Source organism: Hevea brasiliensis, chromosome 15, assembly GCF_030052815.1.
Source record: "Hevea brasiliensis isolate MT/VB/25A 57/8 chromosome 15, ASM3005281v1, whole genome shotgun sequence".
NCBI lineage: Eukaryota > Viridiplantae > Streptophyta > Magnoliopsida > Malpighiales > Euphorbiaceae > Hevea > Hevea brasiliensis.
In genome coordinates, this window is record NC_079507.1 from 7511313 (window position 1) to 7583401 (window position 72089).

Below are 72089 nucleotides of genomic sequence, written 5' to 3' on the forward strand. Positions count from 1 at the left end.
GGTCTGGATTTCGAGGGACATGATCGGATGTTCAGGAATTAAAGAGAATCAAAATGAATGGTTGAGATCACTCTTCAGAATTTTTGTCCTTTTCTTCTTTTAATCTGATGGTCCCAAATCTTCTCGTCGGACGATCGAGGTTAAGAGCGAAAAGCCGGTATTGTCGTCTTCTCTCTTGATCCAAGGGTTCGGATTTGTCCTTACAAGTGAGATCAACGGTGGGGATTGGGATGTACAGGTGTCATGACATACCACGGCACTGTCGGCGTGCGGGCGATTCTTAGGCGTGCGGTGGAGATCTACTTTGCAACGCTTTAACTACCTCGGCTCACGATTCGGCGGCGATTATTTGGGATTTGTCTTATTCCTTTTGTCTTCCGATCCCTCTTCTTGACACGCTCCTATTCCGATCTCTCATGCTAATCTCCTGTCTTCCGATCTATTATTCCGATCTCTCCCTTTTTCTGGTCCGGTCTGGTCAAAGCATTAATTTCCCCTCGATTCCCGGCGTTAAGCCGTTTTACGCTCGACAATAAATGCCCGTTTTCCCCTATATATACCCACGGCAGCGGAGACATTTCCTTCATCGATTTTCCCTCTTCTTTCTTTCTTTTCAGTTCTATTTGCTCGTGATCGTTAGCCATGATTGTGGTTTTTGATCCCTCTCCGATGGACTTCCTTATTCCTCGACTGAAGATTTACGACCCCGGTGATTGCATAACCTTGTCCGATGCTCCGCTGATCCTTGGCGGTTGCTTCCTCAAGTTCATTCGGCTTCTCTCCACATTGAGTGTTCCGACAGCGGTTTCATCCCACATTGGGTGTTCCGACAGCGGATTAAGCTCCGATCGGTGACACCCTTGGGATCAGTTATAAACCTGGGACTCTTTAGATAGGATGTCCCGCCGGTCTCTAGAGATCGCCCAAATGATGTAATCCTTCAATGTAATCGGATCTCTAGGGATCGCCCAAATGACGTAGTTAGACCTTTTTTGTAATCCGATCCCTAGAGATCGCCTAAACGATGTAATCCGATCTTTTGGAAATAAAAATCTTGTTTCTCCATTTATTGATTATTTTTCGATCTCTGATATATTTGTTCGATCTGATTCCTAACAAAACGACTCTTAACTAATCCTTTATTCAAGATATTCAACTTATTATGCCGATCTCCATTTAACCGATCTCTTTGGAATGTTCGAATATTTGAGAGAAGCGTCAGAACAGCTGGCGAGTCCCACCAATCGATGCGTTGCCTAGAGCCTCGTGAGCATTAAATGCTCGGACTAGTATAAATAGGGGTGGGGGGTTAGCCAGTTGTTCTCTCATTCCATTTTCAGTCCCCTGCTCACAACTTCGATGTTCTCTCGTTTTCTCAAGTTCTTCCGACGCCGATCAGACTTCGGTAAGGGCTTTGATCTTCTTTTTTAGTTTAAGTTCTTTATTTCTTTTGAAAATGAGCGGTGCCGAAGGTCAAAGGGCGGCGAGTCCTCCCTCCATTCAGTTCTCGTGGTCGTCTGACGAAGAAGAAGTGGTCGGGCCAAGCACGCAAACAGAACCTCCTAGGGTCTCCGTTCCAGGTCGGGGGCGGGTCATACCATCAAGGCACGTACCTTCTTCAGGGAGGGAGAATCTCCCTATGGACGAGCTGCCATCGATCTTACAAGAGTCCGATCTACAATCGTTTAGCCAGGAGTACAATATTCGCCCTGATTCGTATGAACTTATCCGGTGCCACGGCGATCACCGAGCCGATCACTTCTTTGAAGAGAATGACCTGGTTATGGTATACGAGGAAACGATTAAAGGCGGTCTTGGTTCCCTCGGGCGACTTCTTCAAGGAGGTCCTAAAACTTCACCAGGTATGCATTGCTCAAATTCACCCTAACTCGTGGCGGATCTTAGTAGCTTTTCGAGGTCTATGCCGATCTAAGGGAATTAGACCTACGGCTAAGGTGTTCGCCGAACTGCACAGGCTAACTCGCCGAAAGGACGATGATCACTGATTCTTTCAGGCGAAGCCTCATTGCGGGCTCTTCACCGATCTGCCTTCCTCCCTTAAAAATTGGAAGAACCGCTTCTTCATTCTGAGGAGCAAAAATCCGACCTGCTTTGAGGACTTCCCTCGTAGCTGGTGGCACCAGGGCCCTTGCTTCAAGCACGTTAACTGAACGGAAGAAAGCTTAATAGTGATGGATGCGAAAAGTCGCTGCCACTCAAAAGTATTCTGTTTAGGCAGCGGTGATGGCCGCACCATTGGACCCTACAGCTGCTCATCGGCCATGATCGCGAACTTCCGCTCTCTGACCTCGGCACTGGTATTTTCTAAATCTCAGATCTCAGGACCTTAGCGATCTCACTGACCTCTCCTTTGTGCAGGTATGGCGGGTGATGAGGGTTCTAGGAAGCGGAAGAAGGAAAGAGAGATCTCCCGGAAAGTAAAGGAGATGAAGCGTTCGGAGATGCCTCGAACTCCCGGCCATGAACCAGGGGAGACGCAAGGAGGCCCGTCCCGACCTTCGGGGCCGCCGATCACTGAAGCTGTCCGATCTCCTCCTCAACAAGAAGAGCCGGCTCCACCCCCTCCAGTTGCTCCAAGCACAGAAAGGGGTCCTTCTCAACCTTCTGTGAGATCCTCCTCTCGTGGCGCTCAAGCGTTGATGGAGTCACGAAGAATAACCGGACTCGGAGAACCCGGTTTTGCCAAAGTGTTGGGGTCTTCCATCTGCCTTCGGAAGGATCGGGAAAGGCTATCCACGGACAGCCTTGACGATATCTTGACTCGCGCCATGAGCCTAAACGTGGAGTGCCTGGTGAACCAAACCATAGTTCGGGAAAAGGCTCATCGCCTGGGCAAGGAGATCGAGAAGAAGAATCAGGAAATGGCTTCCCTCCGATCCCAACTCGCATCCACTCAGGATTACATATCTCAAGTTGAGGGGCGGGCCAAGTTCTATGAAGGCAGTGGCGAGCAGAATCATGTTACGGCTGAAAGGATCGGGCTCTCGGGAAGTCGGCGCTCGGGCCATGAAGCTTCTCAGGTCGCCCAACTTATCGAGGAGCTTAAGGCGAAAGACGAGGAAATGGTGACGGGGATAGCTGGTGCCTATGTGAATGCTCACAAGGACCTCTTGGCCGAACTCCAGAAGCGTTACCCGGAAGAGGACTTCTCTTGGATGGCCGACCTGGCTCCTGAAGGCGAGGAGGAAAGCGAAGAGGAGGCCGAGGGTGAGAGAGAAAATGAGCAAAATGTAGATCAGGCTGGGGGTGATCCCCCAGTCGAATGACTTGTACAAATTTTTGAAATGAAATGAAGTGGAATGCCCTTTTGTTCGATGAATGGTTATGATCGGAAAATTTCTAAATTATTAAACACTTGATTGTCTGAGTATGTTGAAATAACTGAAGATGATTATTAACCTAAGTGTGAGAGATCGGAAAACACAAAGAGTGTGAGATCGGTAAGAAATGCTGAACGGGACTTGATTAAAATTGGAAATTTGATTTGAACACTTAAGATCGAAATCCTCAAAAAACTGGACCAAAACCTTAACTCTTAAACTTTTGAAAGGGAGATCGGCAATAAAACTGGTAAGAAAAGATCTAGTTCACTTTGTTTATACTACAACGGGTCGGAGAGATCGGTGAGCGATTTAATAGACCGGTAAGGCTCTGACTGATGTGAGGACCTAGCATTGATTTAATTCTCTATGAGGAGAGATCGGAAATGTGACTGTCTATCAAAGAGAGATCGGAAACGTGATTAGCTGTCAAAAGGGGACTTAGTACTGAGGTCAGTTCCAAAGTTTTATTAATTTTGGGGATCGGCCAAAATATGGTGTCGACCGCTGCCCCTCTTTACGTAATTTCTATTAAAGGGAAAATTTCCCGTGTAGGAATTATGTAAAGAATCAGACTCATATTTTGGACGATTAAGTGCTCGAAGTTAGGGAACTAAAGCATACCTAAACCAGTGACCTAGAGATAGGCAATAGAAGTTTAAAAGACTTAGAAAATTAAAATCAACTTGGATCAAGGAACCAGAGGTCGACAATAGAAAATGTAAATTGCTAGAAATTAAAATCAACTTAGATCAAGGAACCAGAGGTCGACAACAGAAAATGTAAATTGCTAGAAATTAAAATCAACTTAGATCAAGGAACCAGAGGTCGACAACAGAAAATGTAAATTGCAAGAAATTAAAATCAACTTAGATCAAGGAACTAGAGGTTGATAACAGGAAATTTAAATTTCAGGAAATTAAAATCAACTTAGATTAAGGAACCAGAGGTTGATAGCTGGAAATGTAAATTGCAGGAAATTAAAATCAACTTAGATCAAGGAACCAGAGGTTGATAACAGGAAATTTAAATTGCAGGAAATTAAAATCAACTTAGATCAAGGAACCAGAGGTTGATAACAGGAAATTTAAATTGCAGGAAATTAAAATCAACTTAGATCAAGGAACCAGAGGTTTATAACAGGAAATTTAAATTGCAGGAAATTAAAATCAACTTAGATCAAGGAACCAGAGGTTGATAGCAGGAAATGTAAATTGCAGGAAATTAAAATCAACTTAGATCAAGGAACCAGAGGTTGATAACGGGAAATTTAAATGCGGGAAATTAAAATCAACTTAGATCAAGGAACCAGAGGTTGATAACAGGAAATTTAAATGCGGGAAATTAAAATCAACTTAGATCAAGGAACCAGAGGTTGATAACAGGAAATTTAAATGCGGGAAATTAAAATCAACTTAGATCAAGGAACCAGAGGTTGATAACAGGAAATTTAAATGCGGGAAATTAAAATCAACTTAGATCAAGGAACCAGAGGTTGATAACAGGAAATTTAAATTGCACTCACAAAGCAAGTCTAATCCGGACGCAAGAAGTTCTTCCCCAATGAAGTGTACTTAACAGAATCCCGAAGACCAATGACGAATGGAGGACGAGTCGCAAGACTTGACCTATGGCCTTGTTCCTTTAAATGCCCCTTTTCTGTTTTTGAGACTTTCTCCCGAAAAGCTCCCTCGCGGGTTTTCACTTCCCCTTCGTCTATATGACTAGAAGCTCCCTTTCAGGTTTTCACCTCTAGTTCTTTTTTTTTTTTTTTTAGGTCATTCCCTGCCAATCTCACAGTAAAGTACGTGAGGTTATCAATTGTCAAATCTTAATCTTATGGCAAAAATTTTAACTGATTTAAATAGCGCATTAACGAGATTGCAGAAGGAAAAATATAAGGGAAAGATAGAAGCATAGGGAATGAAGTGCGATTTTATTACGGTTTAATATAAACAAAGAAGAAGTTTCAAAGAATAAGGGTATAAGGATAGATCTCACATATTCCCTGTGGCTGATTTTGAAATCCCTTAAATGCCATTATTTCAAGTTCTCTGAAGCATCATGCCGTGACAGTTTCCTCTTCATCCTGGTTTCATGCCCCCCCATTCCTTATTTCTCCCTTTTGTTCTCGGGATGCCCTTTCGGGTTTTCACCCCTAGATTTTTTTTTTTTTTTTTTTTTTTTTAGGCATAGTATTTCTTGACGGTGTCAGCATTCACAGGTCTCGAACACTCTTCACCGTCCATGTGGGTCAAGATCAAGGCTCCTCCAGAAAATGCCTTCTTAACTACATAGGGCCCCTCGTAGGTTGGTGACCATTTGCCTCGGGGATCATTTTGATTCGGCAGTACTTTCTTTAGAACAAAGTCCCCCAGTTGGAATTCGCGTGGGCGAACATTTTTGTCAAAAGCTCTAGCCATTCTCATCTGGTATAACTGCCCATGACATGCTGCTGCTAACCTTTTCTCATCAAGCAAGTTTAACTGATCCAACCTTGACTGGATCCATTCTGACTCATCAATTCCTGACTCCTTCAGAATCCTTAGGGAAGGAATTTCAACTTCAATAAACATCGCCTCCATGCCGTAAACCAGCGAGTATGGAGTTGCCCCGGTTGAGGTTCTCACAGAAGTCCGGTATGCGTGGAGAGCGTAAGGAAGCATATCATGCCAATCCCTATACGTGACCGTCATCTTCCGGATTATCCTCTTGAGATTTTTGTTTGCAGCTTCCACCGCTCCATTCATCTGGGGACGGTATGGGGAGGAATTGAGGTGTCGAATTTTGTATTGATCACACAATTTCTGGATCTTTGGGCCATTCAGATTCTTGGCGTTGTCAGTGACGATTTCATTGGGGAGGCCATGCCGACAGATGATGTTGCTTCTGAGGAATCTGAGAAACGTATTCTGTGTGATGTGCACATAGGATGTTGCTTCGACCCACTTGGAGAAATGGTCGATGGCCACAAGGATGAATCTGTGCCCATTGGATGCCTTGGGATTTATGGGACCAATCACATCGATGCCCCACATTGCGAAAGGCCATGGTGAGACGAGGTTGAACAACTTGTGAGGTGGCACATTGATTGGATCGGCATAGATTTGACACTTATGGCATTTTCGGAAATACTCTATGCAATCCTTTTCCATTGTGGTCCAAAAATACCCACGTCGCATGATTTGCTTAGCCATCATGTGCCCATTGGCATGGGTTGCACAATTTCCCTCATGAGTCTCAAAAAGGATTTTCTTCGCCTCCTTTGCGTCCACACATCTCAATAATTCGCCGTTGGAGCTCCTCTTGTATAGGGTTTCTCCACTGGGGAAGTATCCCAATGCTAATCTTCGAATCATCTTCTTTTCATTCTTGCTTGCCCCTAAAGGGAATTCTCAGTTCTCTGATGAGCCGAGGATGTCATGATACCAAGGCTTTCTATCGGGCTCTTCTTCAATCATGAAGCAATATGCTGGCTCACTTCTTGCTTTAATCTTCAATGTCTGAATCATCTGACCCTCTTCGATTTGAGCCATAACAGCTAGAGTAGCTAAGGCATCAGCAAATTGATTCTTGTCCCTACTACGGTGAGTGAAAGAGATTTCTTCGAATTTCTTGATCAGCTCCGATAGGTACTTCTGATACGGGATTAGCTTGGGATCCTTGGTTTTCCATTCTCCCTTGACTTGATAAATAATCAGGGCTGAGTCTCCGTATACCTCCAGCTTCCTGATTTTCATTTCGATGGTGGCCTGTAGACCCATCACACAAGCTTCATATTCCGCGACGTTGTTGGTGCAATCAAATCTCAACTTAACGGCTATCGGGAAGTGCTTTCTATCTGGGGATATCAATACAGCTCCAATTCCATTCCCGGACAAATTGACAGCTCCGTCGAAATACATTTCCCATACATCGGCGGGTCCCTTTTCTTATGATCCACTTTATTAATATGCTCATCGGGAACTCAAAATCGAGCTTCATAATCACGGATAGGATTTTTACGCTAGGAGGTCAGCAATCACGCTACCTTTCACTGCTTTCCGGGTCATATAGACTATGTCATATTGGGAGAGTATAACCTGCCACTTGGCGATCCTACCTGGCACGAATGGGCTTTCGAATACATATTTGATAGGATCCATCCTGGAGATGAGCCATGTCTGGTGATTCAACATGTAGTGCTTGAGGCGATTCGCTGTCCAAGCTAATGCGCAGCAAGTCTTTTCTAAGAAAGAGTACCTCGACTCACAATCATTGAACTTCTTACTCAGGTAATAAATAGCCCTCTCCCTTCGCCCGGTATCATCATGTTGTCCCAACACACATCCCATCGAGTTCTGCTGGACTGCCATATACAGGATCAGAGGCTTGCCCGCCACAGGTGGGACCAATACTGGTGGTCATGACAAGTATTGGTTGATCTTCTCAAAAGCCTCTTGGCAAACTAAATCCCATTGGGTAGAGTTGTTTTTCTGGAGTAGCCTGAAAATTGGCTCAGCTTTGGCAGTGAGATTGGAAATAAATCTCGAAATGTAGTTCAACTTTCCCAGAAAACTGCGCACCTCCCTTTCTGTTCTCGGGGATGGCATCTCTTGAATAGCTCGAACATTGTCTGGATCAACCTCTATTCCCCTCTTGCTTACTATGAATCCCAACAACTTTCCCGATCTAGCTCCGAATATGCATTTGGCAGGGTTCAGTTTCAACTGGTATTATAATTCAAAGTTTCAATATTTGCAACTTAATCCCCAGTTTTTCCTTTAATTGCTTTTCATATTTAATTTCTTATTTTCATGAAATTTTAAAATTTAATACCACTTATTTTTAATGGAAATTTAGGTCAAAAGCCAACTCTAGGTGTCAATTGACCAAAATGCCCCACTTCAGGTTATATTCCCGATTTTTCGGTAACACCAATTTTTTGTCTGTTTCTCGATTTTTTGTTTTTCTTTATACTAATTTATTAATTTTTCTTTGATATTTCTGGTGTCAATTACATTTCAATAAACCTTTACTTATGTCTCAAAATTAGATTCAGAGGGTTCTCCGCGGTCCTGAGGTCGGCAACGGCCTTCCCAGTGCGGTCACCCATCGCTGTGGTGCCGGCTCGTTTAACTTAGCTTCATTTTCTCTCTTTTATTTTTGTTTGATTTTTCTTGTATTTTCTTTTTATTTATTTCATCATTATATGTCTATTCACTATCACCGAAGTGTAGTTCCAGACATACTGACTTGCCTAGACTGTTATTTGACTACTGGAGCAATAGAACGTACAAAATATGTACAGTGGAGATGTTACATTCGTCACATTAATTGATTCCTTCAACTTGTCCATTTTTTGATGAATCAATTTCTCAAAGTTTTCCAATTTTTGCTTCATTTATTCTTTTTTTTTAATGGATAAGTAAAGCTTTCATAACTCATGTTTCACAGAAGGATGAACAGTTGACCACACTAATTATTAAGATGAGCTCGATCCTTTTCCCAACCACAAAATGGGTACTAATGACCTCCAGTGGCATTTAAGCTTATGGAAAAAAAAGGTGCTTATGGCAAAGCAATCAAATTGGTGAGCTTATACCTCCTTTTGCACCTTGCTATCATTTTGTAACGCAAACATCTTTTAAGAAACAAAGGCTTTATTGGCTCTTGTCTCCTTAATCTTCAATCAAGAATTTCACTTATACCCTAAAGAATATTTTCTTCCCAGGATTGTGTTCCCATGGTCAATCTTATAATTTGATTATATTTTATTTCCAAAAAAATTGAGAAAGGAACAAGAGCTTCAAGAACAAGGTTTTAGTATCCAAGGGCAATATTTTGGAATCCTTATAAAGTAGATATGTGGAAAGAAAGAATGAGGGCTATAGAACCAGTAATTGAGAGAAATAAAGAATAGAGAATGAGAGAGAATACAAAAAATAGAAAAGAGAATTTTTACTTAAGAACTCTAAACAAAGCCTAAGAATTGGAAAATTGGGAATGGAAGGGATTTATAAGTAATTGCATTAAAAGATTGTGAAGACGGAGTAGCAAGAGAGGAAGAATATTGGAGAAAGAGAAATTAAGGAAAAAGGAAGAAAGAGAAGAAGAGAATATCAAGAAGGAGAACGAGAAAGGAATTTGGATTCCTAGAAGAAAGAAGGAAGAAACAAAAACAACAGAGTTCTACCGAGAAGAAGAAGCAAAGCAAAGAAACAGAAGGGAAGGAAAGGAAAGAGAAAGAAGAAATGAAGAAAGAAAGAAGAAAAAATGTGGGAATTGAGAAATGACCTGATTTGAAACTAGGCCATCTTTGAACCTACTTTGATGCCAATTTATTATGTAACTAGCCATCATAGAGTCCCAAAATAGAAAAAGGAAGCTAGAAAGAAACGTGGTTTAGAAAAATATGTAAAAAGGGGAGAAAGTTTCAAAAGAATATAGAGAAGAAAAGAGATAATTCTTGATATGCTTTCAAGGGCACTAAGATGACATATTATTTTGATAGTAAAGAAATAACAAGGACTAAACAAATTATGAATACTTAAACACTTAAAATAAGAATTAGACAATTTAAACACACTGAAATAATGATGTTAAAGATTAAACAAAGGGTCTGGAAAGATTTGACAAAGTTTCAAACATATTTGGAACTAAAGTTTTAATTAGGGCGATTTAAGGTGAGATTTTATATCACTAGACGAACGATGGAATTTTACATAAAATTTAATATGTGGTCTATTTGGGATGTATCTAAGGTGATCTTAAAGTTAGAGCAAATTCTGGGCAAGTTTGGTAAAACAACCCCTAAAACACGTTTTAAGGAAAACTGGGGTTTGAACTTAAAGATCACATTTCTAAAAGCTAAAACAAGTTATTTCGGGTATTTTAAGGTTGCTTTTAATGAAAATAAAAGTTAGGAAAAGATCTAGGTATAATGGAAAAGTTTGGTATTTTTAGACTAAGTTAGGCGAATGGAATGGTTAAGAAAATGAACTATGGAATTTGATAGAAAGAAAGGTAGAACAAATGAAAAATTAACTTAAAGTCTCCTAACATAAGAATCTTCACCACCAAGAACACAATAAATGTAACACCCCTATTTGTATAGCCTGGTATATTTCACTGTTCTGGTGACCAGTGTTGGTCCGGACAATTAAGGAGATTAGAACCACACTTAAGACAACTAGATAAGCCATAAACACAAATAATTAGTAATTGCCAATTAGTTAAGTGTAAATAAGAAAAACAGAACATAAGAAGTTAAACGAGCCGAGAGTCACAGCGATGAGTGACCTTCTCGGGAATGACTGCGAAGTCATTTTAAACTCAAATTTCGAACCGTAAAATGTGACGCTGCGGTCCTTAGGACCATTACGAACACAATGGAAGAGAGAAAATCACGAAAAAAAACTGTTAAGCCAGTCAAATAATTAGGTCAGGGAGCCGAAAGAAATATTAAATTATTTGCAGATCGGGATGAACCGGCGAGGGGTAATTTGGTCAATTGACCCCGAGAGCTGACTCCTGACCTAACTGTCAAATAAAATCGGAGAAAAAAAAAATTTCGGAATCGAGAATTAAATTAAAGAACTAATAGAAAAAAAATAAAAAAAAAAGAAAATGAAAAAGTAAAAAGGTGATGACATCATGCATGACATCATGCATGATGCCATAAAAGTCATAATTAATATAATTAATTAAATGGATTTTTTTGGTCTTCCTAAAGACAAATTACATAAAAGAAAAGAAAAGAAAAAAGTCATTTGGTCTTCTTCCACCTATCCTTGCCGCCTCACTCTCTCCCTTATTTCTCCATGAAAATTCCTCCATTAAAGCTTGCACTCAAGCTTTGAAACCCTTACCAAATCCCAACTTCTCCCATAATTATTCCATAAAACCTTATTTTCTTCCCTTGAGAAAGAAATTTAGCAAGAAAAAAAGAAGAGAAGAGGAGAAAAATTGAAGATTGAAATCTACAAATTGAGTTAAGTGCAATTGCAAGTTAGATTCTTATTGAATTCATGAAATTAAGTTTATGTGTGATGAAATTGCATTAGAAATAAAGGAAATCATGCCTAAATAAGGGAAGAGAGAATGTGGCAGCCATGGAACCTTAAGGTTTTGATGGTATTTAGTTAGGTTAAACATAAAATCTTGGTGAATAGATGTTATATATGTGAATTGTATATTTAGATTACATGAATTGTGAAGATTGGACAAACTTAGGGTTTTGGACATTAGGGTTTAGAGACCAAAATTGTGAAAAACTTGTAAATGGTGTCTTTGACCTAATGTGAAGTGAGAAATGGTCATTTGTGACCAAATTAAGTGTGTTAGAAGTGTTGGAATTAAAGTCAAATTCGGAGGGAGTGTGGTCATGCTGCTGCAACATGACCAAGTCAACTTTAAAGGACCAAAAATGAAATTTTACAAGTCCAATGGATATGGGACCAATTAGGGATGAAAATAGGCACTAAATGACACAATTTTCATTTGGGAAGCATGCCCAAAAAGTGACTAGAACCTAGTGAACAAATTGACCAAAGTTGAAAAATTGCAGGCTGCCCTGCACAAACTGACCAAATGAACAGTGTTTGTTCATTTGGTCATAACTCGAGCTAGGCAGGTTAAAATGACCTGAAATTCTACCAGTGGTTATATGAGATATGAACCTAAAACTTTCATGAAGAACACAAATTCAAATTATGCCATTAACCCAATCAAATTACTGAGCAAATTTGAATAACTGAACCTGTAGAACTGTAGATTTACCATATGAACAGTAAAGTTTCAATGGCTATAACTCTCTCTAGAAAAATTCGATTTAGGTGATTCTTGAACCGATGGAAACCTAAGACATAGTAGAACATTTCATATGAAGAAAATTAGACCAAATTATGGACTTAACTTGATCAAATTGCTGAACGAATTTGGATCAATAAATCTACAGAACTAAATTCTGCAGCATGAACAGTAACAATAATTTGGATATAACTTGAGCTACAAAACTCCAATTGGAGTGATTCAAAAAGGAGAATAAACTTAAGACAATAGGAAACATTTTCTATGAAGGAAGTTTTGCCAAATTCCAACAGAAAAGTGACCAATAGAACAGTGCAACCTAGACACCAAAAACTAAAAATTGACAATTTTGCCTAAAAGACTTAAGTGTTGAGAAAATGACCAAAACCAACAAGTTTAGTGATCAAAATGTGGTATGTGGGTGAAGTTAGAATTCCCATACCTATTAAGCCTTAGAAAGTCAACAATTTGACTTGAATAGTGTAGTGAATAGTAACCCGAAACACCAAAATTTCAAGAACGTCGAGTTTAGCACATTAGAGCTAGATAAAAGTGAAGTTAAATTTATTTTTGGATTTATGCTAAGTTATGGTACTGAAACACTGTGAAACTGTGTGTTTCAGCTGAAAAAGACTTGGAAACTCGGAGAGACTGAGTTAAGGCCTAGAGACGACTCACGTCAGGTTTGTGCACAATAAACTTTATTTGAGCATTTTGTCATTGAAAAATTGATTTAGTGTGATTAATGAAAATTTGAAGTTAATTATGAATTGTGTTGCCATCTTGTGAATGAAATTGTGACTTTGGAAATTTATTGGATTTCTCATGAATCATTTGAATAAAATGTTTGAAATTGATTTTTGATTCACACTTAGCATGACAGTATCTTATTATTCCTCCTCCATTTATTGGGTGAGATCGGTTATTTTTCCTCCCTCTCTGGTTTACTAGTTGAGGTTGTAGATCGAATGAGTACTCATTAGTTAGCTAGCCACCTCCCTCATTGATTTCGATTAGTGGGGTTGTAGATTGCTTTGTCATGGTGTACAACGCGGCATTGATCAGAAATTTTGTGTCATGGCTTAAGTTGTGTATGAATTGGCAACACTGTGTTCTTAAATTATTTGACTAAATTGTGTTATTATGAGTTTTGATAATTTATGAAATGTGATTGAGAAATATTTAAATTGTGTTTTAGCAATGAATGATTTATATATTGTATTTCAAATTTTTATTGTGCACCACTGAGTATTTTTATACTCAGCGATAGCTTGTTTTGCTATCATAGATAAGAGCAAGGAGAAAGCAGCAGAGTGAGCTGCTATTAATATTGAAGATTCCATTGATCTTTTTGTATGGGTATTGTTTTATACCCTTGTAGTTATTTTGATGTAAATATTGTGATGTTGTATGTATCAATGTAAAGTGAGCAGTTGTATGATAAATTATAATAATTTTATTTTTGGATTGTATATTTGTAAATTTAATTTGTGCATACAATATTGATGAAATAGTTGTTTTGAGAATTTTGAGATGACAAATTTGGATTAAATTATGGAATTGATTTGAGATGTGTTGACTTGAGAATATTTAGAGGTTGGGAGTTATAAAAAATTTATTAGAGTGCTTTTTACAGGTTTTTTGCAGAACTATTTTCTCAAAATACAGACAGTACTCTGCCGAAATTTTTATAAAATTTGCAGAAAAATTAAAATGGACAAAAATTCTTACTAGTATTTAAACTTTGAATAAATTATTTTAATTCCTACCAAAATGTTCACCAATTCCAAAATGTAAGAAAATTGTTTTAAAATCCCTTGTAGGGTACTTAATGAGTTATCTGTAGGTGAAGTTCGGTAGTTCATTAGGTATTCTACGGGATCATGTTATGCCTTACAGAGGGGTAAGGTGTGACATGTTTTAGTGGTATCAGAGCATGGTTTTACAATGAATTTTGACTATTTATGTGAACATTTCTTTGATAAGTACAACTGCTCAAGTGTCTTTAATTGATACATATGACATATTTACATCATGAATATGCACTAACGGAGGTCAACCTCCTTGTGTTTGATCTCAGGAAGTAGAAAATTTGGAAAAACGGAATGGAAGAAGGAGATTATTCCGTAGAACAATCTGTTGAGGCTGAGGTTCAAGGGGAAGCCCTAGCACTCCAGAACGTGAGTGGGTCAGCCACTCCAGCTCCTACTCCAAAGATTCCTGCTCGGTTTATGCAATGAGATGGCTGCGTTTTTCCAACAAATAGCGAGAAATGTGCCACCCCAAGCTCAGATGCAAGTACCTATAGCACAACCACAACCCTCAGCTCGGCAATATGAAAAGTTGATGAAATTTGGGCCACCGAGTTTAAGGGCATTGTGGATCCACTGAAGGCAGAACAGTGGTTAGAGCGAATGGAACGGGTTTTCAGGAAGCTGCAGTGTACTGAAGAATTAAAATTTGAATATTCAGTATCTCTTCTCTAAGGGAATGCATATGAATGGTGGAATACCATCCCCCACAGCCTGGTAGAACCTCCAGTCCTTACTTGGTCAGACTTTTTGAGGGAGTTTCGACAGAAGTGGGTCCCCGATGCATATGTGGATATGAAGTTACAAGAATTCCTGAGTTTGAAACAAGAGGACAGAACCATAGCAGAATATGAGAGAGACTTCTCTCGACTGAGCTACTATGCTGAAAGTTTATTCTCCACTCTCAGAGACAGATGTAAGAGGTTTGAGTCCGGATTAAGGCCGAATCTGAGAATGCAAGTTGTGGGTTTCCGACATCAGAATTTCTCTGAGTTGATCTCACAGGCCCTGGAATTGGAAAGGATAGAATCAGAAGGGGCAGTGAAGAAGGGTACACAAGAGAAAGAGAAGACTGAAAGGACTACTGGACAAACATCTGAGAGTGGTTCTGGGAAGAGGAAATAGTTTGGGGGATCCAGCTCCCGTAGATCTGGCAGAGGCAGATTCTCTGGCCAAAGACCACCCGGTCTGGTCAGCAGACCCAGCAGGCACCCTGAGGAGCCCTATCGGTACGGCAGTGTGAAACTTGTGGTAAAACACACAGTGGGGTGTGTTTCAAGGCCACTGGTGCATGTTTTAACTGTGGAGGGAGCAGACATTTCGCTAAGGATTGTACTAGTTCACGCCGGTCTGGACCTTCTGCTACATCTGAAGGATCAGCCTAAGTCTCTGCACCTAGAGGATCACAGCCAGCTGGTAGAGGTAGAGGCAGAGGTAGGGGTCCTGGTAACACTCCTGGGAGTCAAAGCAACATTAACCAGCGGTATCGATGGCGCACGATCGGAGTGTACACTATGCGTCAGAGGGAGGAAGCTGAAACATCAGACGTAGTAGCTGGTATTTTCTCCATCCTTGACGAAGATGTACATGTGTTATTTGATCCTGGCTCCACACATTCGTATGTTAGTGCTATGTGATGTGTTCTACTGTTATTCAATGTGTACCAATGGACTATGATGTGCTACTAACTAGTCCATTAGGCTAGGAGGTCAGGGTAAATAGACTATATAGGGACTATCCTTTGGTGATCCAAGGACACACTTTTCTGTCTGATTTAATTGAAATGCCCTTCAGAGATTATGACATTATCTTGGGCATGGATTGGTTAGCCAAGCATCATGCAATGATTGACTGTAGACTGAAGACAATCACTTTTGGTCTTCCTCAGTATGGTGATGTAGTAATGCATGGGGAGAGGCAGTTATTGCCTTCAAACATCATTTCAGCTGCACTGGCCAGAAAAATGATTAGGAAAGGGTGTGAGGCGTACTTGGCACATGTGATAGACACCCAAGTGGGGAGTCCAGCATTGAGGGACATTCCTACTGTATGTGACTTTTCGAATGTATTTCCTGATGAATTGCCAGGATTACCTCTAGAAAGAGAAGTGCAGTTTGAAATTGATGTTATGCCTGGTGTGGACCCAATCTCTATAACGCCATACAGAATGGCACCAGCAGAACTAAAAGAATTGAAAGTATAGTTGCAAGAGTTGCTTGACAAGGGCTTCATCCGCCCTAGTGTGTCACCTTAGGGAGCGCCAATGTTGTTTGTAAAGAAGAAGGATGGCACTCTTTGGTTATGCATTGACTATCAGCAGTTGAATAAGGTGACAATAAAGAACAGATACCCATTGCCCCGTATTGATGACTTGTTTGATCAGTTGAGGGGCGCAGCTGTGTTCTCCAAAATTGACCTGAGATCAGGTTATTATCAGCTGAAAGTACAAGAGCAGAGTATTTCTAAAACTACCTTCAGAACCCGCTATGGCCATTATGAGTTCTTGGTTATACCATTCGGGTTAACTAATGCTTCGGCTGCTTTTATGGATCTGATGAACACTATCTTCAGACCATACCTCGACCAATTTGTTGTGGTATTTATTGATGATATATTGGTCTATTTGAGGAATGCAGAAGAGCATGATAGACATCTGCGGATTGTACTACAGACTTTGAGGGAGAAACAGCTATATGCCAAATTATCGAAGTGTGAATTTTGGCTGAAAGAAATATCTTTCTTGGGGCATGTAGCATCTGAAGAGATCATTAAGGTAGATCCTAGCAAGATAGAAACTGTTCTTAATTAGAAGCCACCCAGAAATATCACAGAGATTCGCAGTTTTCTAGGGTTAGCTGGATACTACTGTCGATTTGTGAAGGGATTCTCCATGTTGGCATCTCCATTGACTAAGCTGCTTAGGAAGGATGTGAAATTTCAGTGGACGGATAAATGCTAATAGAGTTTTGATGAATTAAAGAAATGTTTGACTGAGGCTCCAGTCCTGACTTTACCTACTCCGAGTAAAGAATATACAGTTTACAGCGATGCTTCTCACAATGGGTTAGGTTGTGTGTTGATGCAAGATCGGAATGTCATTGCCTATGTATCACGCCAGCTAAAACCGCATGAGAGGAATTATCCGACACATGACTTGGAGCTTGCAGCTATTGTGTTTGCTCTTAAGATCTGGAGAAATTATTTGTATGGGGAGAAATGTTACATCTACACAGATCATAAGAGTTTGAAGTATTTGGGCACCCAGAAAGAGTTGAATTTGAGATAGAGGAGATAGTTAGAGTTGATAAAAGACTATGATTGTCTGATAGACTATCAGCCAGGGAAAGCTAATGTTGTGGCTGACGCCTTAAGTCGCAAGACTATGGCAAGTCTACAGATTACTCCTTTGTCTTTGGTGCATGAGTTAAGATCATTGCATGCCAGCTTAGAGATTAATGATGATGGATAGACAATAGTTGCATGGCATATACAGCCAGTGTTGATTAATCAGATCAGAATGGCTGCTCAGAATGATGAAAGGTATCAGAAGCTGTTGGAAAAAGTCCGACAGGGCAAGAAACTAGAATTCTCAATTAGAGATGACAGTCTATTGCTACACCAGGGCAGAATGTGTGTTCCTAATGATGTTGATTTGAGGCAGATCATTTTGAAAGAAGCACATGAGTCTCCTTTTGCCATGCACCCTAGTGGTACAAAAATGTATAGAGGGCTAAAGGAGCATTACTGGTGGATGGGTATGAAAAGAGATATGGCAAAGTTTGTTTCCAAATGCCTAACTTGTCAACAAGTGAAGGCGGAGCATCAAGTACCCACTGGGTTGTTACATCCACTACCAGTGCCAGAATGGAAATGGGAGAGAATAACTATGGACTTTGTAATGGGACTTCCGAGGACACAGAAGAGTCATGATGCAGTATGGGTCATTGTTGACAGACTAACCAAGTCTACTCATTTTCTGCCAGTCTGAATGGACTACAGTTTAGACAGATTGGCCAGGTTATACATCGATGAGATTATGAGACTGTATGGAGTGCCAGTATCCATCGTATCAGACAGAGATCTTAGGTTCACTTCTAGATTCTGGGGAAGCCTTTAGAGAGCCCTAGGAACTAGATTGAACTTCAGTACTGCATTCCACCCACAGACAGCTGGCTAGTCTGAGAGGGTAATTCAGATCATGGAGGACATGCTACGGGCTTGTGTGATTGAGTTTGAGGGCAGTTGGGACATACACTTGCCTTTGATTGAGTTTGCTTATAACAACAGCTACCAATCAAGCATTGGGATGCCTCCATATGAAGCTTTGTACGGCAGAAAATGCAGAACCCCATTGTGTTGGAATGACGTGGGTGAAAGAAAGATGATTGGACCCGAAATTGTTCAGCAAACTAAAGAGAAAATCAGAGTGATCAGAGATCGACTTAAGACTGCATCAGACTGTCAGAAGTCCTACATTGATTTGAAAAGAAGGGATATTGAGTATGCAGTGGGTAAGAAAGTTTTCCTCAAAGTTTCTCCTTAGAAGAGAATTTTGAGATTCGGCAGAAAGGGGAAACTAAGTCCTCATTTCATTGGGCCATATGAGGTTCTGGAAAGAGTGGGTCCTTTGGCATATCAGTTGGCATTACCTCCACAGTTGGAAAAGATACAAAACGTCTTCCATGTGTCTATGTTGAGGAGGTATCGATCAGACCCATCTCATGTACTACCAGTAGAAGAAATTGAAGTGAATCCAGACCTCACATATGAAGAAGAACCCATAGAGATTCTAGCTTATGAGGTGAAGCAGCTACGAAACAAGCAGATACCATTGGTAAAAATGCTGTGAAACCATTATTCGGGCCAGGAGGCTACTTGGGAACGAGAGGAGGACATGAGGAGACAACACCCACAGCTGTTCAGAGATTAATACCAAGTAAAATTTTGAGACAAAATTTATTTAAGGAGGGGAGAATTGTAACACCCCTATTTGTATAGCCTAGTATATTTCACTGTTTCGGTGACCGGTGTCGGTCCGGACAATTAAGGAGATTAGAACCACACTTAAGACAACTAGATAAGCCATAAACACAAATTATTAGTAATTGCCAATTAGTTAAGTATAAATAAGAAAAATAGAACATAAGAAGTTAAACAAGCCGAGAGTCACAACGATGGGTGACCTTCTCGGGAATGACTGCGAAGTCATTTTAAACTCAAATTTCAAATCGTAAAATGTGATGCTGCGGTCCTTAAGACCATTACGAATACAATGGAAAAGAGAAAATCACAAAAAAGAACTGTTAAGCTAGTCAAATAATTAGGTCAGGGAGCCGGAAGAAATATTGAATTATTTGCAGACTGGGATGAACCGGCGAGGGCCAATTTGGTCAATTGATCCCGAGAGCTGACTTCTGACCTAACTGTCAAATAAAATCGGAGAAAAAAAATTTCGGAATCGAGAATTAAATTAAAGAACTAATAGAAAAATAAATAGAAAAAAAAAAGAAAATGAAAAAGTAAAAAGGTGATGACATCATGCATGACATCATGCATGATGCCATAAAAGTCATAATTAATATAATTAATTAAATAGATTTTTTTGGTCTTCCTAAAGAAAAATTACATAAAAGAAAAGAAAAGAAAAAAAAAATCAATTGGTCTTCTTCCACCTATCCTTGCCGCCTCACTCTCTCCCTTATTTCTCCATGAAAATTCCTCCATTAAAGCTTGCACTCAAGCTTTGAAACCCTTACCAAATCCCAACTTCTCCCATAATTATTCCGTAAAACCTTATTTCCTTCCCTTGAGAAAGAAATTTAGCAAGAAAAAAAGAAGAGAAGAGGAGAAAAATTGAAGATTGAAATCTACAAATTGAGTTAAGTGCAATTGCAAGTTAGATTCTTATTGAATTCATGAAATTAAGTTTATGTGTGATGAAATTGCATTAGAAATAAAGGAAATCATGCCTAAATAAGGGAAGAGAGAATGTGGCAGCCATGGAACCTTAAGGTTTTGATGGTATTTAGTTAGGTTAAACATAAAATCTTGGTGAATAGATGTTATATATGTGAATTGTATATTTAGATTACATGAATTGTGAAGATTGGACAAACTTAGGGTTTTGGACATTAGGGTTTAGAGACAAAAAATGTGAAAAACTTGTAAATGGTGTCTTTGACCTAATGTGAAGTGAGAAATGGTCATTTGTGACCAAATTAAGTGTGTTAGAAGTGTTGGAATTAAAGTCAAATTCGGAGGGAGTGTGGTCATGCTGCAGTAGCATGACCAAGTCAACTTTGAAGGACCAAAAATGAAATTTTACAAGTCCAATGGATATGGGAACAATTGGGGATGAAAATAGGCACTAAGTGACACAATTTTCATTTTGGAAGCATGCCCAAAAAGTGACTAAAACTTAGTGAACAAATTGACTAAAGTTGAAAAATTACAGGCTGCCCTGCACAAACTGACTAAATGAACAGTATTTTTTCATTTAGTCATAACTCAAGCTAGGCAAGTCAAAATGACCTGAACGTTTACCAGTGGTTAGATGAGATATAGACCTAAAACTTTTATGAAGAACACAAACTCAAATTATGCCATTAACCCAATCAAATTACTGAGAAAATTTGAATCACTGAACCTGCAGAACTGTAGATTTACCATATGAGTAGTAAAGTTTCAATGGCTATAACTCTCTTTAGAAAACTCCGATTTAGGTGATTCTTTAACTGATGGAAACCTAAGACATAGTAGAACATTTCATATGAAGAAAATTAGACCAAATTATGGACTTAACTTGATCAAATTGCTGAACAAATTTGGATTAATAAATCTGCAGAACTAAATTCTGCAGCATAAAGAGTAACCGTAATTTGGATATAACTTGAGCTACAAAACTCCAATTGGAGTGATTCAAAATGGAGAATAAACTTAAGACAATAGGGAACATTTTCTATGAAGGAAGTTTTGCCAAATTCCAACAGAAAAGTGACCAATAAAACAGTGTAACCTAGACACCAAAAACTGAAAATTTACAATTTTGCCTAAAAGAATTAAGTGTTGAGAAAATGACCAAAACCAACAAGTTTAGTGACCAAAATGTGGTATGTGGGTGAAGTTAGAATTCCCATACCTATTAAGCCTTAGAAAGTCAACAATTTGACTTGAATAGTGTAGTGAATAGTAACCTGAAACACAAAAATTTCAAGAACGTCAAGTTTAGCACATTAGAGCTAGATAAAAGTGAAGTTAAATTTATTTTTGGATTTATGCTAAGTTATGGTACTGAAATATTGTGAAACTGTGTGTTTCAGCTAAAAAAGACTTGGAAACTCGGAGAGACTGAGTCAAGGCCTAGAGGCGACTCACGTCAGGTTTGTGCACAATAAACTTTATTTGAGCATTTTGTCATTGAAAAATTGATTTAGTATGATTAATGAAAATTTGAAGTTAATTATGAATTGTGTTGCCATCTTGTGAATGAAATTGTGACTTTGGAAATTTATTGGATTTCTCATGAATCATTTGAATAAAATGTTTGAAATTGATTTTTTATTCACACTTAGCATGACAGTATCTTATTATTCCTCCTCCATTTATGGGGTGAGATCGGTTATTTTTCTTCCCTCTCTGGTTTACCTGTTGAGGTTATAGATCGAATGAGTACTCATTAGCTAGCTAGCCACCTCCCTCATTGATTTCGATTAGTGGGGTTGTAGATTGCTTTGTCGTGGTGTACAACGCAGCATAATTTTGTGTGATGGCTTAAGTTGTGTATGAATTGGCAACACTGTGTTCTTAAATTATTTGACTAAATTGTGTTATTATGAGTTTTGATAATTTGTGAAATGTGATTGAGAAATATTTAAATTGTGTTTTAGCAATGAATGATTTATGTATTGTATTTCAAATTTTCATTGTGCACCACTGAGTATTTTTATACTCAGCGATAGCTTATTTTGCTATCGCAGATAAAAGCAAGGAGAAAGCAGCAGAGTGAGCTGTTATCAATATTGAAGATTCCATTGATCTTTTTGTACGGGTATTGTTTTATATCCTTGTAGTTATTTTGATGTAAATATTGTGATGTTGTATGTATCAATGTAAAGTGAGCAGTTGCATAATAAATTGTAATAATTTTATTTTTGGATTGTATATCTGTAAATTTAATTTGTGCATACAATATTGATGAAATAGTTGTTTTGAGAATTTTGAGATGACAAATTTGGATTAAATTATGGAATTGATTTGAGATGTATTGACTTGAGAATATTTGGAGGTTGGGAGTCATGAAAAATTTATTAGAAGTGCTTTTTACAGGCTTTTTGAAGAACTATTTTCTCAAAATACAGATAGCACTCTGCCGAAATTTTTATAAAATTTGAGGAAAAATTAAAATGGACAAAAATTCTTACTAGTATTTAAACTTTGAAAAATTGATTTTAATTCCTACCAAAATGCTCACCAATTCCAAAATGTAAGAAAATTGTTTTAAAATCCCTTGTAGAGTACTTAATGAGTTATTGGTAGGTGAAGTTCTGTAGTTCATTAGGTATTCTACGGGATCATGTTATGCCTTACAGAGGGGTAAGGTGTGACAATAAAGGTCTTAAACTTCAATCCTTGATAAGCAACACACCACAAAGAATGAAGAGTAATGCAAGTCACCACACCAGAGGTGATAAGACTCAAGGTTCGCATAGCACTCCAAAGAGATAAGTGTAGGGATAAACAAGCTCAAAGATTTTAATTGTATTAATATCAAAATCAAGTTAATTTTACATAATGCATGCACCTATTTATAGGCATTATAAGAAATCCTTCTCCTGTACTAGGAATACTAATTAAAACAAGAAATTAAAACTAAACAGGAAAAGATATAGTAATTTTAAGACATAAAGTAAATATGAAATAAATTAGGAAGAAAGATCTTGATCTGGTTGGATTCTCTTTGGAGCCACCCTTGTTGACTTGGTCAAATTATTGTAGAAGAGGCATGAAATTATGCATCTAAGTAAGAAAGAAGTCTCCTAAAGTAGGCAGCGACATCATGGACTACTTTAAGGGGTGAGAATACATTTTTTATGGTTAACTTCTCCTTTTAAATTCTTAGGATAACTATATAAGGATTCCTAATAAGTAGGCAAGTTACTACTTTGTAGGAAACCATTCTGAACCTGAAATAAGACTTGAGAAATGTCACGTTTGGCTCCTCCAATCTTCCAGGTGCTATTTTAGTCATATTGGGCCTCCATGTGATAAGACTCAAGGTTCGCACGCCACTCCAAAGAGATAAGTGTAGGGATAAACAAGCTCAAAGCTTTTAATTGTATTAATATCAAAATCAAGTTAATTTTACAGAATGCGTGCACCTATTTATAGGCATTATAAGAAATCCTTCTCCTATACTAGGAATACTAATTAAAACAAGAAGTTAATACTAAACATGAAAAGATATAGCAATTTAAAGACATAAAGTAAATAGGAAATAAATTAGGAGAGAAAGATCTTGATCTGATTGGATTCTCTTTGAAGCCACCCTTGTTGACTTGGTCAAATCATTGTAGAAAAGGAGTGAAATTACACATCCAAGTAAGAAAGAAGTCTCCTAAAGTAGGCAATGACATCATGGACTACTTTGAGGGGTGAGAATACATTTTTTATGGTTAACTTCTCCTTTTAAATTCTTAGAATAACTAGATAAGGATTCCTAATAAGTAGGTAAGTTACTACTTTGTAGGAAACCATCCTGAACCTGAAATAAGACTTGAAAAATGTCACTTTTGGCTCCTTCAATTTTCCAGGTGCTATTTTAGTCATATTGGGCCTCCATGTATTATTCTAAGGCCCCAGAACCATTTAAACATGGACCTCCTATTTAGGTCTCTTTAAGGTCTTACTTTTCTAACTACAAGTAAACTTAGATCAACACTACTTATATAGCCCATATTCATGCATATTATGCAATTACCATGCACCTTTAAGTAATCATACTTATTGCCATGGAATTTTGAATTGCCAATCAAGGAGTTTGAATGTAACAACCCAAACCAAAGGCCATTACCGATACTAGGGATCGAGTCAACTTAAGGTTGACAGAACCCGTAGCAAAACTAAAGACCTATTAAACATGAACACATCCTTAAAATCATAATCCAAGCATACTCCAAACCAATACACTTTAGTTTTCTCATTCATAACATAACATAAAATGGCTCAAATTTTGAACATTTACATACATAAAACGCTAAAGTGTAATTAGTTCATATATACATTCTCATATGAAAAGTTAGCTTAGATTTAAAACATACATAATTACATCACTTATGATTAAAATAGAACATTTATCAAACTTGAATACCAGCACAACAGTTATTCCTTTACATATTACATGTCCACTAATAATACAACATACATCTAAACACTCTACAGCTACTTCTGCTGCTCAAGCTCCAAAAGATTCTTCTATTCCTATACTCCTACATTTGGGGTTAGGGAAAAGGGATGAGCTTACACAATCTCAGTGAGTAAAGTGACCAAAAGCATTTAATTATAACCTTCATTTTATCCATATGCAATGCATCATCCATATGAGTTTTACATCATAAACATTTCACATAAGATGGACTTATCACCAAGGATTCCCTAAATCCAATGTGCTTTGCTCATATAGAGGCTCTTCAAGACTTTCACTTAAAACATGGCATGCGTTATGCACCAAGGGACATCGTAAATATCTCTCCTTAGATTTTATGGATCCATAACATACATAACATAACATAGTCATAACCATGGGGGGAGTTAGTGGGTCATCCATAATCCATCATGCTCCAATAACAATTATGCAATTATACAACATATTCATGTTCTGGATACATACACCCTAAATAAATATGACATGATACATGAGAATAATCATAAATTAAATTTAACAAGTTTACACTTATTAAGGTTAGAATTACTCATCTCTTATAGCCTATCAACCACCAAATATGAACGGTAGCTAACCTCGGATCCTTAGCTTCTTGAATCCCTCAAGTTTGATCCTATAACCATTGGAACCTAATGAGTTATTTGAAGCTTTAGAACTCTATTCACATATCAAACATCCTATTCAAAGCCCTTAGGAACTATAAAATCACATTTTGGAACCTTGGAACCAAAGGAGAAATAATGCTAGTAGAACCAATTTTGGCTGCTAAAATCTAGGATTTCGACTGTTGAGCCTTTGAACATCGGGTGCCCATTTTGGGCAGTATCCACTGTGTCTACCAAAGGCTTGGACTTTGATTGTCAAAGTCGAAATTTCTCCTAATTTTCCTGAGAAACTACATGCTTCGGCTCCAAAATAATGGTCTTTGACAATCAAACCTGAGAATTTCTAAAATTTCTAAGTAAAAAACCTACAGAAATTCTCTCCCATAACCTCTAAATACATACCACAAGGCTCCAAAACACAATTCAAACATATATACACATTCCCAAGGCCTAAAACAATTTGAATCCATGCTCCAAGCTCACATGCAACCATTAAAAGTTAGGATTCAAGTTTCCAACAACTTCTATTAACATATAAATAAGAAATCCTTAGGTTTAACTAAGGAAACTAATCATTCTAGGTCTATAAACACTCAGACTTTATAGAAAATAAGAACAACACTTCATTTAATAATCAAATACCAAAATATAGTAAAGAAAATCATATTTTCATCCAAATATTAACATGCAATTCTTTTCCTCAGTATCCAAAACTTAAAAGCATGCAATAAACCTCATGTAATTCAAAACCCAACCATCTAATACAATAAGACATTTCTAGATTCTTTTAAAAGGCTAAAAGAAAAGAGAAATTACTTCTTTTCCTTGAAATGGAAAAGGAAGCAAATTAACACTTCTAGCTTCAATCCACCTTCACCAAACTTTCCCTTAGAAGAATCAAGCTTCAAAACATGTAATTGCTATGAAAATTCCCTTGGAAAGCCCTTTGCATTCCCAAAAAGTTAAGAGAAAAAGAGGAGTGAGAGCTCAAGTTACTTTTCGGATAGAAAACAAACCATTGGCCTTTTATACCCTCACTTGTAAAGGGACTTTCAGTTGTCGAAGTTCTTAGTTCCAACTGTCGAAGTCCATTCTGCCCAAAAATGAATTTAAACAATAAAAAGGACTTCGACTCCTAAAAGTCCATCCTTTGACTGTCGAAGTTCCTTCTGCCTAATAGCATTTAAAACTTTTCTTTGGTCAAAAAACATTTTCATTTTTAAATACATTTTGAAAACATCATATATATAAACACATGCACTTCTTATCACCACTCCCTTATCTGTGAAATCTTCAAATTTGTTAGAATATTCTACCAATATTAGAAATTTAGACGTCAAGAAATGGTTGGTGTTACATTCTTCCCCCCTTAAAAACATATGTCCTAGAATGTTAAAACAAGCATAACAACATAAATACTTAAAGTGTAACATAAACAAACATGGCAAAACATACCTAGAACATATGAGGATATTGGTGTAACATGGAGTCACAGGTCCCTCATGTGCACTCTTCTATGTTATGGAGATTCTAAAGGACTTTGATCATTGGTATCTCTTTATTCCTTCGCTTCTTAATCTATTTGTCTACAATCTGGATAGGTTGCTCAACATAAGAAAGATCCTTTGAAATTTCCATGTTGGGTTCACTTATAACCTTGTTTGGGTCTCCCACATACTTCTGTAACATGGAAACGTGAGACACCAGATGGATCCTCTACATTCTTGGTGACAAGGCTAGCTTATAAGATACATTTCCAACCCTTTATAACACTTTATATAGTCCAATATATCTTGGAGCTAGTTTTCCTCTCCTCCCAAACTAGATGATACCCTTCAACAAAGATACCTTTAAAAGCACCATATCTCTTGGAAAACTACCTCTCTTCTATGGAGATCTACATAGCTCTTTTATCTACTGGCTGCTATCTTCAAACTTATCCTGATTAAGGGCATCGTTTGATTAGTGATTTCCACCAACTCTGTTCCTGCTAAAGCTTTTTCACCTACTTCTTTCCAACACATAGGAGACCTACACTTCCTTCTATATAAAGCTTCATATGGTGCCATTTCGACGCTAGAGTGGTAGTTGTTATTGTATGCAAACTCAACTAGAGGGAGGTACTTTTTCCATGATCCCCCAAAGTTAAGCACACACATTCTCAGCATATCCTCCAAAGTCTATACAATCCTTTTCGACTATCCATCTGTCAGAGGATGAAAACTTATGCTAAAGTCTAACTTGGTGCCTAGCTCATTCTAAAGACAATACCAAAACCTTGATGTGAACTATGGCCCTCTATCAAAAACTATTGTTACTAAAGCTCCATGCAACCTTACTATCTTTGCCATGTGCACTTGAGCTAACTTATCCATAGAATAGTTAACTCTTACAATAATAAAATGAGTAGTCTTGGTCAACCTATTCACTATAACCCATATTGAGTCATGTCTATTGGAAGCTACTGGTAACCCCACAACAAAATCCATTGTCACATTTTCCCATTTCCATTCTAGAATGGGTAGTGGGTTAAGAAATCTTACTAGCTTCTGATTCCAGCTTCACCCTCTGACAGACTTCAGAAGTGGACACAAAATTGTGTAATCTCTTTCTTTATAGAAGGCCACCAATATACCTTCTTTAAATCTTGATACATTTTGGTGGCTTCAGGATGGATGTTGTACTTAACATTATGATATTCTCTCATAATGTCTTCCTTGAGCCCGATATCATATGGTACACATAACTTACTACCATATCTTAACATTCATTTCCCATCAAAATAAAACTTATGGTTCTCACCCTTCTGTACTACTTTAGCTATCTTTACCAATTCAAGGTCTTCATGCTGTCTTTCTGCCACTTGTCTCAAGTACACTGGTGTCACCTTTATCTCAGCTATCTAAGTACCCTTAACTGATAACTCCAACTGCAACCCTTCTCTAATTAGTCGGTGTAACTCCTTCAAGATAGGCTACTTTTCTATGGATATGTGAGCTAAACTGCTAAATGATTTCAGGTTAAAGGCATTTGTAATAACATTTGCCTTCCCCAGATGATACTGGATAGTACAATCATAATTCCTGAGTAGCTCTATCCATCTCCTTTGTTTGAGATTCAGCTCTTTTTGGTTAAAGATGTATTCAAGACTTTTGTGGTTAATGAAAATTTTACATTTAGCCCCATATAGTTAGTGTCTCTACATCTTTATAGCAAAGACTATGGCTGCCATATCTAAGTCATGAGTGGATAACTAGCCTCATGCTTATTCAACTGCCTTAAACCATAAATTATTACTCTACCATTCTGCTTAAGAAAAAATCCCAAACCCACTTGGGAGACATCACAGTAAACAGGGAAATCTTCATTACCTGAAGGTAAAGTTGGTTCTGAAACCAGACATTCTTTAAGCTTCTAAAAACTCTCCTCACATTGATCACTCCATTCAAAATTCTTATTCTTCTGAGTTAACCTAGTCATTATAGCAACTATCTTGGAGAAATCAAGTATAAATCTCCTATAATAGCCCTCCAAACCTAGGAAACTCTTGATCTTAGTCACTATAGTTAGCCTTGGCAAATCTACCATTGCTGTAACCTTTTTGGGATCTACTTCTATTCCATTCTCTAACATTACATATCCTAAAAAGGATATACTCTTCAACTAGAACTCACACTTAGAGAACTTGGCATACAACTAATGCACCCCCATCATTTAAAGAACTATTCTTAGATTTTGTGCATGCTCTACATGGCTTTTGGAATACACTAATATGTCATTAATAAAGACAATCACAAAGTGATCCAAAAAAGGTCTAAATACCCTGTTCATGAGATCTATAAATGCATCTGGGGCATTGGTTAACTTGAATGGCATCAAAAGAAACTCATAATACTCGTATCTGGTTCGAAAATAGTCTTTGAAATATCCATCTCCTTGATCTTTAATTGGTGATATTTGGATCTTAAGTCTATCTCAGAGAAACAACTAGCTCCTGCTAGCTAATCAGAAAGGTCATTAATACGGGGCAAAGGGTACATGTTCTTCATGGTCATTCTATTCAACTGTCTATAGTTGATGCACTGCCTCAAGGATCCGTCTTTCTTCCTTGCAAACAGAAAAGGAGCACCCTAAGGAGAGGTACTTGGTATGATGAACCGCTTATCTACTAACTCCTACAGTTGTTCCCCTAACTCTTTTAGCTCTATAAAGGCCATCCTATAAGGAGGGACAAATATGGGTCTGGCACCAAACATGAGATCAATTTCAAAATCTATCTCCCTCTCAGGAGGCAACCCAAGTAGTTCCTCTGGAAAAACATCTAGAAAATTTCTTACCATAGGAATTGATCCTAGTCCACTTCTATTCTCTACTACTTCTTTAACATGTGCTATAAACCCTTTACACCCTTTATGGAGCATCTTCAAAACACTGTGACTAACCTATCCGGTTCTCTAAACTCTACTATTTTGCTTCTACAATCCAGTGTAGCATAATTGGTTGAAAGCCAATCCATTCCCAGAATGATAATCTATTAATTCTAAAACTACTAGGTCAGCTGAAAAACATCTGTCTTCAACCATCGCTAGACAAGTATAACAGATCATCTTTGTTATCGAAGGGTGTTTGCTGGTTTTACAATCCTGCAAGTGCATGGATCGCTAACAAGTAATAAAGTAGTCAGTAGAGTATCGTCCCATGAGGAATTTAATTAGCAAGTATCAAACTACATAATAATTTTGACTGTCTAAGTTACTGAATAAAATAGGGTAGTGAATCTGATCTATTTTGAATGCTAAAGACTAAAAGGATAACAAACTTAAAATGAGATAATCTATTTAAAACAATTCCAGAATTAAAATTTCACACTTTAACCTTATTATGGTTTAATCTTGTTCATTCATTGGATTGAGGATCGTTCCTTTAATGGAAATTAACTCTAAGATATCTTAGATCCTCTTTCAAGGCACTTAAAGTGTGTTTCAACATGAGCTAAACCCTACTTTCGTTGGTGATTAATCCTAATAAAAACCCTTTAAGATTTGTGATTAATTATGGAACTCCACAAAGGTCATCAGCCTATCTCTAGGTCAGATTTCCTAGGTTTAATACTCTGATTTTCTAATACCAATCTTTACCTTTCAGTTCTTTAATTAGTATCTTCTATCATGTCTAAGTGGGGACCAATACATAGCACGCATTAAGAACATAGAATATTAAATCAAAGAACAAAACTCAAATCTAATAGATGAAACTCAATATCTATCCATAATAATGATTACAAGCATCACTCTTCTAATTTCAGAATAAAGAAACTACTCACTCATGGTGAGTTTAGCAAATATAATAAAGATAAAATAAAAGAACATAAGAGCAGCCTTAAGAAATAGAACAAAAGAACCAAAGAGAATCTATAGCCTTGAACTTGTGAAACTTCGGCTAAGGACTCCTCTTTGATGCTGATGCGCTATTCTTCGAGATAGCTTGGAGAAAATGATGAAAACAAAGATGTGTATGTGAAGATGTTAATGTTCGGCTCGAGATCTCGCTTTGATGTTTTCTGCTACTTCTATTTATATTGAATGATCTAGGGTTAGGTTTTAGAGTCCCCAAGGCATCAGGAGTCTTTTTTTCTCTGTAAAAACTAGAGCTAGAACCTAATCAGGAAACTGGCTGTTAACTGGTACACGGCCTGTGTGTCACTACACGGATCAGGGCCGTGTAACTTACTGGAGCTTGAAGTTTTAATCTTTTTTCAGCGCAGAAGTTTACACGGGTCCAATTACACGGCCTGTGTACTGTTGTTCTTCCAAGAACTCTTTGAGCTTTGCTAGGCAGATTCTTACATGGGTCTCCAGAGATTACACGTGTAACACCCCTCACCTGTCTACAGTATAGCCGAGCAAGGCGTGCTACACGGCGTGCTGGAGCACCTAGTCTGTGATTATCTCACTTTCTGAACTCAATTTGATTTAAGAAGTCTTTTATGTAAAATTCATATCATACTGGTTCTATTTTCATATTTTAATAAAATCAGTGTTTCAAAAATGGTAATAAAAAATTGGCAAGGTGCCGTCTGTATTTCGGACAAATTGTCCTTCCAAACCTGTTAAAAATAGTTCAATATGATAATAATAAAATCTCAACTATTTCACAGTCTCGATTTCTTAGTAAAGTCAATAGACTTTCATAGTCATTAAACAGTTCCATAATAATTCAAATATATCCAGGAAATCTCCATGTTATTTAATATGTACAAAATATTATAAACTTTAGAGCTTTCATAATATTACAAAATACAGGGCCGAATTTCAAAATACAACAGAAGTACAAAATACAAGATATCCTAATTCCTACCATGTATACAATGCAGTGCAGATGACTCTGGACTCCTATGCAGATCTGATGTCTTACCCGATCATAGGTCTGCTGGGCTCCCTAGCTGTGTCTCCAATACCTACGCGTTACAAAAGCAACGCGCTAAGAAATTTTGCTTAGTGGTGCCAAATATAAATAAATATACACTAAAATAAAGTATATGAATTGTTTATGAATTTATGACATCAATATTCTTTACAGTTATTGATTCTACTTTTATTTGCTAACCTTTCATTTTTGCTAATTTTGGTGGTGCCGTATGTCAGAAGACTGGATTTAGCTATTTGAATTTAATAGTGCTTAAATTAACTGTCCGTGTAGCCTATACACTGACCAAACTAGATAAATGGATATACTGGCACTGGGTATCTAGTACCTCGGGCTGTCATACCATTGGTCACAAAGTGTCTACTGGTGTGCAAACAGAGTGGCTAAAAAGCCATATAGTCAATATGGCGATAAACCAAGTATAATAACATAATATGTATAGTCGTAGGCTATTAAAGTCATGGTGCGGCATAATATGCTGAAAAAACACAGTATGGCATAAAGCCATTTACAGAATAGCTATCAGAATCCTATTGACATGCCAACCTATCCAAACTAGTCAACTAGACAAACTAGGGCACATTATAAATTAATTGCTTAATTCTTCAATTTTTAGAGTTTACTAGTTATTATGTAATTCACAAGTCAATGCATATGTTGACCTTTTTAGGTACTATGGATAAGTTGATTCTAGCATCAACATGTCACAAATTTTAATTCAATATGCTGTCAATATAATGCAATTTACCCTTTTCACAAGTTGGCATTCATTGCCAAATTACCTCAAGTATCATTTTATGTAAATGTAAAATTCTCAAATTTTGTGTGCTAGATTGGCCTAGCTTAAAGTCCTATTTCTCTTGGTTTTTAGCTTCTGGTCAAAGAAGCAAAATTTGTAGCTCTATGTCTTATTACACTCTAGGTAAAATTTCAGGACATTGTGAGTTGTATAGACCAAGATATGGTCAATTTACTAAAGCTGGACAGATTGCATCTTTAGTGCAAAATTTGGTCAATTTTAGGTCACTTTTAGTTCTGGCAGTTTTGGTACCCGAACTTGTGCAAGCTATTTGACTTGGTGTCTTCATAAGAATTGTAGCTCTATGTCTAAGCTATCCATGGTAAAAATTTCAGGTCAATTGGACCTGTTTTGAGTGAGTTATGGTCATCCCAATGACTACTGTTCATATGATCAAAAATCTAGGTTTGCAAGGTTATCATTCCAGATTTTGTCATTTTTAAGGTCAATTTCTAGGCAGAATTTTGGCAACATTTCTACATGAAAGTTGGCCTATTTGGTGTCTAGTTTCACCCTCCCCCCCCCCCCCCCCCCATTGGCCTCATATCAATTAGGTTCACAGTTTTGCACTTATGACCTAATTTAGGTGCTGCCAACATACACAACCTGCATTTGAACATCACACTTCCAATTTTGACAATCCTCCTCCTACCAATACTTAAATATTCAATCATAGTACTTCTATATATATTGTACACAATTCCAGCAAGCATTTTGGGCAAAACACTCAAGTGCTCAATGCACACAATACACCATTAAAATTCAACATTTACATCCACCCAAATTTAATGTACATCAACACTTATATCACACATACACTTCCACAGCAATTATACAAACTGCCCACAATTCAACACCATCATATTTCACTAATAAATTTCATAAAATCACACACAAATTCATGACATTTAAGGCTATCCAACATGGCAGTTTACTAAAGCATCAAAGTCCCACTTTTAAACCCTTAATTCAAGCACTAACATACACATACTTGGACATTAACCTACTATAACTTTCATTTGAGTTAATCAACCTTAATTCCCATCAAATACATGTAAAGATAATTCAAACCTCTTTAGGTTTCATGGCTGCCAAATTCAAGTTCCATTAAATACTCCTCCAATTCTTCCAAGCTTTCAATAATTTAACTCATCTCAACCTTAATGCAAACTTTAATTAAGAGGGGTAAGGAAAACTAGCACTAACCTTTTATGGAGCTTGATCAAACCTCACCAATCTTGCTTTCTTTTGCTGCCTAAATACTCCCCAAGCTATGTAGAGCAACTTTAATGAAGAACAAGTGAAGAAATTATGGCTTGAAATGGTGGATTGGAACTCATGCATGGTGGGCGACCATGGTGATTTTAGGGAGGAGTTCAATTCGGCAAGGTGAAGGAAATGGGAAGAAGATGATGAGAAATGGCTGATCTCTTGTCTTTTATATGTCCACTAAGTCTCCACTACTTTCCACTAAGCATAGTTTAAATATTAGAATAATTCAACTTTACTTAATTCTAATTACACCATCATTTTTCTCTATTTTCATTTTATACATAAGTTCATCATTTTTTTATGTGATTTTCACAATTTAATTACCACTTATTTTTAATGGACATTTAGGTCAAAAGTTAATTCTAGGTGTCAATTGACCAAAATGCCCCTCTTCGGGTTGTACTCCCAATTTTTCGGTACTACCAATTTACTCCTTGTACTGCCGATTTCTTTAATTTTCGTTTTTCATTTATTTTGACTCACTAAATTTTCTTTGACATTTTCAATGTTAATTACACCTCAGTAGACCTTTAATTATGTCCCAAAAATATTTCTCGGGGTTCCATGTGGTCTTGGGGTCAGCAATTGCCTTCACCGTAACTTCTCGGTGCGGTCACCCATCGCTACTGTGCCAGCTCGTTTAACTTTATTTCATTTTCTCTCTTTTATTTTTCTTTAATTTTTCTTATATTTTCTTTTTATTTATTTCATCATTATATGTCTATTCACTATCACCGAAGTGTAGTTCTAAACATCCTGACTTTTTCGGACAAATATTAGGTCACTGGAGCAACAGAACGTACAGAACACGTACAGTGGGGATGTTACAACACGGGTGGTGTTACACGGCCCGTGTACTGTGTTCCTTCTTTGGCTTCTTTGGTTTTCTCTTGGCAGCAAGTTACACGGATCTGTAGTTTGGTTACACGGATCTGTAGTTTGGTTACACGACCTGTGTACTGTGTATCAGTAACAATCTTCTTTTCTTGAGTCTTTCCAAGCTTCGTTCTTTACTCCTATGCTTTGGAACTTCTTCAAAACACCTGGAAATATGTAGAAGACATATAATTCAGTGCAAAGTGATGAAATTTACAAATGTTAATGAATTTGATGATTACGCATGAAATTACCTATCTAAATGCTATGAAATGTTGTACAAATGTGCTTAAAAACATCTATATAATACAAATGTATCAAAGGGTCACACTTTGGTCCACTAACAAGCAACAGACATTCTAAACTTGAGACTATCAATCATAATCTTAAGACTATATTAGGGTTAACAAAAGAGTGTGATGCATTCAAATCAATCAAAGCATGCATATTGAAACTCCCAATGCAAATGTTACCTAACACCACAATGTTAGAGATATTGACTTCTTGTTGTGTCATGGTAAAGATCAGAGCCAGTGCTATTGAACCCTTCCCTTATAAACTTACTATAGAGGATGAAGAACCTCGTCCTCTACCTTATCCCCATCCTGATGAGGGACCCACAGAAGTCTGCCTCATTATCGATTGGGCCATACTGCCTGGCCCTGCTTGTTAAGAAGCCACCCTTTCCATATTGAGACACTCCCTTGACATGTGTCCCTCCTGTCCACATCTATAGCACTTAAAAGTTCCAAACCTACATGGTTCTCAATGAGGTTTTCCCACATTTAACACAACCAAAAGTATTCAAACCCAAACTAGATCTGCTTCCCATCCCGAGGCCTAACTTGGTTTTGTTCTAGAGTTCATTCTTCTTTTATTTCTTGCTAACTTCCCTCTTTTTTCCTTCTTAGTCCTGCATGAAGAAATAGCCTTAGTTGTTGGTTTTTCTAGCTAAAATCAGAGAAAAGTATCTAGAGTGCAACTTTTGGTTGTACCTCTTAGCCTTTTTTTAATTAGTATCATACTCTTGCCTCACATATTGTAGGAGATTCATAAACTTGTCTGTGTACTCATCCACACTAATACTAGCTATCTATCTCAACTACTTAAACTCTACCACCCTCAACTCCCTAGAGCTTTCTGGGAAGGCCCAATTAGTAAATTTTGCTACAAACTGAGACTAAGTCATGCTGTCGACCTTATCAACCACATAAGCCTTGTACCATTCTTTTGCCTTCTTACATTTCAACGTAAAGCCAACCATCTAAATGACCCTACTGTCACTAGCACCCAGTTCATCTGTTATCATCTTAACTACCTTCACATACTCGAAAGGGTCATCTCCTTCCTTTGTATTTAGGTGTATCTAGCTTCAAATAGTCTGTCATACTTGCTTTACCTCTACCACTTGTCCTAGTCTCTTGTGTAAAAAATGTTGGGATTGCAGGAGGTAGTAGTGGTGCTTACTTTCCTGTAACTCCCTTCATGGGGTTTTGAGTTCCCATAGTGGTTAAAGAGCTATAGAGATACTATTAGGGAAGATATATTGAATATGGGTTGAACTGTGGGAAGTAAGGTGGATAAGGCATGAAGGAGAGATAACACGTAAACTTAGCGTGTCCAAAACTTCCCTATTATGGATAACCATATCCAAACTTATAATCCATACCTTGCTGAGGTGGAGACATAAACTCTGACTCGTCTCCTCCCTTCACAAAACTGTCTTCTCCCCTTCTTCCCATACCAGAAGGCTTAAGGTTCTCATGCTATTGAGGAAGACCATAAGAACCCCTTCGTGTATCTACTGACATTCTAGGTGCACTGGAGGTTTCCTTGCTAACCTCAAAAGACCTTCTAGATCCTTTTGAAGATTATCCCCTTCCACTTTTGTTTGCTCTCTTCTTGGCAATAAGGTTGGTGGGTAGTGCTCTAATACACTTATTCTCGGGGTGGGGCATTGGTTAACCTAGCGAACTGTTTTGAACCTCACATTTTCTAAAATCAAACAAAAAGTGTTAAGCACACATAAAGTTCATGTGGAGCCATATGAACACAAAACATATCATCGAACATGGCATATATATAAAATACAACATGTAATAAACAAGGACTCCACCCTAGTAGACATGTATTTTCCTTACTGTGCTGGCAAACCTACTTCCTTTTCATACCTATACTATCCTTTTACTAGCATCTAGGTCCACTCATCTAACCTAAAGCTCTGATAACAACTTTGTAATGATCCAAACTGGATTTTGTTACCGACGCTAAAGATTGTGTTAGCTTAAGGCTGTCGAAACCTACAGCAAGCTAAAGACCTGTTTAACATAAACACATCCTTGAAATCACATTAAGCATACTCTAAATCATTACACTTTAGTTTTTTTCTTTCATAACTTAACATAAAATGGCTCAAAATTTGAACCTTTACATATATGAAATGCTAAATTGTAATTAGTTCATACATACATTCTCACATGCGGAGTTAGCTTAGATTTAAAATATACATAATTACATCACTTATGATTAAAATAGAACATCCATCAAACTCAAATATCAGCACAACAGCTATTCCTTTACATATTACGTTTCCACTAATCATATAACATACATCTAACACTATAAGAAAATATCGAAACAGAAATTGAATTTAGAAATAGATTTATGTCGGTTTGTAATTTGAAACAACTTTTGAAATAGAAATTGGAAAGAACAGGTTAAATATATCAGAAACTAATTAGAAACCGATTTGAAATCGAATTTTGAAATGGAAACATATTGGTTTCTAAATTGCGCGGCACTTTTTAGTGACAAATTTAGTCTCGATTTAGAAACCAATTACAAATCGACATTTGAAATCGAATCATTTTTCATTTCTAATTTGAAGGTTCAAAATTAGTTCCATTATATTTAAGTAATATTAGAAACTAAATATCGTTGGTTCCCAATTTCTTAAAGTTAAATTTAGAAACCGATTACCTTTGGTTTCAAAATATGTATATATTTAGGAACTGATTCATGTCAGTTTTAAAATAAATCTATTATCAATTTTATTCATTAAATTTTAAAGTCAAATTAGGAACCAATTTATATCGATTTCTAATTCCTTAAGTTATTTGGAAAACGATTACTTTCTATTTCAAAAATCAAATTTTAATATAATTTTATATAGAAACCAATTTCTATTAGTTTTAAAATCAATATAATTTATATTTTATTTACTAAATTTAAAGTCAAAATAGAAACTGATTTCCATTGGTTTCTAAGTTCTTCATCTACACTTAGAAACCGATAGCTTTTGGTTTCAAAATTTATATATTGTATATTTTCTTTAATAAATTTTAAAGTCAGATTAGAAACTAATTTCTGTCGGTTTCTATTTATATTTAGAAACCGATTTATGTTGACTTCAAAATAAATCTATTGTCAATTTTATTGATTAAATTTAAAGTCAAATTAAAAACCAATTCATATCAGTTTCTAATTCTTTAAGTTATTTAGAAACCGATTACTTTTGGTTTCAAAAATTAAATTGTAATCAAATTTTATTAAGAAATCGATCTCTATCAATTTCAAAATCCTTAAGTTATTTAGAAATCGATTACTTTCGATTTCAAAAATTAAATTTTAATCTAATTTTATTGATTAAATTTTAAAGTCAAATTAAAAATCGATTGATCTGTTTCTAATTCCTTAAGTTATTTAAAAACTGATTATTTTCGATTTCAAAAATTAAATTGTAATCTAATTTCATTTAGAAACCGATTTCTATCGGTTTCAAAATCCTTAAGTTATTTAGAAATCGATTACTTTTGGTTTTAAAAAATAAATTGTAATCTAATTTTATTTAGAAATCGATTTCTATCAGTTTCAAAATCAATATAATTTCTATTTTATTTACTAAATTTTAAAGTCAAAATTTAATTAATTATTAAATTAAATTTTAAATTTTTTACATTAAAAAAATAAATAAATAATCATTAAATTTTGCATATATCAGACAATTAGATGTTTTGGACAATATTTTGAATTTTAAAATAATTACAGAAATAGTTTTTAAAATGTATATTTAAAAAAATATATGAAATATTTATTTTTTTTTATATGTAATTGATTTTGTTAGAATTTAAATTCGGTACTTTATATATAATTGATTCTGATTACGTCAAACGGTTCTCATTTTTCAAGTGGTAATAAATTATTTATTTTCAATTAAATCTGAAATCCTAATAATATTATTATAAATTGCAGGGAAGAGCGGGAGGAAGAAAAAAAATGTCTTCCCACTGGCATTGCAAACAAAAAAAAGAAAATTGAGTGTGAGAGAGCGCAAGGAAGAGAGTAGAGGTATAAAAGGAAACCAGAAGCAAAAATGGACTGTGGAGGAGGAGGAGGCACTGCCAAATGGAGTAGTAAGCACGGTCCTGGCAAGTGGAAGAACATTCTCAAAGATCCCGATTTAGCTCCTTTCCTCACTCAATGCTCCAACATCAACCTCAAGGTTACTATCTATTTACCATTCTTGCCATCTTCCTTTACCTCTTGTATTCATGCACATATTCTTTCGCCTTAAACCACTACATTATTTAGGTTTTCAATGTCAGTTTGGTTCTAATATTGAAAATCTTCCAGGAAATAAGAATATTTGGATTTCATGAAAATTTGATGAATTTAGGTTTTTACTTGTATTAGTAAAAAACCCTAGGCTTGTGCATGAATTTACGAGATTATAATTTTTCAGCTCTAAATCCTTTTGCTGGAGAAATAGTTCACTGTTGTTCAATTGAGCAGGTAGTCTGCATCATAACTCTATAAATTTTGTAGCATAACTACTTGAAATTTTATTTAATTTTATGATTCTCGATGATCTAGGTGTGCGTAGGTGCGAGATATGAGACAAAAATCTAGCAGACTATATGAGATTTTAATTGTGTGGTTGGAAGAAATTACATATCATTAGTGTCTAGCCTGGATCCAACACTTGGGTTTTTATTACTGGTGCAAGGACCCAGATTTGCAAAGTCCATACCAGTAGCTTTGTTGTTCTTGGTTTGAATCATTGCAACTTATCGCATTCTGAATCCAGGCGATTGTATTCTTGGTGGTGGGATAGCCACAATTGTCCAAAGAATTCAAAATGGCTTCAGGAAAATCTTATAGGTCTTATTATCTTCTTAGTTCTTGTTCAATTTTCTTGACATATATCTGTTGTCTGTGTAGCTGGTTTTTGAGGCATTGTATTGTATAGAATGTAAGATTACATGTGATACTAAGATATGGTACAGAGAATTGGTCTTATAGAGACTTTACTGCTGAAATTAGTTAATAGCTTTGTATTATGCCTCAACTTTACTGGCTTGTATATAAAATTGATAGATGAACACTTCTAAGAAAATGAAGAATACATCAAAATCAAAAGGGGAATGCATAAATGAAATTTTGTTGTAATCTATAGTTCTGATTTGACCTTTAGTAGATTTGATAGTAACTGTTAAATATGGAATCATAGTTTATAGAAACTTAGATTGCTTATATTTGAAGAAGGGCTCAAACATTTAATGGATGATGGTTAGTAAATGTTTGTTTAGGGGAAAAAAAACAGAGTATGCACCTTGGTTCAGAATAACTCCCATGTATGTTTTTTAGAAAACAATTGATTTTTTTTTTTTTTAGATTTTCTAACCTGATCATTTCAAATATTGAGTTTTCTTTGCATTGTAGTTATAAGATTCTCTAATACATGTCCAGCTTCCAGCTGGTCAAAACCAGATTGACCAAAACCAGCTTTGGACTAGACTGGAATAGGTTGGTTCAGTTCTGGGCCAAAACTGGACTTTTTCCTTTTTAAAAAGCTGAAAAAATTTTCAACCTTGGATTTGATCCATGGCAAAACTGAAACAGGAACCAGAACAATGGGGACCTTGTGGTCTAGTTCAAGTCCCCTCTAACCTTGAATTGGAACCAGCTTGGAGGTCAGGTCTATATATATACATGACAGTTTATTATCAACTTAAGGACTTGATTAACTCAATAATTTCCTAAACTTAACATTGCACACCTATAAAATAGAAAATCATGTTAAAAAAATACCTCTTATCATTCTTCTTATAAAAATATTTTCTGGTATGTTAAAGGAAACATATTATCTTGTAGCATTTAAACATTGTCCTCATAATAGTGGTGGTTGACAGCCATTAAGGGGTACTAAAGTTAAAACCATGCCTGTAACTCCACCCTCCAATGCATAAAACTCTGCTCATGCTAATGGATCTGCGGATGCTCTTATGGATGACCTTTCAAACAATGCAGTGGATGGAAAAAGTGCTTCAAGGTTGTTAAATTTGTTCTTTTTGGTGTTGCTCATTTCTAGTAATCTATATGGTACATAAATTTCTGTCCATGTTTAATTTTGTTTTAGGTATCAAAGCGTTAAGTTATATCTTTGTTATGTTCATAACATCTAGTGCTTGCCTTAAAAGTTATATTATTGTCTGTTCTTTTGTTTACTTTTTGAAATTTATTTTCTAGAAAATAAACACTGATGGAAGTTTGTAATCAAATTTCAATAATTGACGATATTGTTGGATGTATGTTTGTGCCTATTTTGTAAAAACCTCTTTTATGCCCTTGTTTAATGTAATTTTTACCACGCAGTGGATTGTGAAGAGAATTATTTCAGATTCTAGATATGACAGAATTCTGTTTGCATTTTATTTCACAAGCCAATCGGAGATTGAAACTGTGGCATTCTATGTTGGACTAGCTGATATTCTTTATTTGTACTGAACTGATACTTCATTACTGTTAATATATCTTATGTTTTATTAATTTCAAGTTAAAACTTCCAAATTATTTTACATATTGTATTTTTCACTATATTGATGCTGTTTTTGGAATGCCTCTGTACTCTTCTCAGTGGCATTTAGTCCTTTCCAGTTATATTTGACTGAAGGTTGTACTTTTTAATCCGTAAATGTAGTTTATTTAATTACAAATAAAAGAATGTATGTTTATTTTATTGCTATACTAATATTTATTTTTTCATGTTCTTTAATTTTAATGATTATTATGTTTTTTAATCTTTTACTGTTACGTAATATAGTCTAGTTATATGGGGTTCATATCTATTTATTTATTTTTTTACTTTTGTGTGTTAAATTTTATATAAGGATTTAATATAATATTTTAATGCAGACTTATATATATATATATAATTAACTAAATTAGGATCTATAAATTATAAACTATCTGAATCAACTTAAGTTATATGTCTAACATTTATCATTATTGTATTATGACTAACAGTGCGAGCTAATGTTGGAGGAGAGATACCGACAATGCGAGCAGATGCTGGAGGAGCGTATACAACAAATGATGCAAAGCATAATGGCGCAAATGATGCAGGGTACACAGGTTACAGCCCCAGCTCCAGATGCAACTCATCAGGATGACGGTAGAGAATCCGATAGTGGTGATTAGTGATGATATTGTTCATGAAAAGCAGTTTGTTTTTTTTATTGTTATGATATTTTATTTTTTCATACAGTATATTATTTTTATAACACTTCACTATTACATCTATATATAATATTGACTGATATTTGATAGCCTGATATTATAAATATAGTGATATTAAGCATTTAAAATTAATATTATATTATATGCTTCAATGCAGGAAATAATTTATTAAATAAAAAAAATAAATATTTTCCTAGTAATTTGAAACGAATTAGAAACGAATTTCTGTTTCTAATTCAAAATAGTAAAATTTTTAGTTTTAAAATTTTACAAACGAATTTAAAATGAAATTTTTATTTCTATTTAAAAACCGAATGATTTTGGTTTTAAAAAGTGTTTTATTTGTCTTCACAATTTAAAAATAGATTTGAAATAGAAACTTGTTTCAGATAAATTGAAACCAAAAATATCAATTGAAATGGAGTTTGAAACCAAAACAATTTGGTTTCTAAATTTGAAACAGAATAGCGGTTTGAAAACGGTTTTAGAAATTGAAATGAACATTATATTTAGTTTCTAATTTATTTTGAAACATGCAAATTTTAAATCGAATATTTTGATTTCTAAATGTATTTGGAAACTGATTTTTATTGATTTGAAACCAAATATTCGGTTTCAAATCTCCCTTTTTCTTCTAGTGTAAACACTCTACAGCTACTCTTACTATTTAAGCTCTAAAAGATTCTTCTATTCCTGCACTCCTGCACCTGAGGTTAGGGGAAAGGATTGATCTTGCACAAGCTCAGTAAATAAATTAACCCAAAACATTTAATTATAACCTTCATTTCATACATATACAATGCATCATCCATATGAGTTTCAGATCATAAACATTTCACATAAGATGGACTTGTCACCAGAGATTCCCCAAATTCAATGTGCTCGGCTCATACAGAGGCTCATCAGGACTTTTGCTTAATACATCCAATGTGTCCGACTCATACAGAGGCTCCTTAAGACTTTTGCTTAAAACATGCCATGCGTCATGCATAAAAAGGCATCATAAAAATCTCCCCTTGGATTTTATGGGTTCATAACCTACAAAATATAACATAGTCATAACCATGAGGGGAGTCAATGGGTCATCTATAATCCATCATGCGCTAATAATAATTATGCAATTATGCAATACGTTCATATTCTAGATACATATACCCTAAATAAATATGACATGATGCATGAGAATGATAATGAATTAATTTTAAAAAGTTTACATTTATTAAGGCTAGAATTACTCACCTCTCGTAGCCTATCAACCACCTAACACGAGTGATAGCAAACCTCAAATCCTTAGCTTCTTGAATCCTTTAAATCCGATCCTATAGCCATCAAAACCTAATGAGTTGTTCAAAGCTTTAAAACTTTATTCACATATTATATATCTTATTTTAGGCTCTTGGAACCATAAAATCATATTTTGAAACCTTGGAACTGAAGGAGAAATAATGCTAACAAAACCAAGTTCGGCTGTCAAACCTTTGAACATCGAGTGCCCATTTTGGGCAGTAGCCACTATAGCTGCCAAACTTGGAATTTCTTCTAATTTTCCTGAGAAACTATATGCTTTGGCTGCCAAAACAATGGTCTTCGACAATCGAACCTGGGAATTTCTAAAATTCTAAAGTCAAAAACCAATAGATTTTCTCTCCCATAACCTCCAAATACAAACCACAAGGCTCCAAAACATAGTTCAAACATATATACACATTCCCAAGGCCTAAAACAACTTGAATCCATGCTCCAAGCTCACATGCAACAATTAAAAGCTAAGAGTCAAGGTTCCAACAACTACTATCAACATATAAACAAGAAATCCTTAGGTTTAACGAACGAAACTAACTATTCTAGGTCTATAAACACTTAGACTTTATAGAAAATAAGAACAACACTTCATTTAATAATCAAATACCAAAATATAACAAAGAAAATCATATTTTCATTCAAAGCTTAACATGCAATTCTTTTCCCCAATGTACAAAACTTAAAACCATGTAAAAAAACCTCATGCAATTCAAAACCCCACCATCTAATACACTTAGGCATTCCTAAATTCTTCTAAAAGGCCAAAAGAAAAGAGAAATTACCTCTTTTCCTTAAAATGGAGAAGGAAGCGAATTGACACTTCTAGCTTCAATCCACCTTCACCAAGCTTCCCCTTAGAAGAATCAAGCTTTAAAACATGTAATAGCTGTGAAAATTTTCTTGGAAACCCTTAGCATGCCCAAAAAGTTGAGAGAAAAAGGGGAGTGAGAGTTCAAGTTACTTTTTGGACAGAAAACAAGCTATTGGCCTTTTATACCCTCAATTATCGAGGGACTTTCGGCTACCGAAAGTCTTTGCTTCGACTGACGGAGTCTATTCTGCTCAAAAATGAATTTGAACAGTAAAAAAGACTTTAGCTATCTAAAGTTCATCGTTCAGCTGCTGAAAGTTCCTTCTGCCCAATGGCACTTAAAACTTTTCTTTGGTTAAACACAAAAACATTTTCATTTTTAAATATATTTTGCAAACATCATACATATAAACACATGCACTTCTTACCACCACTCCCTTATATGTGGAATCTTCCAATTCATCAGAATATTCCATCAAATATAGAAATTTTGACGTTAGGAAATTGTGGGTGTTAAACACATCCTACCCCTTTTTTTGAAAAGGATTTCTCCTCAAATCCTCACAAAGGATATTAAGAATAGAATCTGAAGGCTCCATCCTTCTTAACTCCTTATTCACCTTCAAAATTTCTTTTCTCATCTTGTCAAATTCAAGTTGATCGTTGTGAGCTAAAGAATAAAGCTGAATGAAAGCATTATGCACAAAGAATGATTGCCATGCACAACTCTTGAATGGTTGATTTAGACACAAAGGCACCATGTCATGTAACTTTTCTCCATTGATGGACTTACAATTTGACAAAGGCAATGCAACATCATTGTGAATGGTTAATGTGTAAAGCATTAAATCCTTATGTTGCTCCTTATCATCTTGTGCTATTGGAATCAAGGCTGAAGAAATAACAATTTCCTCCATGGTTGTATCTTTTTTTGAGTGTGCATGAACTCAAATTCAGCACCTCTTCTTCTTGCACATCACATGTTTCCATAGAGTTATCTTGCTTTTCCTCCATTAGGGGTAATTCGTGCTTGACCTCTTGTGAAGGTTACAAACTTGCCTCCTCCTTTGAATTGAACTTTGATGATTCCGAAGCTAATTTGGCATCACGCACACATTGCCATTCTGCCTTGTATGCAAGTTGAATCAATTCATCCAAAGAATCAAATGGTTGCAACTCCATTATTTTTGCAATATCATACATCAATCCTACAAGAAATCTTGCAATTATTTGCTGTTGAGGCTCTCGACAATCAGTGCACTCCACAAACCCATTAAGTATTCTTCAACACATATGTCACCTTGCTTCAAGTTGTGAAGCCTATTCATCCTCTCCACAGATTATTTCATACGATTGAGTTGTGTCCATAAATCTTCATCACCTATTACAAACATTTTTATTATTTTTTTATATTACACTCCCCCATGTGTTTCAATCTTTCAATGTGCTACCTAAATTCAAAGCTATGATACCAAATTGATGTGCTTTCAAGGGCACTAAAATGACAAATTGTTTTAATAGCAAAGAAATAACAAAGACTAAACAAATTATGAATAGTCAAACACTTAAAATAAGAATTAGACAATTTGAACACATTAAAATAATGATGTTAAAGATTAAACAGAGGGTTTGGAAAGATTTGACAAAGTTTCAAATAGATTTGGAACTAGAGTTTCACTTAGGGCGATTTGAGGTGAGATTTTAGATCACTAGACAAATAATGATTGCCATGCACAACTCTTGAATGGTTGATTTAGACACAAAGGCACCATGTCATGCAACTTTTCTCCATTGATGGACTTACAATTTGACAAAGGCAATGCAACATCATTGTGAATGGTTAATGTGTAAAGCATTAAATCCTTATGTTGCTCCTTATCATCTTGTGCTATTGGAATCAAGGCTGAAGAAATAACAATTTCCTCCATGGTTGTATCTTCTTTTGAGTGTGCATGAACTCAAATTCAGCACCTCTTCTTCTTGCACATCACATGTTTCCATAGAGTTATCTTGCTTTTCCTCCATTAGGGGTAATTCGTGCTTGACCTCTTGTGAAGGTTACAAACTTGCCTCCTCCTTTGAATTGAACTTTGATGATTCCGAAGCTAATTTGGCATCACGCACACATTGCCATTCTGCCTTGTATGCAAGTTGAATCAATTCATCCAAAGAATCAAATGGTTGCAACTCCATTATTTTTGCAATATCATACATCAATCCTACAAGAAATCTTGCAATTATTTGCTGTTGAGGCTCTCGACAATCAGTGCACTCCACAAACCCATTAAGTATTCTTCAACACATATGTCACCTTGCTTCAAGTTGTGAAGCCTCCACAGATTATTTCATACGATTGAGTTGTGTCCATAAATCTTCATCACCTATTACAAACATTTTTATTATTTTTTTATATTACACTCCCCCATGTGTTTCAATCTTTCAATGTGCTACCTAAATTCAAAGCTATGATACCAAATTGATGTGCTTTCAAGGGCACTAAAATGACAAATTGTTTTAATAGCAAAGAAATAACAAAGACTAAACAAATTATGAATAGTCAAACACTTAAAATAAGAATTAGACAATTTGAACACATTAAAATAATGATGTTAAAGATTAAACAGAGGGTTTGGAAAGATTTGACAAAGTTTCAAATAGATTTGGAACTAGAGTTTCACTTAGGGCGATTTGAGGTGAGATTTTAGATCACTAGACAAATAATGATTGCCATGCACAACTCTTGAATGGTTGATTTAGACACAAAGGCACCATGTCATGCAACTTTTCTCCATTGATGGACTTACAATTTGACAAAGGCAATGCAACATCATTGTGAATGGTTAATGTGTAAAGCATTAAATCCTTATGTTGCTCCTTATCATCTTGTGCTATTGGAATCAAGGCTGAAGAAATAACAATTTCCTCCATGGTTGTATCTTCTTTTGAGTGTGCATGAACTCAAATTCAGCACCTCTTCTTCTTGCACATCACATGTTTCCATAGAGTTATCTTGCTTTTCCTCCATTAGGGGTAATTCGTGCTTGACCTCTTGTGAAGGTTACAAACTTGCCTCCTCCTTTGAATTGAACTTTGATGATTCCGAAGCTAATTTGGCATCACGCACACATTGCCATTCTGCCTTGTATGCAAGTTGAATCAATTCATCCAAAGAATCAAATGGTTGCAACTCCATTATTTTTGCAATATCATACATCAATCCTACAAGAAATCTTGCAATTATTTGCTGTTGAGGCTCTCGACAATCAGTGCACTCCACAAACCCATTAAGTATTCTTCAACACATATGTCACCTTGCTTCAAGTTGTGAAGCCTATTCATCCTCTCCACAGATTATTTCATACGATTGAGTTGTGTCCATAAATCTTCATCACCTATTACAAACATTTTTATTATTTTTTTATATTACACTCCCCCATGTGTTTCAATCTTTCAATGTGCTACCTAAATTCAAAGCTATGATACCAAATTGATGTGCTTTCAAGGGCACTAAAATGACAAATTGTTTTAATAGCAAAGAAATAACAAAGACTAAACAAATTATGAATAGTCAAACACTTAAAATAAGAATTAGACAATTTGAACACATTAAAATAATGATGTTAAAGATTAAACAGAGGGTTTGGAAAGATTTGACAAAGTTTCAAATAGATTTGGAACTAGAGTTTCACTTAGGGCGATTTGAGGTGAGATTTTAGATCACTAGACAAATAATGATTGCCATGCACAACTCTTGAATGGTTGATTTAGACACAAAGGCACCATGTCATGCAACTTTTCTCCATTGATGGACTTACAATTTGACAAAGGCAATGCAACATCATTGTGAATGGTTAATGTGTAAAGCATTAAATCCTTATGTTGCTCCTTATCATCTTGTGCTATTGGAATCAAGGCTGAAGAAATAACAATTTCCTCCATGGTTGTATCTTCTTTTGAGTGTGCATGAACTCAAATTCAGCACCTCTTCTTCTTGCACATCACATGTTTCCATAGAGTTATCTTGCTTTTCCTCCATTAGGGGTAATTCGTGCTTGACCTCTTGTGAAGGTTACAAACTTGCCTCCTCCTTTGAATTGAACTTTGATGATTCCGAAGCTAATTTGGCATCACGCACACATTGCCATTCTGCCTTGTATGCAAGTTGAATCAATTCATCCAAAGAATCAAATGGTTGCAACTCCATTATTTTTGCAATATCATACATCAATCCTACAAGAAATCTTGCAATTATTTGCTGTTGAGGCTCTCGACAATCAGTGCACTCCACAAACCCATTAAGTATTCTTCAACACATATGTCACCTTGCTTCAAGTTGTGAAGCCTCCACAGATTATTTCATACGATTGAGTTGTGTCCATAAATCTTCATCACCTATTACAAACATTTTTATTATTTTTTTATATTACACTCCCCCATGTGTTTCAATCTTTCAATGTGCCACCTAAATTCAAAGCTATGATACCAAATTGATGTGCTTTCAAGGGCACTAAAATGACAAATTGTTTTAATAGCAAAGAAATAACAAAGACTAAACAAATTATGAATAGTCAAACACTTAAAATAAGAATTAGACAATTTGAACACATTAAAATAATGATGTTAAAGATTAAACAGAGGGTTTGGAAAGATTTGACAAAGTTTCAAATAGATTTGGAACTAGAGTTTCACTTAGGGCGATTTGAGGTGAGATTTTAGATCACTAGACAAATAATGAAATTTGATAAGAAATTTAGTATGGGTTCTATTTAGGATGTATTTAAGGTGATCCTAAAGTTAGAATGAATTGTGGACAGGTTTGGTAATGGTTCACTAAAATAGCCCCTAAAATACATTTCAAGGAAAACTAGGGTTTGGACTTTAAGATCACATTTCTAGAAACTAAAACAAGTTATTTGGGGTATTTTAAGATTGCTTTTGATGAAAATAAAAGTTAAGAAAATATCTAGGTGGAATGGAAAAGTTTGGTATTTTTGAACTAAGTTAGGCGAATGGAATGGTTAAGAAAAGGAACTATGGAATTTGACAGAAAGAAAGGTAGAACAAACATAAAATTAAATTGAAGTCTCCTTGGATAAGAATCCTTGCCACCAAGAACACAATAAAGGTCTTCAACTTTAATCCTTGATAAGCAATACACTATAAAAAATGAAGAATAATACAAGTCGCCACACCAAAAGTGATAAAAATCAAGGTTCATACGCCACTCCAAAGAGATAAGTGTATGGATAAAGAAGCTCAAAGCTTTTGATTTTATTAATCTCAAAATCAAGTAAAGTTTACATAATATGTGCATCTATTTATAGGCATTACAAGAAATCCTTCTTCTAATAGGAATACTAATTAAAACAGGAGGTTAAAACTAAATAGAAAAACATATAGTAATTAAAAGACATAAAGTAAATAGGAAATAAAGTAGGAGAACATGATCTTGATCTGATTGGATTCTCTTTGGAACCACCCTTGTTGACTTGGTCAAATCCTTGTAGAATAAGCATGAAATTACACATCCAAGTAAGAAAGAAGTCTCCCAAAGTAAGCAACAAATCATGGATGAATATGAAGAATCATAATACCTTTTTTTATAGTCAACTTCTCCTTTTAAATTCTTAGGATAACTAGATAAGGATTCTTAATAAGTAGGCAAGTTGCTACTTTGTAGAAAACCATTCCGAACCTGAAATAGGACTTGAAAAATGTCACTTTTGGCTCCTCCAATCTTCCAGATGCTATTTTAATCATATTGGGCCTCCATGTGTTATTCCAACGCCCACCAAAGCCATTTAAATATGGAACTCCTGTTTGGGCCTCTTTTAAGTCTTACTTTCTTGAATCCAAATAAACTTAGATCACGCTACTTGTGCAACCCATATTCATGCATATTATGCAATTACCATGCACCTTCAAGTAATCATGCTTATTACCATAGAATTTAGAATTGCCAATCATGGAGTTTGAACATGCCCATGCTTAAGCACATCAATTCTATTATTTGATTTTGGGATTAGGAATACAAGTACTTTTTGTTCGTTTTATACTCAAGTCTACTCCTCGTAACTGTCACATACACACACAACTTACTATAATAGATCTATAACAGCTCTATAACTGCTTCCTTTCTTCACTTCAAAACTAACAACCAAAACTCCCTCTCATAACAACTCACTAGGCTCTGAGCATAACGCCTCTAGGAGAAAGGCAGGTGACATTCATCAAGTATTTGGCTTATGTGCCTAGTTGCCCTTTTTATATTTCCACTTTTGGTGAGTCCTTCCATTGCAAAAAAACACTACCATTTGATTCAAAATTTATCAATATACCAAAATCCAATATTGATGCACTAGGAAGTTTTCGAAATTTGTATCGAGATAACTAGCCACCAAGATCTCATCAAACCACCACCATGGATCACAAACCTTCCATATTTCAATTTTCAATCCCTCTTCTCATTGTTTTCAATATTCTCTTATTATCTTTCTCATCTTAGACTCCTTTGCTTCTTATTTATCTAAAATTGTCTCTTTTTAAATACCACTAACAATGTTATGTGGATCCTTTGCTTTAGTATTTTTTAATGTTGCTTATTTAATATTTTTTTTCAAAAGAGACACTAACATGTTATTTAGGTAATTTATTTCTTGATTATTTGTCATCTATTTCTAAAGAAAAAAAAAAACATGTTATTTAGGTTCTTTGTTTCCAGGTTATTCAAAATTGCTTGTTCTCATTTTTTTCTAATAAGATTAATAGTGATATTTGGTTTTTTTTTTTTTTGGGAATAACAAAAATCTAATATTTGTTTTTTAATGTCCAAATTTTGGGTTTATTTTATTTTCTATCAAGTTCAAACAAATGATATTAATGGTAAAGTCTATATATATTTTATAATTTTTTATGCTTATTAATGCTTTGTAGATTGGTAATTTTGATAAGTTTGATTAAGTAGAGCTACATCTATTATTATTTTATTTTAATTATATTTTTTTTATTTAATTTTATCTTTTTAGTCTCACCACATTTATGTGCATACTTAAGCCTTAAGATCCCTTTGCACCTTAGTGTGTGTGCCTTTAATAACTATGCTTTTAACCACTTAATTTGCAATTTTTGTTATTTTTCTCCCATATTCTACTTTTTCTTCATTTTAGCCTAGGGTTAGTCTAGTGTTTGATTCCCAAAGCTATTATTTTCCCATATTTTCCTTCTTTTCAGCCTAGGGCTTGAGTTCCAAAATTAATTTCTTTTCCCAAATTGTCCTTCTTCATGGATTAAGCCTAGGTATTGAGTCCTTCTATGAAAAATCTTTCTCCTTATAGTTGTTATTTCTTTGTCTCCATATCTGAGTTTCTGTTTCAAATTTACAGCCAGTTTAAAAAAATAAAAATGAAAAGGAAGTTTGATGATTGATTTAGAACTTCAACAAGTATATCATTAAGGGGCAGTGTTAGAATTGACAAGATATTTCCTTAATTCATAGCATATGTCTCATATTTAATAATCTCATGATTACCATAAAATTACATTTTTAATTAGCAAAATCAATGGATTAGGAGTGGTGCATGATTTATTGACATCATGCCATTTATATCTTATGTCTTTTATTACAAATATAGACTTCTATATATTATTTAAAAAAAAAAAAGAGAATTAAATGTAATTCTTTGATGTTTATGTTTGTGAACGTAGGCTCTCCATAGCTGAACTACAAAAATTATTCTCTTAATATTTTCTCATATATTTTCTATTATTCTAAATTTCAACAATGTCAATCGATGAAACAGACTCATGAATCTATGTTTGAGTCTGATTCAGTACTTTTGTCATTCATTATTTTAGATTGCAAGATTTGACTTCTCTCCATGCGGTTGATCTATCATGGTAATTGGAATTTCCATTTCTTGTTCTCTCTTATCTTTCTTTTCTTGCTTTCTACTATTTTGTACAGATTCTATATGTCCTAGAATCTCTACTTTGATACTATGAAGAAAAAATTTATTTCATATTGTTATAGAGTACAAGAGGATGTTTATATAACCTGCTCATGAATCTGTTCTAGGAAGAAGATTACAACTTTACATTATCCTAGGCTGCGATCCTGCACAATTAGTGAAAACAAGGAAAAAAAAAATGGTAACAGAAAGATCTTATGATAATTATGTGATCCCTATAATTACTCCACATTATCTTTCTATCAACAACTCATGCTTACACCCAGTTATAGTGGATTAATACTTTGATTGTTGATCAGTAGAAACTAAAAGCCCAAGCAAATAGAAACTTTCTTTTATTAATTTGAAAGTCGAATGCTCAGTGATTTAATTGAATGATTGACTGTGACTTGATAAATTCTTAACATAAGGTTGCAATTGGAACATATTTAAAAACTTTCATAATTTTCATAGTTCTTGAAGTGGAACAATTAGACAATTATTATGGCCTCATCTTATGGGGGTATTTTATCATTTATTTTCTGCTTATGGTTTTCCTAACATTTTGCTAAGGGTAATGTGGTGCATGCAATCCTTAGCTACTCATGTCTTCTTGTGCACTGTTATTTCTATTAATCACTTTTGCTTTTCAAGGGTTGTGTGATGGTAGTGGATTTCTTTTTTTTTTTTTCTTGGATATAGTTGGCTCTGTTTGAAACTCGAACTCGAGGTCTTACAGCCTTTAAGATGACTTTAGGACAATTGAGTTAAAAGCAAAGGATATTTTAACTGGATTTATTATTGAAAACTATTTGGATGTTCTAAAGAGATGTAATGGCTGAAGGCATGAGGAGTTCCTTTGGTGTTACCTGAGATTGTTAGGGGAAGCATGTAATGCCCCTGCTTCAACCACTAGAGGAATTGTCTACTTTGGCCTACCCTATCCTAAGCCTTATGGTTTTGTCCCATAGATGGAATTGAGAACTTCCCAGGAGGTCACCCATCCTAAGATTTCTCTCAAGTGAGCATGCTTAACCCTGGAGTTCCTCCAACTCTTCAGGCCATTCCACCAAAAGGCGCCTCTAGTGATTAGTTTCCCCAATTTCAATATATGATTCGATTCATTCCTGTGCCCCACGTTCCACTACCCTAGGTAGCCTCACCATCCTAGAAACCTGCCAGGAGTTTATTCTCTTATGCCACTCCCCACCCTCATCAGACTGCTTTCCTGAGTCAAGTCGTCACAGGCCCACCAGCTTCCGCCTAGTTCATCCTCGAACCACACATCTACTAAGGGTGTCCGGCTCTAATACCATCTGTAACGCTCCTGCTCCAACCACTAAAGGAATTGTCCACTTTGGCCCATCTCATCCTGAGCCTCACAGTTTTATCCTATAAGTGGAATAGAGAACTTTTCAGGAGGCAACCCATCCTAGAATTTCTCTCAAGTGAGCATGCTTAACCTCAGAGTTCTTCCAACTCTCCAGGCCATTCCACCAAAAGGCGCCTTTAGTGATTAGTTTCTCCCATTTCAATATATGATTTGATTCATTCATGTGCCCTACATTCCACTACCCTAGGTAGCATCACCATCCTAGAAACCTACCGGGAGTTTATCTAGTGCATGATAACATATGATTAAAGGTTCATTTAAGGTAGTCCTTATTACTGATTGGGTAGCCATGGCATGCTATATTAGGTGTCAACCATAGTCTATGAGATGTCTAAAATGACTTAGAGAAATCTTTTAAGGTGAGAAAGAGTTCTAATGATATTAAGAGATAATATTATTTCTCATTGCCAATGAGTAATGAGCCTAGTAAATCACACATCTACACAAGTTAATCACTAAGTAAAATGTGACTTAATTGATTAATTAAAGAGTTTAATTAATTAATTAATTAGGTTTGGTTTCCAATTAGATTGCAAAATCCCTAGCATGACTTAAAATCAAATCTAGGTTATTGGATGTATAGTATAAATTAAATTTATGTTTAAAGTGTTTTAATATGAATTTAATTGTGAGAAATTAATTAATGGAGATTAATTAATTAATTAATTTATATTTGATATAAATTGATTTGAAGAGGAGAAATTATAATTTTGGTTTAAGAACTCGAATTAGAACATAAGGGTACATTGGTCTTTTCACATGGTGACATGTGGCACAATGAGATAGTGACACATGGCACCATACAAGCTTGCCATTTGTCTTCCCATGATGGAAGACCAACTTTTAATGATTTAATTGGAGCTTGACACTTGGCTTGATGAGATTAAGTCTAACAAAAGTAAGATTGGATCTTATGGTGACATATGGCAAGGGAGTAAGTGAACTTTGACCTAAGTATATAAGTGAAAAAGAAGAAAGAAAAGTCATCTTTTTCCCTCTCTCCATTTGGACGGAAACTTGGGGACTTCTTCTCCTCTCTTCATTTCTCATCTAATTCAAGAAGAAAAACTTGATATCCTTTGAATTAAAATTGCTAGAAAAGGTTTCTAGTACCCTATACATCCATTAACCCTCACCAAAGCAAACCTCTCTAATTCCAAGTGATTGGCAAGAGCTAAAGGGACTTCTAGGGGCTGCCATTGGTACAAGTTGGTGAGTTTGTAGTGGACAAGCTAGAGAGACTACGATTGGAGTCCTAAAAGCATCCTAAGGAAGAGAGATTCATTGATTGTGCACCTTGGAGGTTAGTACTCAAAATCCCTCTTTTAGTTAGGGTTTAATGAATTAATTTGTTAATTCATAATCTTAAATGGCAAATGAAATTTTAATGCATGCTAAAATGTGTTTTGGTATGCTTTTGGGCATTGAAAATTGAATAGGCACATAACTCATCAAGTATGGTGCATATAACTCTAGTTTAATTTTTGAAATTCAAGGTTCTAATGCCCTTAATTCCATGCTTTCTTGCCTACAATTGGTATCAGAGCCACTATATTTGCCATTAGGATTGATTTTGAGGCTTAATTGTGTGACTGGATGAAGTTTGAGTTGATTTGAAGTTGGTTCGGATCAAAAGTGTCAAACTGCTCCAAGAAACACGACCTGGACCGTGTTCTGGGTTTTTACACAGCCCAAGGCATGTTTTGAGCACACACGACCATGTTAACGCACGCCCAGGGGCGTGTCATTGAACGACACGGTCCGTGTCCCTCGCGCACCCCAGCCCATGTTGAAGACAGCGTTTACACAAGCTACCCCGTGTTCTGCTGTGCCTCAGGCCATGTAAAGGTTACACGAGTTGTGTTCTTCCTTAAGGGCATGTTTGGCTTGGCTTTTGGGCTTTTTATGAAAATGTTGTATAATTTTTGATCCAGAATTAAGCCTGAACCTAATTAAATGGTTTAATTAGGTATTCCAATCACGCAAATAATTTATGAAAATCATTTTCATAGAATTAAATTTGGAAAAAGTTTCTAAATTTAAAGATTATTTGAATAAGATTCAAATTTTATTTTAATTGAATATATGATATTCAATTTAATTTTAACTTGTATATTTTATTTAATTGTTAAATTCTAATATGCATGATGGATGATCATGGACAATAAAACACCAATGTAATTGGATTTATTTCTTTTATTTTTCTTTGGGATGTAAAATAATTAATTTATTTTAGTGGCCTATATCATAAATGTTGTGATAAGTTAGGATGTAATTTCATTTATTTAAGGACTTGTCCATATTCTTGTATATTCACCTTAGTATGCCAAGGGTTACAATGTAATTGGATTGCAAGAAAAACCAGGAGGTCAAGATCATTGGTGGGACTAGTGGGAGGAGATGAAGATCAAGATGTTGATTATATACTCCTTTAGCAATTCTTGTAAAATGAATGAATGAAATATACCTAGGAATGACCTAATTTAATTCTTGGTGGCTCAAAATTGAATCCCTTAGAAAGTCCATGACCATACCATATTATTTATTTATCCATGTATGCAAGAGATGTGTATGAATGTATGCAAGTATGTGATATATGCATGCCAACTGGATAATGTGCAAAGTGAGACCATAATAGTAATTAAGCTGACCACAAAATCTTCCAAACAAATGATTAAGTTGGTAATGGTACAATTATAGTAATTATATCATGGCCCTCCATTGAGGCAGTTATTTTAAGAAATTTTAAATACTTGCATTATTAGCTACATGAGCTTGGGAATGATGCATTTGTTTAAGAGATTTTCTTAAGAATAATTGTTAAGCATAAGATGTTATAAATATGTAAATGGTTGGTGGCCAATAATGGATGTGCCTGAGGTCATTAAAATTATTTGCATGCTTACTAGCTCAATGGGATCAACTTAATTAATGCGAGATAAATCAATAATGGATGTGCCTGAGGATGATCAATAAGACTATAAGAATTCAATCACCCACTAGAAATCCATCCAACTAGGATTTCTGTTTCCTACTTTGAAAGTGTAGGATTCGCCAAGTTAGTGGGAGGGCCAATTTGATTAAAAGACCATAATCATTTTGGTTAATTACTTGATACATTTACTAATTAATCTTGTTATTTCTGCAGTTTATTTTCTGATAATAATGAGCACATAGCAACCACCACCATCCAATATCCTTGCGAGTATACTTGATCATAATAGGTTGACAGGACCTAATCTTTCTAATTGGCTCAGAAATTTTAAACTTGTCTTGAACCTAGAACGTATTGGATATGTTCTAGATTCAAAGATTCCTAGTCCCTTACCTCTAGGGGCCACTTTAGAGGAACAAGAGACTTTGGATAAGTGGAAGGAGCATGATATGAAAGCCAAATGTTACATGCTTGCTTCTATGACTAATGAGTTACAAAAGCAGCATGAAAACATGCAGAGTGCAAATGAGATCCTCCTTCACCTGCAAGTTGTATGGTGAGCATAGTAGGAATGCTAGATATGAGATATCTAAACAACTATTCCGAATAAGGATGTTAGAGGGACAAAATGTAGGAGATCATGTCCACAAGATGATTTGGCTTATAGAGCAACTGGAACGTCTTAATTTTCACTTGGATTTCCAATTGCAGACGGATTTGATCCTTCAATCTCTACCAGAGTCATTTGGAAATTTTGTGACAAATTTCTATATGACTAAGCAAGAATGCACTTTGGCTGGGTTGCTTAACATGCTGGTTATTGCCCAAAAGAATATGTCGGGCAATAAAGGAAAAAAGGTGGCTTTGGTTGCATCTTCTTCTTCTACTGGAAAGTCCAAGAAGAAGAAGGGCAATAAGAAAAAGAAACCTTAAGTTCCTAGACCTTCCAGAAGATAGCCAAACAGAAAGGCAAAACCGAAGCTGACAAAGGCAAAGGAAAGTGTTTCCACTGCTAGAAGGATGGGCATTGGAAAAGAAACTACCCAGAGTATCTTGCATCTCTGAAGGACAGGAAAGATAAACCTTCAGAAGGTATGTCTATATCTTGTTATTTAGATTCTAATGATGCTCATAGTTCTTCTACAACTTGGGTTTTAGATACTGATGCTAGTTCTCACATTTCTTTTGATATGTGAGAACTAGCAAGTAGTAGCAGCTTGCAGTCACGAGATGTTAGACTCCGAATTGGCAATGGCTCAACTATTGAAGCTTTAGCCATAGGATCTAAATCTTTGTACATGTATGGACATGTTTTGTATTTAAATAATATTTTGTATGTGCCTGATACTTTTAAGAACATCATTTCTGTATCTAGTTTGACTAGAAATGGTTATGAATTTCAGTTCACAAATGATGTTTGTAATATTTATTTTGGAAATGAATATGTTGGCTTGGGTTATATGCATGATGGACTTTATTATTTGGATAATAATGTTAAATACAAATCTAATGCAAGTAATCTAAATGAATGTAATGCCATAATGAAAATCAACTCAAGTTCAAAACGTCTTTGGCAGTTAAGATTAGGTCATATTACAAAAGATAGGATTACAAAGCTAGAGAAAATGGGGATTTTATCCACATTGGGTTCTGAATCTACTCCAACTTGTGAATCCTACCTTTAAGGAAAAATGCTTAGATCACCTTTTGTTGGACAAGGGTTAAGAGCTAAAAATATTTTGGAACTAATAGATAGTGATGTATGTAATCCATCTAAGGAAATGGCTAGAGGTGATTTTCATTACTTCATTACCTTTACTGATAACAAATCAAGGTTTGGGAATTTGTATTTGAAAAAATACAAACATGAATCCTTTGAAAAGTTCAAAGAATTTAAATCTGAAGTAGAAAATTAAAAGGGAAAAAGTATTAAAACTCTTCGATCAGATCGTGGAGGTGAATACTTAAGCACTGAATTTGATGAATACTTGAAAGAGCATGGCATTATCTCCCAGCTGACTCCTCCAGGAATGCCACAATTAAATGGTGTATCTGAAAGGAGGAATTGTACCCTATTATATATGATACGTAGTATGATGAGCTATACTGATATGCCAATCTCATTTTAGGGATTTGCATTAGAATCAGCTTTGCACATTCTGAATAGGATTCCATCAAAGTCAGTCTCTTCCACACCTTATGAGATATGGCATGGAAGAAAACCAAGTCTTAAGCATGTTAAGATTTGGGGTTTTCCAGCTTACATTAAAAAGCTAAAGATTGATAAATTGAAAACCAAATCATAAAAGGGTTGATTTGTTGGATATCCAAAAGAAAGTTTTGGATATTATTTTTATTTGCCTACATCACAACAGGTTATGGTAAGCAGAGATGTCATATTTCTTGAACAACAGTTTATTCAAGAAGGTGGAAAAGGAAGGCAAATAGAGTTAGAATTGGAGAATTCTGACCAATCAACAAATCAGATGGATATAGATCCTTCTAGTCAACCTGCGCCTATTGATGAAACATTTACAACAATTCCACGCAAATCAACTAGGATATCTCACCCACCAGAGAGATATGGTTTTCTTCATGAAGATGAACAAGAGTTGTTTGCTCATGAAGAAATAGATCATGGAGATGATCCTTTTACCTATGAAGAAGCTATATCAGATATAGATTCTTCTAAATGGATTGAAGCTATGAAATCCGAAATTAATTCCATGTATAATAACCAAGTTTGGGATCTTGTTGACCCACATGAAGGTATTGTACCTATAGGAAATAAATGGGTTTTTAAGAAGAAAATTAGTTCTGATGGAAAAGTAGAGACCTATAAAGCAAGGCTAGTTGCGAAAGGGTTTCACCAAAGGCAAGGAATCGACTATGAGGAGACTTTCTCACCTATTGCCATGCTTAAATCAATTCGGATTTTATTAGCAATAGTTGCATACTATGATTATCTGATTTGGCAGATGGATGTCAAAACGGCTTTTCTCAATAGAAACATTGATGAAAACATTTTCATGGAACAACCTAGGGGTTTTGAATTCCAAGATAGTTTTAAGGTGTGCAAGCTAAAACGATACATTTATGGGTTAAAGCAGGCTTTGAGGAGTTGGAACATCCATTTTGATGAAGCCATTAAATCATTTGGTTTTATCAAAAATGTGGATGAGCCATATGTATATAAGAAGGTTAGTGAGAGTGCTGTCACTTTCCTTGTCTTATATGTAGATGACATTTTATTGATAGGCAATGACATAGGTATGTTGACAACTGTCAAGGTATAGTTGTCAAATACATTCTCCATGAAAGACTTAGGGGAAGCAACCTATATTCTTGGAATTCGCATCTATAGAGATAGAGTGAAAATAATAACTAGTTTATCCTAAAGTCTATACTTGGAAAAGATATTAAAAAGGTTTAACATGCTTGATTCCAAGAGAGGATTGTTACCAGTAAGACATGGTATCCATCTTTCCAAAGATATGTCTCCAAAGACACCTGAAGAAAGAGACAAAATGGCTAGGATTCCATATGTTTCAGTTATTGAAAGTTTAATGTATGCAATGTTGTGTACTAGGCTAAATATCGCATATGTTGTTAGTTTGACTAGCAGGTTTCAATCCAATCCAAGTTTGAAACACTGGATAGCTGTCAAAAATATTCTTAAGTACTTGAGAAGAACTAAGGATTTATTATTGATTTTTGGAGATGGCGACCTACAATTGGATAGTTATATTAATTCTGATTTTTAATCAAATATCGATGATAGAAAGTCTACCTCTTTATTTATGTTCATTTGTAATGGAGGTGCAGTTAGTTAGAAGAGTTCCAAATAGAGTATAACTACTGACTCCACTACAGAAGCTGAGTATATTGCTGCATCAGATGCTGCAAAAGAAGCTGTTTGGATAAAGAAGTTCTTGATAGAACTTGCAGTAGTTCCTTCCATTGAGTCAGCAATTCCTCTCTACTGTGACAACAATGGAGCAATCATTCAAGCTAAGGAACCTAGGTCTCACCAAAAATCGAAACACATAGAAAGGTACTATCATATTATCATATAGATAGTTGGGCGAGGCGATGTAGCCATGCAGAAAATTGTATCTGCTGAAAATCCAACTGATCCATTCACGAAGGCTATGTCACAAACTCAGTTAGACCGACATCTTGAGAAGATGGCTCTAAGATATTGTAATGAATGGCTCTAGTGCTAGCGGGAGATTGTTAGTAGTATGCCCTAGAGCATATCATTTTGTATGTATCTTGTACATATTTTTATTAATAAAAGGCATTTTCACTTTTCTGTTTACATAATCCATTTATGTGTAATTGAAAAGGTCCATTGATATTTTGTTAGAAATTCTATTCTTAAGTTATTAAGAATATGAGTGACAGTATTTCTAGCATAAAGTATCATAAATTAGTTCACAATCGACGATACTTCACAAAGGGCATGACTTATCCAGAAAGATTATAATTATGTTTGTTCTCAAAGTATTAATATGAGATATAAATAAGTTAGAGTGATGAGTCTCATGCCACGTAACAAATATGATAGGCACTTATACACGATAAGTAGGCCGAACCAGTGACGCTTATGACAAGCACATAGAGTTTACTCTTGTCAATGCATTGTCATATATCATATCAGTGCATATAATCTTTAGACCTGAGATAACACAGTTATCTTGTATGTAGGTGGTTTGAGTTTGATACTGCTTTCATACTCATATTGTGTATGGGTATATGGGCATGTGTTGGCTCCTACTAGTTATATATGGAGATAGGTGTTAATCAAGATGGAATATGTTACCCTAAGTAAATAGGGATAAAATCCTATGTTCATTTAATTATTCTTGATGATTTAAGTTCCTGGCCAGGACAGATAGATTTACTCAGAAAAGAGTTTCTGACAAGAAAATCTAATTAATCAAGAATTGGAATTAAAAGAAAACATAATATTCATAGCAAATAGAGTTTGACATTAACCATGACTTCAGCTAGAATTGGGATTTTGCAACGAAGAGATTCTAGTGCATGATAACATATGATTAAAGGTTCATTTAAGGTATTCTTTATTACTGATTGGGTGGCCATGGCATGCTGTGCTAGGTATCAACCATGGTCTATGAGATGCCTAAAATGACTTAGAGAAATCATTTAAGGTAAGAAAGAGTTCAAATGATATTAAGAGATAATATCATTTCTCATTGCTAATAAGTAATGAGCCTAGTAAGTCACACATTTACACAAATTAATCACCAAGTAAAATGTGATTTAATTGATTAATTAAAGAGTTTAATTAATTAATTAAATAGGTTTTGTTTGCAATTAGATTGCAAAGTCCCTAGCATGATTTGAAATCAAATCTAGGTTATTGGATGTATAGTATAAATTAAATTTATGTTTAAAGTGTTTAAATATGAATTTAATTGTAAGAAATTAATTAATGGAGATTAATTAATTAATTAATGGAGATTAATTAATTAATTAATTTATATTTGATATAAATTGATTTGAAGATGAGAAATTATAATTTTGGGTCGAGAACTCAAATTAAAACATAAGGGTAAATTAGTCTTTTCACATGGTGACATGCGGCACCATGAGATGGTGACATATGGCACCATACAAGCTTGCCATTTGTCTTCCCATGATTGAAGACTACCTTTTAGTGATTTAATTGGAGCTTGACACTTGGCTTGATGAGATTAAGTCAAACAAAAGTAATATTGGATCTTGTGGTGACATGTGGCAAGGGAGTAAGTGAACTTTGACCTAATTATATAAGTGAAAAAGAAGAAAGAAAAATCATCTTCTTCCCTCTCTCCATTTGGATGGCAACTTGGGGACTTCTTCTCCTCTCTTCATTTCTCATCTAATTCAAGAAGAACTTAATATCCTTTGAATTAAAATTGCTAGAAAAGGTTTCTAATACCCTATACATCCATTAACCCTCACCAAAGCAAACCCCTCTAATTCCAAGTGGTTGGCAAGAGCTAAAGGGACTTCTAGGGGCTGCCATTGGTACAAGTTGGTGAGTTTGTAGTGGACAAGCTAGAGAGACTACAATTGGAGTCCTAACAGCATCCTAAGGAAGAGAGATTCATTGATTGTGCACCTTGGAGGTTAGTACTCAAAATCTCTCTTTTAGTTAGGGTTTAATGAATTAATTTTTTAATTCACAATCTTAAATGACAAATGAAATTTCAATACATGCTAAAATGTGTTTTGGTATGCTTTTGGGCATTGGAAATTGATTAGGCACATAACTCATCAATTATAGTGCATGTAACCCTAGTTTAAATTTTGAAATTCAAGGTTCTAATGCCCTTAATTCCATGCTGCTTGCCTACAGTTTACTCTCTTATGCCACTCCCCACCCTCATTGGACCGCTTTTCTAGGTCGGGTCGTCACAAAGCACATAGAGTCTTTGTTAGTCTTTTACGCATTTGGCACAGGGGAGTGTAAAGTTGAGTTTTATAATGAAAGGTGTGGCAAATGGATGTGAAGCAAGAAAAAATAAGATAGTTTTTTATACTTTTTGAAGAAAGAAAGAAGAAGATATTATTGCTAGAACATAAATGTTTATTAGGAGAAGGTCTAGTAAACCTTCTTTAACACACCAAATTGGTGATTTTCAGCCTCCTTTTGCGGCTTTTCACCTCCTCAAAAATAAGAATGGGGTTATCTTAGCTTAAAATAACCTTTTACCAGATAAGAAGTTAATTATCAAATATTCAGAGATCAAATTTTAATATAAATTTAATAGGACATTAGTAAAATAATAATACAAAATTTAGATAATTAGCATCAAATTATAAAGGATGACATGTGATTTGATGTTCTAAAAACTGTTTCAACAATTTGGTCCGGTCATCTTCAAGATTTTGCTTGCTTGAATTCTCTGTTAATCAAGGCATATTTTGAATGTACAAGCCTACAAGGTTTATGAAAATTCTCCATGTGACATCTTACATACTACGATCTAGACTGTACTACAATTTTTTCGTCTATTGTTAATGAGCATAACCATCATGCTAAGGGTGTGTTGCTGCAATCTAGGCATAACTTCTTTCGTAAATTGCAGATGAACACATGTTGCTTTTGATGCTGCACTCAAGGTTCACCAGAATATACAAAAGAGAGACATAGAAGTAGGCAGGAATCTTGGTAACCGGATTCTACGATGGCTGGACTGAATGAAACCTTCTGCTTAGGTCCGTTGTCCCTCACCAATCAAACCCTCACATGTTGCTAACTCAAATGTCAACATGAAAAAGCGGGCAACCAGCTTGCTCCTGGAGTCAGTAGATATAAAAAGGTAGAAATGTAATTAAGGACAGGGACTAAGGGGGACTCTCACAATTCCTAAAACCATTGAAAGTGCTTTTTTTTAGTATATTTGCATAAAAGTAATTTAAATGAATTTTTAACATGATAGCTAAATATTTTTTAAATCCATTTTTACATTTAAAAAGTTATTTATTAAAATTTAATAATATTGAATTCATAAATAAAAATTAAATTTATTTTTTAATAATAAATTTATTTATTTATTTATAGACGTCAACCTAATCTGTTATTAGGATGTGGACTGAAAATATTATCATATGTGGACTTAATTCATGTACATTTGTGCGCGATGCCAACGAGTGGCAAAAGTATATTTTTGCCATTCCATAAGAACAGTAAAAGCATTGGCTGATTTAGTTTATTGGTATAATTTATATGGTGTAAAAGATTCATAGCTTTTAACTTTTATAACTTTTTTACTATTTTATTTTCTTCTAAATTAGTGAACATTTTTCAAAAAAAATTAACAAATTTAACTTTTATTATTTTTTTCCTCTTTTTCTTTCTCTAATAACATATATATATATATATATATATATATATATATTCTTTTCTTTCTAACCCATTTCCCTCGACAAACAAAGCGGAAAAGAAAAAAGATCATATATAAAAAGAAATCTTCTTATAGGCGCTCCAAACCACATCTTATGCAGCTTTCTCGTTAGGGCTACAATGGGACAACATTGAGAATCAATCACATGAATCAAAGGTTAACTTGATAATTATCCCAAAGGCCTAAATTAGTTCATATAGTTTGTTTAATTGTTTAATTTTACTTTAAGACTATGTTTGATAGAGCATGATATAATACAATATAATTAATTAATGCAACGTAATCAAATAGGTGATGATTGTAGTAGTAGGGTAAATTTCAATAACTATCCCTGAACTTATATGGTTGTAACACTACAGTCTTTAAACTTTAAAATGTAACATAAAATCTCCTAAACTTTTAAATTTTGCACAGTAAAATCCCTCTAACTTTCAATTACTGATTTTCCAATTAAAAACTTATGTGAACAGTTCCTACATGACTCTTAGTCAACATTTCTCTCTCCTCTCTTATTCAAATTGTAAAATCATTCTCTCTGCACCTGAAAAATCACTCTATTTACAGTGAGAAAAATGATTCAATTTACACATAATTTGAGAGAAAAAAAAAAGAGAAATATTAACTAAACTCTACGCTAGAACTGTTTAGGTCAGTGTCTAACTAAAAAATCAACAATTAGAGGTTGGAGGGATTTTACTGTATAAATTTTGAAAATTAAAGAGATTTTATGTTATATTTTTAGGTGAGAGACTATAATGTTATACTAGATAAGTTCAGAAACGGTTGTTAAATTTATCCAGTGGTAGAAATAGTGGTAGCGATAATAATAGTGGTGACAAGATGAAAGAGGTGGTAGTGGTGGCAATGACAACGACAAGATGGGGATAGTGGTCTTAGTAGTGGTCCGATGGCATTGATGGCGGCAATGGTAATAACTAAGTAGTGGCGGCAGTGGTTAAATAGTTGTGGTGGCAAAGACGAGATCAAATGGTGATGGTTGTAATAATATTAAAAATAAATAAAAAAAATCAAAATAAATAATTATAATTATATCTATTTTTATGTGTAATACTCATTACGTTATTTTAAATACAATTGATTATATTATATAGTTGTCATTCCATTACAATTTTTTTTTTTTTTACCTGCAATCAAATGGACCTTAGCTAAGTTTTATTTAAAGTCAATTAAATCTCATATTTTTAAGAGAAAATGACTATTAAGTTCCTATATTTTAACAAAATTAACTATTTGATCTTATATTTTAAAAAATATACTATTTAGTTTCTGTATTTTACGTCGATTAAATTATTTAGTCCCTCTGTTAAATTTTTCATTATTTATACTATTCAAATTATTATTTAGTCTCTATATTTTAAGAAAACTAATTAGTTAATTTAAAAAATATTATTATTTAGTCCTTAAGGTTAATGAAACTAATTAGTTAGTACACGTATCCTGAAAAATACAATATTTAAAAAATATATTCTTGGATAAATTTAATTTATATTTATGTGGAGACTAAATTTAAATTTATATTTTTTTTAAAAAAAAATTAATAAATAGTATATTTTTTAAAATACATGAATCAAATAGTTAATTTCGTTAAATTATAAATAGGGATAAGCACTATTCAGTTTGAATCGAATGAACCGAACCAATCTTAATTCGATAATTCGGTTTGATTTAATTTTAGACTTTAAGAATTTCAGTTATTTTTATTTGTTTCAATTTTACAAAAAAAAAAATCAATTGAACTGAATTAAATCAAATTACTTTATTAATTAGTAAATTTTTTTATTTTTATAGAAAATTTATGTATTATGTATATTTTTATATATATAAATTATTTAATTTCTTTGATTAATGATTATTAGATTTAAACTAAGATAAAAATCAAACTAAATAATTTGAAAATCAAATCTAAATAAAAAACTAATCAAAGTTTAAAAACTAATCAATTTAAATTGAACCAAATCAAATTAGAACAATTCGATTTGATTCGATGTTTTTGTATATAATTTCTAAAATATGATAATTTGATTTTAATAATTCAATTTAGCTCAATTCAATTTAAATCAAGTACTTAACTTAAATAGTGAAACTAAATAATAATTTATCCTATTTTTAATTGAAAGTTACATCAAATCTCCGGTAAGCAATTTCAGCAAAGCAACATCTTGTGAGCAATTTCAGAAAGATTGAGCTAAAAGCTCATTAACATTGGCATCGTTAATTAAGCCATTTAGGAGGATTTTTAGTCTGGCATGGGTACCTTTTAGCGAAGCCACCATCATCGTGTATCACAAAGATCCATTCTTAAGAAACCAATTAAAGCCATTGGCCGATGAATTTATAATAAAATTTATCTGTCGTTCATCAGATTTTTTAACCAATTTAATCAAATTGAGTGATTTTATTCGTTCAATCTCCTTTCACTAATAACGATAAAATTGTATTCTCAAAAAAAAGGGGAAAAAAAAAACAAAATGATAAAATTGAATATTCAATTGACCATAGACTAATCTGAAAATTCAGTTAGCAAAAAGTTGCACCGTATGCAATTTGGATAAAATTGCCAAAATTAGAAGTTTTGGAAGAAAAAAACCAAGAAGATATGGCTTTTTTCGTCATTACGCCAAGACAAAAATCCTAAGACAACACTTACACATAGTTAAAGCAAATTGTATTTACATGTACCTTGAGAAGACTCCTAATCTTCAACCGTCTGAATCTCACCCATCATGATCCTGTTACTGACAACATTAAATCCCAAAACGGAAGGGCTAACCTTCTTGCCTTTCTTTCCTTTTTTCTTTCCACCACCCTTTGAGGACCCATCAAGTCCCATGGTGATATCACCGTCGTAGTCCCCAACACCAGCATTTTCAAAATTCATATCTCCAGCACTGAAAGCAGTGGCCATTCGATCATTCCGACTTTGAAAGGCGATTTCGAGTACATCTGCTGGTAACAACTCTTTATAATTGAGGAATTTGTCAATGAACTCGTGATTGGGGTCAAATGATCCAAGATTCTCTATCAGAAGCATCTCAGCCTCTGATCTGGATTGCTTCGAGCAGAACTCCAAGAAACTCGTATCTATCAAGTATCGAAAATATACATATATGACAATTGCACAAGACAAATACACCTCTAAAGTTCAAGTGCCAGAAATTTTGAGATGCAGAAACAGAATTTGTACTTTAAATCAATGAAGAATCCTGCAGTACTTTGCCTTGATTTATATAACATGCCTTCATGTTTGAGACACCATATTTAGTTTCCAATTTCTTATATGCACTCATATGATTCTAATTCATTTTAAACTAAGGTAACATCTGAGAAGAAAGCAATTATTGAGTTACAAAATATCCTTCTTACCCTGCTGCTTTTAACCAAGAATGATGAAAAATAAATGCTGGCAAACAGAAACTAAATAGCAGACTGATACCTTTTGTCCCAATAAGTCTAACACACTCACTTTCACACCAATCTCTGAAGTCCATGGCCTCTGCAAAAGAGTGAAAACATATAGGTTTAGCCAATATTTTTGACAAGAAAAGACCATCAATTGTATTGTGACTCTACCAGACTGTTTGTTAATTGTATCTCTTTTCCCTTTAAGAGATGACTGAACCGAGGCAGGTGAGGATGAAAGGGAACGCTCAGCATGCCTGCCACCCAAGGATTTTTGTCGGCTTAATGAACCACTTGGAGTTCCTTTTACAGGAGTGTTTTTGGTTCCCCAACTGCCCTGGTTCACCAGCTGAGGAAATTCAGACCTGTTTAAAAGAAAAACAATCACTCATTACTTTCCTTTTCCCTCGTCAGGCACTGTAACAGAAGCCAATCAGAAAACAAATGGACATACATTGACAGAGGCACAAGTGCAAAAACATATGAGAAAAGCAAAAACAAACCACATAATTAGTTCAACTGGACTTTAAAAAATCTGATATGCATCAATTCAGACTAGCATGCTTAAAACAAAGCATACAAGCATGCCACATTCAGAGCCACAGCCAGAAAACAAAAGCATCTCCACTTCTGTTTATTTGCAAAAATTGTAATTGATAAAGATAACATAATAAAACTTCAATGGTGGCAGCCACAAGAACTGTCAAAGATGCATGAATTTCAACCAGTGACCGAAAACATGTGATGTTAAATAATGAGGACATGTTCCCAACAATACTACATATAATAGATCTAAAAGCCTGAAAGTGTATTATGATTATTGCCTGCATTTATTTTGGTAAGCTACAAGCATTTTCAGTAAATTATCCGCATAATTTTGGGCCATTCTGACTAACCCCTCAGAAGGGCTTAGTCATGTCAATAATCCCTCAAAAGATAGGAAGACAGAAGAAATAAACAAGTTAAACAACTACTAGTTATGCCTTCCTGTTCTCAGACAGGCAATATGGAGTAAATCAATGAGGATCAATCAATATTACCAACTTCGGTTAGTGAAGGGAATGCCTACAAATAGGCATATGCAGAACTGTCAATTCAGAATAATTAGTAGCAAAGTGACTACCAAATAGGGAAGATAAGAGATTGATGAATTACACAAAGATGCATGTAGAAATCCAGTATACTCTAAATTAAAATAAAAGATAGAAGATATTGCAAAATAAGGTAACAAGCCAAAGAGAAAATACGAAGGTAAAGGTCATACTGCTTAGTTTCCTGCTTAGATTGATCAACTGGGCCCCAGAATAGGTCATCATCTGCTTTATATTTTGACTGAATAGCAGCATTGGAATTGATCTGGATGGAAGAAGCAGCCTTAGAGGGAGAAGAAGCAGAAAGTGACCATGAAGGACCACTTCCTTGGGTAGCTTGAGTTGGCTGGGGTTTCTGAAGGGTTATCATTGGATTTTGAGGCTGGACGGAAGAAACCTTCTTCTCCTGCTCCATTAGTATGTCCCTTAAAGAGGTGGGTTTAGGGAGCTTCTTGGTGTCAGTAGACCATGCTGGAGAAGGGGAATGAGTTGTTGACTCTCCTTTCCAAAAAACAAAATCTCCTAAAGAAGGGCCTGACGGAATTGCAGGCAATACTTCCTTCTCCTGTTGCACAAGACGGGAGCTTTTTCCTTTCTCAATAGGACTTGAACTAACGGGCACATCAACAGTTGTAGGCACTAAGGCCTTAGTGCCAGTACCCTTAGCTTTAGCAGACTTTTTGCGACTCTTTTTAGTATCTTTAGCTTCAATAAAGTTGTCATCATCTACAGATTCCACATTAGTCATGGTGAGTTGTTGAGAAGGCAAGCTAGACACACTTTCAAGAACCTCCATCTCTCCATCATTAGACTTTGCCAAAACTTCTTCTGCCAATAGATCATGTAACTGGCTTTTCTTGCTCTTTGAATTAGGTGAAATTTCAGGTTTCCCCACATTTAACTCATTATTACTTGCATCTTTAGGAGTTTCTCTGGAAATCTTTGGCTCTGAACTGCCCACAACCCCAACCCAAGGAGTTGTCAAAGTCATGGAGCTCACAGAAGAGGTGATCTCAGAAACTGCTACTTCTGCCTTTGCCTTTCTCTGTTCTTCCAGTTGAATTTCCAACAATGATTTTGGTTTGAAACCAGGTGCAGGTTTCCAAGCTCGTTGCCCCACATTTACCTGGGCATTGAGAATTGAAACAGACACAACAGGTTTAGATTCATCATTTTCTGTGATTTCAGCGTCATCCGTAGTAAAATCTGAAGACATAAAACTTTTATCTGGTTGGGAATACTTAATTTCTGCAGAAGAAATCCCAAACTTGTTGTCTCTTATCTTTTCTGGTGGCGTGCCATGAAGATTTTCTCCTGCTCCATTATGAGACTCAAATTTGTTGTCACCAAAATTTGGCCTTTCACTTTCTGATTGCCTTATTTGCTGCACAGTGGAATTCTTAGATGTTCCCTTTATCTGGTCTGTAGACTTTGATTTAGCAGATTTTTGCTTTCTGGGTTTCTTCTCAGAAGCTTTTCTTGCCTCGTGAACTTCAACTTTTTTCACATCTGCCTCCACAGGCACTGAGGGCTCATCACTGGACCTTTCTTTTTCAACCTGCTGCTCACCAAGAGTGCCATCTAGCTGAACTTTCATCGCACAGGCATGTTCAAGCTTTGTAATTTCATCCTCATGAGTTCCTGATAGAGGTCTAGTAACCGAGATCCCAGCGGAATCCAGTTGTACAGCATTTGCAGTAATCTCAGGAATTGCAACCTGTGAAGTTTCTTCAATCCAAGTGTATTCTGATGCCTGCTCCACAGAAAGAGGAGCATGGTGATCAGAAGCATGTACAGGTTCAGGCACAATGGAACACTCCTGTGTAGATTTGTCCATCAACTCTTGTGAAGATGATATCTCTACAGGTGATGATGCTAGCAAGGATTCCTTCTGGTGCATTTCATCATTCTGTTCAGGGATAGTACCCCAACCTTGTTGACTATTAACATTCCCAAACATCTGATGCGAAAGTTGGAAAGAAGATACTCCTGTATCAACATTACAACTAACATCCTGAGTAACTTGTGGAGGAAAATTCATCAAGCCAGGAGGGTGTTCATCTTGAAAATTTGAAACAGGTATCTGAGAACCAATCTGCAGCATTTCTTTTGATGGCTGAAGCCGAGAAGCATCAGCAGATATGTTTCCTGTAGCTATTGCAGAAGAATGGAACTGTCCATATGGTGGCTCTCCAAAAAGTTGGTGAGAATGATGTTCCGACAAAACCTGAGAAAGCAGCTGCTGTTGTCTCAGCAACTGTTGCTCCTCCTGTTTCTGCTGCTGTTTAAGCAACAAAAACTTATCCAACACTGACAGCTGCTGTGCTGGAAGAGGAGCCTGGGAATGTAACTGCAACAAGTACTGCTGTTGCAACATATTTAGCAATTGTGGATCTTGAGATAAACTGGGGGAGAGTAAAGCTTCAGGTGTCAAAACACCAGATGGACTATCTATTGCTTGACCAAGTAGATTTGCTAAGGAGGGTGGTCTCTGTGGCTGAAGCCTCTGTTGTTGCCCAAAGGTAGCTTGTGGGGGGAAATTCTGGGTATGATGCAAGTCAATCTTATCCTGAAGAGGATCCAGACTTCCTTGGGCAGGGAAATTTGACCAACCAGTAACATCATTATTAATGCCAGAGGCAGAGCCTTGAAGGATGGACAACAGGTCAGCATTCTGAGAATGAGGGGGCTGACGAGGATTGTCGCTTAATGAAGATAAGAGTTTTGCATGTGGCATTGGAGAGTCTGAGAGAACTTCTGATTTTGAAGCCACAGGTGCAGCATCCCTCCCAGGCCAATATGGATAAGGATTATGTAATGACCTCTGACGTTCAAGTGCCATTCTCTTTGCCAAAAGATACAGGTCATTTCCACCATCAACACCCGATGGGGCAATACTAGCAGAACTATTTCCAACATATCCTTGCAAACCTACAACTCAAACATAATCATCCATGTCACATTAAGCTGCAACAAGATGACAATTTCTTGTAGAAAACTTGGGGAAATTAGAATTGCAGAATGCATAAACAAAAATCTTATTCCCACATACAGAATTCTTCTTAAATTAGGAGATAAAACAAAAAGGAGATATAGGGGACTGCACCTTGAGATGAATTGCTTATATTTCCAGACATCAGTGACTCCAAGAATCTATTTTCAGCTTCTGTTGTCGAAACAGGTTTCTGCCTTGGTTCACTTCTTACCAGATCAAGCTCGCTTAGACCAGAATGAACATTTCCAAAACTACTATAGTTAGACCTACTTGCTGCATCTGTGAATTCATTTTGTTTTGGAGCACTAAACCCAGGTGGCGGTCTTGCCTTAGCTCGCAAATGAGGCATCACATCACCAAGTAATGAAAATGACGAGTCCTTTGATGCACTTGCAAGC

At 35.3% G+C, this 72089-nt stretch overlaps 2 protein-coding genes across 2 annotated transcripts in view; one reads left to right on the plus strand and one right to left on the minus strand.

The window, feature by feature from the left end:
* The first annotated feature begins 38618 nt into the window (after window positions 1–38618).
* Window positions 38619–41965, plus strand: LOC110635688 (uncharacterized). The gene is made up of 2 exons (XM_021785118.2): window positions 38619–38859; window positions 41664–41965. The coding sequence occupies exons 1-2, from the start codon at window positions 38731–38733 to the stop codon at window positions 41835–41837; spliced, it is 303 nt and encodes a 100-aa protein (XP_021640810.1). The 5' UTR covers window positions 38619–38730; the 3' UTR covers window positions 41838–41965.
* A 24710-nt stretch (window positions 41966–66675) lies between these two features.
* The window catches only part of LOC110635689 (protein ESSENTIAL FOR POTEXVIRUS ACCUMULATION 1), a 9244-nt gene continuing 3830 nt past the window's right edge, over window positions 66676–72089 (minus strand). The window contains exons 6-10 of the mRNA XM_021785119.2: window positions 71803–72089; window positions 68870–71627; window positions 67777–67970; window positions 67640–67699; window positions 66676–67287 (exon numbers count right to left, since the gene is read on the minus strand). The exon at window positions 71803–72089 is cut by the window's right edge and continues 487 nt beyond it. Coding sequence (XP_021640811.2) covers window positions 66899–67287; window positions 67640–67699; window positions 67777–67970; window positions 68870–71627; window positions 71803–72089 — 3688 coding nt within the window. The 3' untranslated portion in view covers window positions 66676–66898. The remainder of the gene's footprint in view (window positions 67288–67639; window positions 67700–67776; window positions 67971–68869; window positions 71628–71802) is intronic.

Coding starts and splice junctions, on each gene's coding strand:
- LOC110635688 (XM_021785118.2), top strand. CDS start 38,731: ATGGACTGTGGAGGAGGAGGAGGCACTGCCAAATGGAGTAGTAAGCAC. Junction 38,860..41,663: donor GCTCCAACATCAACCTCAAG/GTTACTATCTAT, acceptor TATGACTAACAG/TGCGAGCTAATGTTGGAGGA.